At 41.9% G+C, this 72089-nt stretch overlaps 1 protein-coding gene and 1 pseudogene across 1 annotated transcript; both read right to left on the bottom strand.

The window, feature by feature from the left end:
• Positions 1 to 38537: 38537 nt before the first annotated feature.
• LOC147443416 (uncharacterized) lies at positions 38538 to 39822 on the bottom strand (annotated as a pseudogene).
• Positions 39823 to 51894: 12072 nt separating this feature from the next.
• On the bottom strand, positions 51895 to 53222 carry LOC147443415 (uncharacterized). The gene is made up of 2 exons (XM_086529861.1): positions 52928 to 53222; positions 51895 to 52441 (listed from the first exon to the last, which is right to left on the bottom strand). Exons 1-2 carry the CDS (start codon positions 53205 to 53207, stop codon positions 52296 to 52298), a joined length of 426 nt encoding a protein of 141 aa, XP_086385987.1. The 5' UTR covers positions 53208 to 53222; the 3' UTR covers positions 51895 to 52295.
• Positions 53223 to 72089: the final 18867 nt, after the last annotated feature.

The raw sequence follows: 72089 nt of genomic DNA, 5'->3' as shown, positions 1-72089 counted from the left end.
ATGCAATTTTGATTTGATTGTAACCAGAGTACCCATCTAAAAAGCTATAAGCTTCCTTGCCCGCAACTCTTTCAAGCACATGTTCTGAATATGGCAAGGGATAATGATCTCTCCTAGTAGCTACATTAACTTTCTTGAGTTCCACGCACACTCTTAGTTTCCCATTCTTTTTTGGCACAATGACTATTGGAGAAACCCATTCTGAGTGCTCAATAGGGTATATGAATCCACATTGGATAAGTTTTTCAATCTCCTCTTGTACAATTTTGGCGTACTTAGGATTCATTGGATATGGTTGTTGCTGGACGGGTTTAGCAGTGTTGATCATGGGAATTGTATGTTGCACCACAGAAGGTGGAACGCCCTTCATGTCATGATATGTCCAAGCAAAGATATCCTTGTATTCCTTGAGGAGATCCTTAAGTATAGCCTCTTCAGTTTCGGTAAGGTCTTGAGCAATAAAGACTGGTTTAGACTCCTCACCTGGTTCTGCTAATTCTATCTCTTTAACTACCGCTCGACCATCATAGACTCCACTGCTTCCATTGGTAGGTATTCGTTGGGCTTTCGCATACACAACCTTGCGCTCCCCCGTGGTATAAGATTTAAAATGTTCGGGAGCCATATGTAAGTCAGCAGGCTCTTGTCCTGACAGAGACCTTTCTTTTAGTTCTGCCTCCTTTTGTTGTTGAGCCAACTCTCGGTTTTGACGTCTTCTTATAGTTCGACTCAATTTCAACTGTGTAACCTCCAATTGGGCGAGGTCAATGGGTCACGGGCTGCACCACATGACACTCTAGAGATGTTCACCCCAATTTTCTACTAGCTTTTGATGAGCATCACATGCCCCTAGATAGCTAAGCCATTCTGCAGTAGATCTTTCCTTGTTTATCCTAGCTCTCACATTTGCTCGATATCATCGTCTCTTATATGACTTTTGTTTCTTGTTAAGGTTTTGATTTTGGTAAATGTTTGAACTCGACTCGCTTGATAGGTCTTCCCTTGTATCTCCTTCACTCTCATATAAATTACCATAGACGGTCGTACTAGGCCTTGAGTGTTCAGTTTCTATACTTGGTTCACTCGATGTTTCCTCAGGTTCTGAATCCATTTCTTCCTGAGATTCCGTTTCCAATGTGTATTGGCATGAAGCCTTTGAGGAATCATCAGTTTCACTCTCAGGTAGGTGTGCCTCTTTCTTATCATCGGATGTTACATGCGCTACACCTAACATGTTTACTGGTGCAATGTGTGGTATCTCTTCCCCATTTGGTGTTACCCAGGTTGCTCCTCTAGCTCCCCATGTATCTATAGTTGCCGCTAGGTGCACCCAATCGACATTGTCTGACTCAGCCATTCTGGGTAGGATATCCATATAAGGAGAGTTCTCCCCAATATCCGTGTCTTCGTAACATGTGTAACAATACTGTAATGGAGCTGAGTGAATTGTTGTGTCTGATCGATTATCAATGATGAATTTATTTCCTAGAGGATGCGTTCGACCACTTAAAAGATCAACTCGAATGACAGAGTCTTGAAATTGTAAGTAGACATGGTTTTTGGACCAATCATGCACCATTTTTTCTCCCCTCATGAATGGACGCCCTAAGATCATCTCAAATGACATAGGATGCTTGGAAAAATCCATAAAAATGAAAGTCCACCTTACCTTGTGTCCCAAGACCTTGATCCTGAGATCCTTTAGCATTCCAATAGGCGTAACAATAGATCCATTAGCCATTTTTACCACTACGCTTGTGGCTTCAAGGTGAGGTCTCCCCATAGACTCCCAACAACTCTTTGTCACCATGCTGACTCCCGCACCACCGTCAAGGACCCCCTTTACAGTTAATCCTTTAGTAGTGATTGGTAGAGTAGCATTAGATTCATCACCTTCAAGGTATTGCCCCAACTTGTTAACGGGTACTTCAATTACAGATTCATGTCCCGCTAGGTCAGATGGTGGTGCTAAATGTTCCTCATCATTCATTATCGAGTCAAGTTTGTTCATATGTGCAAACTGTGGTAATCCGGCCTGTAATTCTCCATTGAGGAAGGCTCGAACAGCTGAGACTAGCTCGGGGTCTTTATATAGTTTGGACATGATGGTGGTTCTAACTTCTGAAGACATGAAATCCATCAATTTGGCAACATTTAATGGCATCTTGTGGGATGTAGGACCCTGACAAGAGAATGGTGAAGATGGAATCTCCACTTCCTCAAAGGGGTCGTGCATTCCCTCACCAAACATTCTCTCTAGTAGGAAAGGTGTGTGTCCACTTTCAGATGTCCTACCCTCACTCTCTTCCCGAATGATACTGGGTATAGCTAACGGCCTGTAGTTCTTGTGAGGTTGAACTTGTGTGGGAAACATTGTGTCCGACATCTGGATATGTTTGGGTTCAGGTTCTAATGTTCATTGAGTTTCTTCCACCAAACCCCTCAGTTGTTGGACTCGTTCAATTTCCATTGTTGGGTTTGGATAGGTTCCAATCTTTCTCTTGCAATCCTCATTTTTTGTCTCTCGTGGCTTATCTTGGGGGTTCGCAACTGGGTGGTTTAACTTTGAATACTCTTTTGGTTTTTGTCGTAATTCCCTCTCGTGATCCTCCTCACTGGCTTTTTCCTTTGTAGTAACAGTTTTGGTCTCCGTGGTCTCTATCGAATCTGAGTCATCCTCAGGGTCATTCATATACACGGGATCCTCTCCTGTCCCTATGTTAGTCTTTGAACTAGGTTTTGAGCTAGAAGCATTAAGGGATTTCTTTCTTCGTGTTTTCTTCTTTCTCGCTCGGCCAATGGATGCAGCATCTCTCTCTTCGAGGATGTAATTTTGCTTTTGGAGCATCGATCGTGTGAGTGCATTCACTGGTGCTATGTTTATAGTTGGTGGTGTCCTATCAACAATCTCTATTATGTTCAATGGTGTGATTTTCGGTGCGTTTGGATTGTTAGGACACTGTGCGATCAAATGATCTATGCCACAACGATTACAAATGAGTATTGGCATTGCCAATGCACTCCCTTGACTTGTTTGCATTAGTGCAGCATTCTTTTGCATTCTAATGGGGCACTCAGCTACTCGATGTAGTCCACCACATTCGTAGCACTGAAGAGGTGGTCTCCTGGCAAAACTATTAATGTTTTGGCCTCTTACTGCTAGCGCAGTAGCTTGATATACCGGTTTGATTTTTCCCCAATGGTCTTCCATATAGTACATGGGACACTCCTCAAGCATGTCGACTCCATAGGTGATACTAGAGTCTATGTCCTCTTCGCAATCTACATAAGTACTAGATGACTCGCAACCTATTTGGTTCATAGGTGTAACTCTTGGATGAGGGGGTTGTGGTCCTAGCACTGGAGGTGGAAACGGTGTGGTTTGGACCACATTTTGGGTTCTAGGGACCATGTGTTGTGATGGCAATTGTTGCTCCATGGGTGGGATAGGCATCAATGCAGGAACTCGAGGTGAGTCTGCCCAAGCTATAGGCGGTCTATTTTCCATGATGCGTTTAAGCATTAGGCAATCCTTCGCTTGATGGCCATACCTACCACACGCATTACAAGTCCCGTTAAACTTTACTCTGAAAGTAGGGCATTCACTCATAGTATGTGGGCCCAAGCAAATTGAGCACCATTGTTGCTCCCTTCTTGGATACATATAAGTGTTTTGTGGGGCACGATTACCCCTAAGGCTTTCTTGGATGGCCTTGGTGAGATCTGCCAAAGTCATCTCAGATATCGCTTTCTCTTTCACGATTGGCTTTATCTTCATTGGCTCATGCCCTAACACTTGCGAGCTACTAGACTTCGGCTCGGCGGACACTCTTTCTCCTGCAATCATTAAATTATCCTCCAATTGGATTGCATTTATGGTGACTGCTTCTCAAGTAGTGGTACCTCTAATGACTAGGCCATTATAGATACTTTCATGTCGTAGTCCCCTAATGAATCTATCGAGCAATTGGTTGTTGTTGAATCGCTCGTTTGGATTGCATCGAGAATTCAAATTCTTTAGGCGACTAATGAAGTCTCTCACGGATTCACCTTCTTCTCATTGGGCTTTCTGGAGCTGAGAGGCTACACCCCAAAGTACTCCCTCTTCTATGTATTCTTTTAAGAACAGTCTCCTAAGAGTAGAGTAGATCGTTTTCTCTTCTACTCTTAAGGTTCTATACCAATCTCCAGCCTTTTCGCTTAGGGTCAAACTCAAAGCCTTACACTTATGTAGCTCATTGTGCTCTTCCAAGGAATCGCACACATGTTCAAAGACTTCCATATGCTTTCTAGCATCTCCGTCTCCACTGAATTTTTGTGTGAGCTTAGCTACCTGAACTGCCTTGCTCCTAGGCTCTCTATCAGGTGCACTACGCATGTTTTCCGCAATAGAGCAACCGATAGTTTGAGAAAATGCTGCCAAATCTCCTATTTGAGCAGGTATAATGGGTGTATGTGCTCCTGGAACCACATGTGAGATGGGAGTTTGCCTTGGCCTTGGCATACGCGCAGCTCTTGGGTCCCATATTTCGTATGGTGGTGTACCAGACGGTGGTCCAAAGTTTACAGGCGTGGCCCTAGGCATAGGGGGTGCCTGATATGGTATGTTATTATTAAATGGCATGGCTCCACTTGTATAGCTTGGATAATGCCATTGTGGATTGTAAGCTCTTGGAATAATCGGAGGTGTAGGAGCTACATGAGGCTGAGGTACGACAGGTGCACATGATTGATACATACATGTAGGTATAGTTGGGGGCACTGTGCTACTAGGCATTGGCGTAGTGTTAACAAATGAACTCCATGGTGTACTTCTTGTCATGCTCACCACTGGGATATGCATGGTAGCCGTAGTGTCATTAAGAGAAAGATGAGCTAGATCTGGGAAGGTAAAGTTTCCACTTGTGGGCTCAGATTGTACTGAGGCTCCTGGCGAAACAACATATGGAGGATCAATGGGGCTCACTGAGGGAGTCTCCATTTGTGATAGGGTTGGTTGGTTGGCCTTTCCCGTATCCAAGAATCTCATTAGGCCTGTTGAAAGCATGTTGATCCCTGTGTTCTGTCTTTCTATCTCGACAATCCTATGGAGGACATCACAGACTTTCTGTTGTTGCTCATCTATGCTAGTAGCACCCGATGTGGATTGTAGAACATCTAACCAACCCACATGATAGGTGTGTCTTGTGTACCGATCAGTTAAAGATTCTGCTTGTAGGTCATACTCCCAATTTTCGTTTAGGAATAACCCATCTAGGCCTGGCGTGCTGGAGGTTTCCCTCGAAGTGGAAGTATTATTGCTCCACATCGCTTGCCCCTCCGTGACTGCTACCTTGGGAGCACTCGGTTGCTCGGCTGGCATGATTGTTGTCATAGGAGCCTTTGCTTTCAGGGCTCGACTTTGTTCTAGCCTTCGTAGGTTTTCAATTTCCCTCTCCCTTGTTGCTTGCATATAGCGTTCGATCTCTTGTACTTCGGCAAGACTCCTACCATCGGGTAGTAAAACCTCAGAGGGAGATAGTCCTAAAGGATCAGGAGGTGCAGTGGATGGAACATTCACATGCACACTCTCAAGAAGCATAGGGTCTATTTTAGGCATGAATGATGAATTTACTTTCCCACTCCCTTCATTTATTTCATTAACCGCATGTTCGGAGCGAGTAGCTCTACTAAGGGTCTCTTTTAAGCGGCTAAACACGCTGGACCCGGGCCGTGGGCCCATGGCATGCATGTCTTGACTTGAACTATCAGGGTTTGGTGTAGGATACCCCTCCATGACTTTGTAGTCAGAGGAAGAATCACTAGACGCGATATGAGGATCTTGGGTCGCTCTACCTTGAGTCCCGGTCGAAGGTCCAGAACCCAGGGTGGAGGAATAATGGGTGCCTGCGTAAATGGAGGCACTACCAATATGCTCGTGCTCTAACACTCGTCCAGAGCGTAGGTTCATATGACTTGAATCCCTTAGAAGTGTCAGTGAGTGCCCGTGAAGGCTTCTCACCTAGTATTTTTGGGTGTTTTGCAACCCAAGTCTTTTCTTAATTTTTTTTTGATTTTTTGGTCCTTTTTTTCTGACCCAGCTATAGAATAGAACGTATGATAGCTCAAAATGAGTGTCTCGGTCAGAGGGACATGCCGTGATTTACAACCCTCCGTTTGGTCACTTTATGCCCTCGGAATCCCTAAAACCGTCAATTTCTAGTAGGAAACTAGGCCCAAATTAGAAAGTCTAAGGGTGCAAGTGGGAAGAGAAGGGAGGACTTGCCCCACATGCTCTCATTCCCTCTTGAGGGGGTAGGGTATATATATAAGAGTGAGTCTAGTATATATCATAGGACTGAGGACTGAGGCCTGGGCTTGGGCCCAGTCACTCACGCTTAAATATTTTCGGTTTTTTTTTTTAAATTTTAGTGTAGCCCTTTTTTATTTTTTTTTAAAAAATTAATTTTTTTTAATTTTTTTTGGGCGATGACCGCGCACGGTTTAGGTGACCCTTTCTTGGCCACACACACTGTCAACACCTACCTAACCTCTCTGTCAACAGCTCACAGACAGCTCACTACCTTATCTACTTACTAACAGTGTTGCTAACCACTAACTAATCTGTTAACCACTCTACTAACTGCTTACTGACAGTGGGCTAACTGTCCACCTACTTCCTCTCTCACTGCCTTACTGTGCAAAGACTGTGTGCAGGCAAACCTTGACAGAAAACTGTGTACAGACTATGTGCAAACAAAAATTGCTAACTGCCTTCCTACTTATTCATTCACTGCGAACAAGCTAACGACTACTAACCGTGCAAAGACTGTGTGCAAACAGAAAACACAACATTATGCAGAAATCACAGAACTTGCAGACAATACAGAATTAACAACTTGCAGAAAAATAACTCATTCCTCTTCCTCTTCCTCGTCTTTCCTACTACAAACAACTCATAGGAGAAGCACAAAGTGCCTCTTGGGCTTAGTGCAGGGAGATTCCCCGGCAACGGCGCCAAAAATGTGCGCTCCTTGCCGCACTGTCAAAGCAAGGGCCTTGCCTAACACTGTGTGCGAGCCATAGACGGCTCCAAGCACACAACTAGCTTAACTAGTAAGCTCAAAAGAGAGCAATGGTGTGTCACTCACCGCTCTATGCTCCTGCCGTGGAGCATTCCTCGCCGCGAAGAAGAAGGAGACGCCGCTACGTCGTGCTCAACCGCTTCACCACCGTCGTGCCGCCGCAATGCTCGATCGCACTCTCTCTCTCTCTCTCTCTCTCTCTCTCACATACACACACACACAAGGAGGTGAAGAAGAAGAAGATGGAGATGGAGATGGAGCAAGAGCACTCTTCTATTGCACAAATGAGAGAATAAGTGAATTTTAGGTTTAGTTGGATTTTATATGAGCTCACCCCATTCACACTTGGGCGCCCATGCTTAGCCAACTAATCCCTTGAATGTCCCAGTTAGAGTGCGCCTCTCATCGGCGATCACTCTTACCCTTTTCCTATTGGTCCGACAAGCCCGGTACCTGACTTTACCAAATACATAATACACATCCGTCATCGATGATGGGGTGTTCGTGAGCCGTGAGGGTTAACAACTCTCTTCTACGAGAGGAACATATTGACCATTTGCAAAAGGTCTTTGAAAAATGCAGGACATACCGAATCTGTCTTAACTCGGAAAAGTGTGTATTCATGGTTAAGCAAGGCCGCATCTTAGGACACATTGTCTCAAGAAATGGCATAACCACTGACCTAGACAAAGTCAAAGTCATTGTAGACCTACCCAGACCTACTAATGCGAAACAAGTGCAATCCTTCATGGGACACTGCGGATATTATCGACGATTCATGTACATGTATGCGGTTATCGCACAACCTCTGTATCGTTTGCTAGTCAATTTCGATTGGATCGAGGAGTGTGAAACTTCATTCCAAAAGCTGAAGGAAAACCTTATATCAGCACTTGTACTGAAGGCACCAGATTGGGAAAAGATATTCCATGTTCACATTGATGCTTCTGCATATGCCATTGGAAGTATTCTTGCTCAACCTGGAGACGGAACAATGGATTTTCCAGTTTTCTATGCGAGCCGACAGCTAAACAGTGCGGAAAAGAACTACACAACCACCGAGCCGGAAGGGTTAGGAATGATTTATGCTGTAAAGAAATTTCGGCATTATTTGCTCGCAAACAAATTTGTGTTCTTCACAGATCATCAAGCTCTTTTGTATCTGGTAAATAAACCATGCAATACAGGGAGAATTGTGCGCTGGTTTATTATATTGCTAGAGTTTGACTTCACAGTGGTGGTCAAAAAGGGTAAAACCCATCGGATCATCTTTTAAGGATACACAACGGGGAAGCTCTTGAAGGAGTAGATGATGACATACCAGATGCCTATCTTTTCAATATTGAAATGGTACCCAAATGGTCTCAGGAAATTGTTAGCATTCTTTCCTTTGGAAGTGGATTTGATAACATGGAATATAGATCTAAACAACAAACAAAAAACTTTCAGTTGATAGCAGGACGGCTGTATCATCTTGGATTGGACCAAATCCTACGATTATGTATAAATCCGGAAGAATTTGAGTGCTACCTTGACGAAGCACATGTTTAGGATTGTGCATTTCATTGTTCAATAGTGAAAACACACCAGAGACTAAAACAATTAGGGGTTTATTGGCCAACTATGTATGCGGACACACATTCTTATGTTACCAATTGTACTATATGTAGTGCGAAACGAGCAGTGGATCACGCGACATTGTTTCAGGTAAACATTGCACCTGCATGGAGTCAATATATCATTGATTTCTTAACCACCAGGACGTTTCCTGAGAACATCACAAGAGCACGGAAAAAAGCTATAGAGCTGGAAGCTCGTGACTTTCAATTAATAGGGAACCAACTCTATAAGCGAGGAAAGGACAATCAACTTAGAATATGTGCAAGTGAAAGCGAATACCTGCTGATTCTAGAACATGCACATAGGGGAATAAGTGGAGGCCATTTTTTGAGCGATAAGACGGCAAAAGTTGTCTTAACCGGTAGGAATTTGGTGGCCTACATTGCACATGGATGCTGAAGAGTTTGTAAAGCGTTGTGATGCATGTCATCACACCAAGGTGCCAATAAAAAGAGATGAGATGCCATTACGGCCAATGATGGGAGCAAGAGCATTTGCAAAATGGGGCATTGATTTTGTGGGACCTATCTCACCCCCTGCATATCGCACCCATACCTAATATATCATTGTGGCTACGGACTATCTCACAAAATGGATCGAAGCCAAGGCAACACAAAAAGCTGATGCATGCACCACTGCACAATTTTTGTATGAGAATGTTTTTGTACGTTATGGGTTACCAATAGAAATTGTCAGTGATCGTGGGACACATTTTCTCAATCAAGTCATTGAATATATGCTAGAGGAATTCATGGTCATACATAGGAAATCTGCTCCATATCATCCACAGGCAAATGGACAAGCTGAGGCCACAAATAAAACACTATGTACGGTTCTCACTAAAATAGTGTTGGAATCAAGAACAGATTGGGATTAGCAGCTACACTCAACACTATGGGCATACAGGGTAGCTTATAAAACATCGATAGGAACAACACCGTACAACATGGTGTTTGGCCTAAATGCTATACTACCCATAAATTTTTTAATTCCAACTCTACGAGTATCAAAACGTTTAGAATGGACAGGGAATGAGCTCTCTTCAAGAATAGATGATCTTGAAAATCTAGAGGAACTCCGCTTGAGAGCTCGAGCTTCAATCTATGCTAAAAAGAGAAGACAAAAAGAGTTTTTTGACAAACATGTGTGCAATAAAGAGTTCAAAACAGGTGATTACGTACTTGTTTATACTTTGAAGCAACATGCCAAGAAACTTAAAAAGCGAGGGATGGGACCATTTGTGATTAGTGATCTATCACAAAGTGGAGCTGTCAAGCTTGCTACATTTGCAGGTGAAAAAATGCCAAATTGGATTAGTGGATGTCGACTGAAGAAATACCATCTACCACTCACACAGGAGATGCTCCAACAAATTCATCAAGGAAAACAAATAATGAAGGAAAAACAACGAGTACGAGAGGAAGCTCAAGCAGAAGCAAAATAACGCATTGCAAAACGACGACTTCTGCGACAACAACAGCAAAGTGGAGCACCATTGTTGATCAATGCCATTTGACTGACGAAGTTAGATGAAGACACAGTGGAGCCAATAATTGCGGTCAAAGTGGGCAACAATCAAGTTAAATCGATAGCATTGCTTGATTCGGGAGCTCAAGCAAATTTGATCTCTTACGGGTTATACCAACAACTCAAATTCACAGGTCAACTTCATCCTACTCCTCAAGTGCTGCAAAGTAGCACATCACACCCGTTGAAAACATTGGGATGAACAATATTGCATGTACAAATACATAAATATATTTACCCACACACATTCTATGTGGTGGAGTATGAAAGCACACAACACCCAATGGTGTTGGGACAACCGTGGCAAACACAATACAATATGCAGATATATTGGAATGAAAAGGCAGTCAAAATTCAGCATGCACATGAACAACAGGTGATAGCCTTTGCTCAGCAATACCAGAATAATGAGCTGCAAGCCATGCACTCACTGGAAAAAGAGCCAAAAGCAAAAATTCCACCAAAGAACAACATGATACCTGAGACCAACAATCAGGTAAAGGCCAACCATGCTAATTATAGACATACGAAGTCACGGGCTGCAATGCAAAGTTCTAGGTTACCAAAACAATAGAAGCAAGTATGGATGCGGAAGGATAGAAATTACATGGCAGACAAACAACAATGCAACAAAAGAATTCCAATGAAGCAGATGGTTCAACCAAAAACCAAGGGCATAAAACAGATATGGATCCCAAAGAAAATGCTCATCCATAACCCAAATGTCACTCGCATTTGGATACCAAAACCAAAGCAAAAGAAACTCCCTTCAGTACAAGCAACAACGGAAGGCAGACAACTGCATTTGAAAAAGGACATCCGACTTATGTTGATGCCAATCAACAAAAAACTAGTGGCAACCAAGGAAGTGCCAAAACATCTACAAAAACCGGAAGAAACAAAATACCAATGGAAAGGAAAGAATTTACGGCCGATGGCCATTCCGGCCAAGCCAATCCTCTCCATAGAAACAGCTACGGCTATATCAATAGTGTCGGCAAAGCAATTGCCTTTTGCAAAAAAGACAATTCAACAGAGAGCAGTAGAGCTACAGCTGTTACTTGCAAAGAAAACAAGAAACCTCGACGGTGAATGTCAATAAGCATCTTGCTTATTCCCTTCTCTTGCATAGCATTAATTTTTCCATGCATTGACCGAGTATGCATAAAATAGGGCCACATTAATCGGCCAAGCATTAGCACAACTTTTCAGCCTATGCACGGCACATACTCCGAGGCGATACCTTGTCGTCTGGGAGGACTCCGATTAGGAAGGGGGGAGGCATTCTCAATGCGGACCCAACGAATGTGAAAAGAGCAAAAAAGGGCATGTTTTTCGACTATTTTGAAGGGTTTTGGTTTGATTGCGGAATTTTCTGGACTAACCCAAGGACATATGTCCTTATACAGCAGGAAATCTAAAGATATATGAGGCCAAATGCCAAATTAGGCCCCTAGGTGTGTGTATATAAGTAGAAATAGCCATTTTTTGGACAAAATATTGGTAAAACGGAGAAATCCGGCCATAAAAATTGAATGTGAGTGTACATAATGTTTTGCGGTGATGTTTATGATTTATTATGATTTTTGGGGATTTTTTTGGGTTTGATTTGCTATTTTACTTTTAATTTTACTAATTTTCGGCAGAAAAACTTCAAAAATACAAAAAGCAGGTGACTATAGGACAACCTATAGCCAATTTCACAAGGAGTTCATCACAAACTGATTCATATTGCCATAGTACATACTCTAAGCATAGGACCTATCAAGTTTGACTGGGTTTGGAGCTAGTTGGAGCATCTAATGCCAAAAAGACGCAAGGTTTAGGCCTCAACTCAAACTATAACCGAAACACTAACAAACTTGCTCCAAATCCAACCAAACTTGATCCAGGCACTATACAATGCATCAGCAGCAAAATACATTGAAAATAGTAAAACAATCCAGATGTAGTCTTTATACACGTTGTGGGCGGGATGAAAACACACACAGCGCCTGTATAATGACCCGACACACACTCTTGGGAAGATACACACACACACTATGGGGCACCACTCGGCTTACACAACACACCTGGCCGAGACAGGGAACACACCTCTGGAGTGAGAGGAGAGAGACTATCCACTTGCCCACTCCACACAGACACACACACACACACACACACACACACCCACCCAAAAAACTCAGCTCAAAAGAGGAGAATTTCTGATGTTTAGATACAAATGAGCTTGGGCCAACACCAATGGGGCAAACAGCTCACACAATATGGGTAAAATAAGCCAGATACAATCACAAACTGGAGCAGAAACTTCGCTCATAGGAGAAACTTACACAGAAAAACAGCAGGAAAAGAGTGAGGAATTTGGCAAAATGGACAGCGCCATCGCGTCCGGAACGGCCCAAAACCCCAGTCTACAATGTCAAAGTGCTCAAATCCGACCTCGGATGAGCAGTTTACGGCCAAAACAGGCTCCAAAATGAGCAAAAACACAGCTGCGGCTGTTCCTCCTCTCTTCTCCACGTTTTTTTCTGTTCTTCTCTCAGTTTTTTCAGTTCCCACACTTAGCTTTTTTAGTTGGGCACCCTTGGCCTTTTAGATGACCTCAAACGGACCCCGAACAGGCCAAAAACTGACCTCGCAGTGCATAGTTGTCACCTTTTTGCATCATTCGCACACCTGGCACTCAGCTTTTTTCCAATAATGCGCCTCGCCATCACGTGAAGTGGCCCCAAAAAAAGGTCCTCATGATGATCTTTCTGCATAATTCTCACAAGCAAACACCCACGTTGTGTCTGTCCTCATCTGCGTGCAAATATTGACCTCGTTCGCCCTCCTTACGCCACTAGATGCCATCTGACGCACCTGCTAGCCTCACGTCGTCGGCCCGCGGATAGCTTCCTCGAGAAGTTTTACGCGCTACCAACTCCTCCTTATTGTAGAAAAACACAATGGTACTAGTAATGATGAAAATCGATGCACTATGTACATGGTGTCCTACCTGTACACATGTGGGCCCCACGTAACCACCTGGCTCTGGAAAATGGGCAATACTTTATTTGATGCACCATGCATGGGTATGTACATATGCGCAATCCCTTGCTCCAAAAAAATCCTGACATAATTTGCCCATCCCCTAGCCTGCTAGATCATTCATGATCAGCAGCAGCAAAGAGCGATATGAGACTCGCCGCATCACATGTCTCCTCATCCTTTACCAACATTGCTTGCTCCACAGACAGTTCATCTTGCTCCACCATCATCAATCTAGCATGATACAATTTAAGACGCAATCCATTTACCCTTGACTTATGTAGAACACCATCCAGGTTAGCCAGCTGATATGTGCCATTTGGAAAACACTCTACTACCTTGAAAGGGCCTTCCCACTTAATTTGAAACTTCTTTTGGAAGGTGTTGTCCAGCTTACTGTTGTAGCGCAAAACCAAGTCATGTTTCTTGATACCCTTACTTTTGACCTTTTCATTTATCTTTGTCAAAGCCTTATCCTGCATCTGCCCATAATGCTCCAATGCGCTCATCCTATCCAACTGGACCTCTTGTAACTGCAAGAGCCTCTCTTTGAATGCATCACTAGGCGGCCCAAGCAACTTCTCTAACATCTTGACCGCAGGCAACTCTACCTCCACAGGCAATAGTGCTTCCTTTCCATACACCAAATGAAATGGAGTAAACCCTGTACCTGTCTTCACCGAAGTACGGTAAGCCCATAATGCACTAGGCAATTCTAAATCCCAATTCTTTCCTTGGTGCTTTGTCACTTTCGAAAGAATCTGTACCAACTCACCATTGAATCTTTCATTCAAGCCATTACACTGCGGGTAATAAGGAGTGGTATGCTGGTGCCTAATCTTCATCTTTGCACATAAAAAATCTAGCAGTTTAGCTCTAAAGCCAGGCCCCTTATCTGAAAGTAACTCCAGTGGCACCCCAAACTTGCAACATATTTCATCATACACAAATTTTGCCACATCCTTTGCAGTGATCTGTTTTACTGCTATAGCCTCTGCCCATCTAGAGAGATAGTCCACTGCCGTCAAGATATAGCTTTTGCCCCTGCTTGTGATAGGTAACGGGCCTATTGCATCAATCCCCCACTTTTCAAACACATCAAACGCCATAATGGTTTTTCGTAGCTCTGGCTTCAACACTCTCTTCCCAAATGCTTGACACCTATTGCAAGACCTACACCAATGGTGAACATCCTTGTGCAAACTAGGCCATACATACCCCTCTTGCAAAATCTTATGCAAGGTGATCTTTAGAGCAAAATGGCCACCACATGCGCCTTCGTGATTCTCTTCCAACACTCTGTAAAGCTCCGCCCGCCAAGGTACACGTCTCAACACGAGATCAGCCCCTTTCATGTATAAGACATCACCAATCAATTTGTACCTGTATGCTCTACGCACAAAGCCATACTTCTTAGACTTCTGAATCTCCTTTGGAATGATTCCTGTTAGCAAAAACTCCTCTTCTTGAGCCAAACTTTCCCGGCCATGATAAAGAGGTAAAGTGGTCCTCAACACAAATAGCTCCCCAATCATGCCTTGAGCTGCTTCATGTGCCTCTCCATTTAGAGCACGTTCAATGTGTCTGATACTCCATGCTTCTAACTTTTTTAACAGGCCTTTAATTCTGAAGCACATTTCCTTCAATGAGGTGTTCTTGCTCTTCCACACACCCAACACTTGCTTCACCACTAACAAGGCATCACCTTTTATGCTCAACCTTCGAACCCCATGCTTCAAACAAATGTGTAATCCGGCTTCCAATGTAGCATATTCAGCCTCATTGTTACTATGAGCATCCAATTTGAACCCTCTCTTGCATACTAGCTTCCCCTCTGGATCATAAAGTGCTATACCCCCTGAAGCTGCATCATGGCTCTTTCTGTATGAACCATCAAAGAACAACACATGTGCATTGCTGATCTGTGGCACTTCTTCAACTACCTTTCTCACCACCTCTTCCTTAACAATAAGGGGATTCTCCTTGTAGGTCAACAAATCAGCTAGGGTAGCCCTTGTACTATCTTCCACTAGAAAAGAGAACTCAAACTCTTGCAGCTCAATTACCCATTTCTTCACCACATTTGACATGTTAATACCATTAATTAACTGTGGCAAAAAGGCATAACTCGTCAAGAAAACAAAAGGCCGTGGTAGCAAGTAATGACGAAATCGTCGACAAGCAAATATTACACTAGCCATCACTAGCTCTACTTCCGATAACTTTCTCTCCGCTACCAACTTCACTCGGCTTGCACAATACACTGGCCTCATATAATGGCTGCCCTTCCCCTTTTGCAATAGCATGGCTCCAATGGCATCATCCCCTACTGATGGATTTACATAAAAAACTTTCTCCCAATCAGGAGCCTGCATGGCTGACAACCCCCCTAACACCTCTTTCACCTCTTGAAACACTTCTTCACACTTGTCATCCCATTGCAATGGATCATGCTTTGCCACTTGTTGTAATGGATAAAGAAGCTGCGAAGACAATGGAATAAACCGTGCCATGTACTTCACTTTGTGTATAAAGGTTGCCAATTGCTTCGTACTCATAGGTGATGGAAGAAGAATAATAGACTTCACCTTATCTGGATCAGCCTCAATGCCATTTTCTGACACCATATGGCCCAATAACTTCACCCTTGGCTGTGCTAGATGACATTTCTTTGGATTTAGTTGTCCTCCACATTCATCATATCGAGCCAATACCATCTGCAACTTCTCATGATGCTCAGCCCTACTGCTATAGACACAGAAGTCGTCCATAAAAGCCTTAACACAACTACCAATGAATGGTTCCAGCACCCAATTTGCTCTCTCTTGATAGAAGGAAGGTCCATTTGACAACCCAAATGGCAATACTGTGTAGCAATAGCAGCCCCATGGCGTAATGAAAGTTGTCTTTGTGCGGTCTTTAAGAGCAATCTTCAATTGAAAATAGCCTGAAAAACCATCACACACACTGTACCTCTCATAACCTGCCACTGAATCCAAGATCTGATCGATGAATGGAAGAGGATATGGGTTCTTCTTAGTGGCTGCGTTTAAGGGTTTAAAATCCACACAAATTCTCCACTTCCCATCCTTCTTTGGACTGACTACAACTGGACTCACCCATTCTGTGGTCTCCACTGGAACTATGAACCCTGCCTTCAATAACTTGTCCACCTCTACCCGCAAGGCTTCCATTTGCTCTTGACCCATCCTTCTTAGCCTTTGCCGCACTGGCTTAGCACCTTCTTTCAGCTCTATATGCATCTCTTCACCCTTGAACCCTCTGATCTCTTCATATGAAGTAATGAACAAATCAGGAAAACTAGCCAGCATATGCAAATATATATCCTTCTCCATAGCTGAGAGGTCTCCACTAATCATTTGCGTCATTAATTCCTGCTTCTTTGACAACTCAACTTTGGTTTGCATCAGCCCTTCAATCACTTCATAAGGCCCTTCACTTTCATCTTCAACTTCCTTCGCAAATGCGACTAAACCAATCTTCTGGATTTCTTTGTCCATCAAAAGAAATGCAACATCAACATCCTCATCACTGCTGGTAGTGCTATCACTATCCTCATCTGTCACCGTGGAAGAGTCTTCATCACTAGACTCATCCTCATCTTCATAAAGCTCCTCTAATCGTTTCCTTGTGTCCATATTATAAAGCTTCTTGGTACCTGTCTTTCCATAGAGGCTAATTGTACCATGTCGCCAATCTTGAACAGCTCCCACTGCACGTAACCATGGTCTGCCCAGTATAATAGGATATGCTCCCAACCATGCTGGCATCACATGAAAATCAACCACTGCCTTTGCATCATATGCCTCCACTTCTAAGCTCTTTACAACACCCAAGCATTTTACTTTTTGATGGTTTGCCAATCTGATCCGAAAACCTGACACCCCAGCCACTGTGAGACCCATCTTCTCAACGCATGAGTGTGTTATGACGCATATTTGGGCTCCGCCATCCACATAACCTTGTCCCAAATTTTTCCTTTTATGCCACACATCTACTATTGGACAAATGTCTGGTAGCTCGTCCATTGCCAACACCTTCACTGAACCTCTCTCTGGCTCTTTCTCCATTGGGTTAACCATCCTCTTCCACTGTCGCTTTAGTTTAGGAACCATTTCTATGAGCTGCCCAAAAGTAACATCTGCCTTCCTGCTCGTCAGATCCTCCTTCAAGTCATAGCTTAATTGCCCATCCCCTAGTGGAAAATCTGAAACATGAAACTTTCGACGAGCTCTCCTTTTCCTCTTGGCCTTGACATCCTCGCCTTCATGGCTCTTTCCTTTCTTCTTACTAGGACCTGAGGCACTTCTTCCTTCCTTATCCTCTGTGGTCCTCTTCCCAATAGGCATCACTAATGTATCCTCTAGCTTTGATGCCTTCTCCAAGGTGACTACACTTAGCACTTTTGTCTTTCCTTTTTCCTCCTGGGTCAGACCACTGGTTCCTTCGTCTCCCTTAATTTCGATGCCATAATCATTTGATCTAGTTAGCACCTGTCTTGGCAATGGATACATGTCTCCCCCCATCCTTGGTGGCTTATCACATTGCGGGCTGATGTGACCCAACTCTCCACAATTATAACATGTGGGCGTCTGCCTCCAAAACCTACTATTACTTTGTCCAGCACCATTCCTAGGTCTTTCTTCACCTCCTGGCTGATTTGCAAACCGCCCTCGACCTCGATTATTTCCCACTTGACCTAGCATGTTTAGGCTGAGATTCTTCATCAGATCAACCACTTGCCTCATGTCTTGCCTTAGGCCATCATCTTGCACTGCTGTAGTGACCACTGCTGGCATAACCTGAGTAGTAACAGGAACCACTGGTTCATGATGAACCCCTGACATACGACCTTGTAAAGAGTCCATAGGCTGAAATTCAGCTCTCATGGGCAAAGACTCCACCCCTAACTGGCTCATTTTTCTCAGCTTCCACTCTTTGTTCCTTGCTACCTCTAGTGCATCTTCATATGTCCTAGGCTTCTTTAGCTCTACTCTCCAACGTATATTCTCCCAAAGACCAGCCAAGAACCTGTCCTTCTTCATCATGTCAGGCGGGGGTACCTGTGGTGCTAAAGCCTTGCACATTCGCTCCCATGCCAATGAAAACTTTCGTATGTACACATCTACTGGCTCACCTTCCTTTTGTACCAAAGCCTGTACTTCTTGCCACACTTTGTCAGGATCTTCTATCTTCACAAACTCCACTTCCAATCCATGCCTTAGATTGTCCCAACTCAATCTTATAGGTGGATCAGCCATACGCAACTCCTCTTCAAATGCTTTGGACCAAGCTCGTGCATCACTCTTCAAACAAATTTGGAGAAGGCGTAACATTTGCGTAGGGTCATGAATCTGGTTGCTAATGCAGGCAACCTCCATCTTTTCCAGAAAGTCCTCCACATCTTCATCACTTCTTCCATGAAACTCCGGATAAGAGAAAGCCATGGCTAGAGAACCCCTTCAAACACACGTGCAAGAACCCAAAACTTTTCACTACCCAATCCCCAGAAACTTCAATGGAGCTCAGCTTTAGATGAGAACAAACACATGCACATCAAATGAGTTTTCATAGTTGATCATTGGAATGACAACAGGCAAAGGACATTCCAGGATCTCTCTCAATCTTCTTGGCCCAAACATAAAGACTATGCGCTGCTGGAAAAAGATCTTCCTGGACACATGAACATTAATCTGAATTCTTTGAGTTAAATGAAAAGGAGTGAACTGAGGGCCATTTTGATCATCCATTAAAGCCAACCATGAAGCTCCCAAGAAGGCACACCTGACTCAACCTCTGATTTTGCCAAAATTTCAGCAGCATAACACCATAAATGGCTCAAAATACCAAAAAACCAGCCATCATAACTTGGGAAAATTTCGACAGAGTTTCCCCAGAAGTAGAGCAGTAGGAACCCAAAATATAGACTGTCTATGTACGCATAAACTGTCAACAATAGAACCCGAGCATCAAGTAGGACTCACTAGTACATAGCCTATGGCGAGGTCACAAAAAGGGTGCTCCAGCTACCTGTATCACCGAAAGGATCTCCACATTTGAGAATCCCCCAGCTCAATAAAAACCTCACGCTATCGACCCTCACACGAAAGCTAATGCAAATCGCGTATAGTCAAGTCTCAGAAATGACTATCTTCCAGACCAAGTCTCAGAAATGGCTGGGACTGCCAAATAAAACCATATATGGCTCCACAAAGGCGTACAATGGCAGTTTCCACAAGTAACGTATAATCCAACAGACAATGCGCTCAAATAGGCGCCAAGTGATGCATTCCCACAACAACTGCAAGTGACATCACTGCTAGTATATCACTGTACTCCAGCTACCTGTACCTGTGTGAATCACCTGTACTTGTACCTGTACCTGTACCTGTACCTGTAACCGTAACCTGTAACCCCGAATCTCGAAGCTTGAAGCTCGAAGCAGAAGGTACTCGAAGAAGATCCTCAGTGGGGGCACCAAAAGAATGTGGGCGGGATGAAAACACACACAGCGCCTGTATAATGACCCGACACACACTCTTGGGAAGATACACACACACACTATGGGGCACCACTCGGCTTACACAACACACCTGGCCGAGACAGGGAACACACCTCTGGAGTGAGAGGAGAGAGACTATCCACTTGCCCACTCCACACAGACACACACACACACACACACACACACACCCACCCAAAAAACTCAGCTCAAAAGAGGAGAATTTCTGATGTTTAGATACAAATGAGCTTGGGCCAACACCAATGGGGCAAACAGCTCACACAATATGGGTAAAATAAGCCAGATACAATCACAAACTGGAGCAGAAACTTCGCTCATAGGAGAAACTTACACAGAAAAACAGCAGGAAAAGAGTGAGGAATTTGGCAAAATGGACAGCGCCATCGCGTCCGGAACGGCCCAAAACCCCAGTCTACAATGTCAAAGTGCTCAAATCCGACCTCGGATGAGCAGTTTACGGCCAAAACAGGCTCCAAAATGAGCAAAAACACAGCTGCGGCTGTTCCTCCTCTCTTCTCCACGTTTTTTTCTGTTCTTCTCTCAGTTTTTTCAGTTCCCACACTTAGCTTTTTTAGTTGGGCACCCTTGGCCTTTTAGATGACCTCAAACGGACCCCGAACAGGCCAAAAACTGACCTCGCAGTGCATAGTTGTCACCTTTTTGCATCATTCGCACACCTGGCACTCAGCTTTTTTCCAATAATGCGCCTCGCCATCACGTGAAGTGGCCCCAAAAAAAGGTCCTCATGATGATCTTTCTGCATAATTCTCACAAGCAAACACCCACGTTGTGTCTGTCCTCATCTGCGTGCAAATATTGACCTCGTTCGCCCTCCTTACGCCACTAGATGCCATCTGACGCACCTGCTAGCCTCACGTCGTCGGCCCGCGGATAGCTTCCTCGAGAAGTTTTACGCGCTACCAACTCCTCCTTATTGTAGAAAAACACAATGGTACTAGTAATGATGAAAATCGATGCACTATGTACATGGTGTCCTACCTGTACACATGTGGGCCCCACGTAACCACCTGGCTCTGGAAAATGGGCAATACTTTATTTGATGCACCATGCATGGGTATGTACATATGCGCAATCCCTTGCTCCAAAAAAATCCTGACAACGTATAATGACTTCATCTTCTTCTGGAGGTCAAACTTATCATTTTTTGTTTTCATCTTATCCAATATCATGAATACATGCCAAATATCCAATTTGGACCAGTTTGAACAAGTTTATGACTAGTGGGATCAAAAAGAGTGCCAAAACCACAGATTGAACCCCAGCCTCAGTGACAAACCTAAAAAGTCAAATTTGGAATGACCAAAGGGCTAACCATGCCATGGGGACCTCATAGATCAAGTTCAGCCTCATTTTGGCCATCTAGACTTTATACGCGTGTAAAGACTACAGAGGCAAAATTGAAGGAGTTGTTAACATTTTTCACATTTCAGGGTTGTAACACAACTGTTATCGCTCAGAACCCAAGTTCTACCACATTCAATAGCCTTATGACTGTTAGGAAATAAGACGTACCTAAATAGATAATTGAGTAGATTACTTAATGGAGAGAGACAGATTTACATACACGAGATTATAGAGTAGAGAGAGAGAGAGAGAGAGAGAGAGAGAGAGAGAGTACACACAATATACGTGGTTCACCCAATGTGGGCTACGTCCACGGGAAAGCAGCCACTCAATGGCTTTAGTACTTCAAAACAAGAAGTAGTTTATAAAGGAATTATACCCTTAATGGAGCTCTCGCCTTGCTTCACTCTCACCACCTCACACTCACCTTGTTGCATCAACTTCACACTATGAAATGTGTGTAGAAATGGCCTCCTTTTATAGGCTAAAAGGGCTGCCCTCTCTTATGAGAGACAGCCATGTGTAGCCGCCCTTGTGCGAATAAGTCCAAATCGGACCCTCCAATCCGCCCATGTGTGGCCACCCTTGATAAGAAAAGTCCGCTTTTGAATTCGGCCACCGGCCATTGAATTCGGCCACCGGCCACTGGCCATTTACTTCCAGCCATCGGCCATTGACTACTGGCCACTGGCCAACCGGCCGGTTGTTTTCCGACCACTTTTCGGCCGCCGTCCGGCCATAATATTCCGGCGAAAAGGAATATTCCAGGGGGAAAAAAAGTCTCGGGGGCCTCCGCTCTCGAGGCCTCTAAAGTTGCCCCTGATTCTTGTCCGTGAAAATTTTGGTTTCCGGTGAGTGATTTTCCTTCACGCACGATGGCTTCTCCTCATAATGGGGGCCTTACAAATGTGCGCTTTTACCACAAAAAATTACAAGGGTAAATCAGGCTCCATACTTAACAATGACCACTCAAACCCCAATCACAAGGTTCAACACACTAGATCTCAAATTCATGGTTTAAAGCAGCTGATGTCTAACCCAAATCAAGTTTTGGTGAAAAGGGAGTGTAAGCCTAGCCAAAGTCTAACTATCCATGGTATCAAAGTAGATGAAATTTACCAACTTAGACTTTATACGCATATAATGTCTCTCAGGCCAAATCTGACATCCAATCTCAAGCTTCACTTATCCCAAGCCATTGCTCCTATCTCAGAGGAATTCCCACCAAGTTTCATCCTCAGAAATCCTCTTAATGATTGTCATTCAACAGAAAGCCCACAAAAAGCCTCAAATAAAAAAAAGGGTCAAAACTTGTTCAAATGACATCCAAATTGGAATCCATGCCTATACATGTGACCTACCAGCCAAGGGCTATGCACACATTCAAAATCACCACCATCTGTTCACATAGACTTTATATGCGTATAAAGTCTCATTGCACTATTCTGAGCATGATTTGCACTTTTTACATATATGCATAGCACCCCTAGGCCCTAAATAGCTTGTGTTTCAATTTTGAAGTTATATGGATGCAAGAAGCTGATATTATGCCAGATTTTAACAGGCTCACTAACTTTGACATTCTGAGTACACCAGGATTAATGGAGTCAAGCCGATCACCCGCAAAAAAGAAAAATATGTCCCTGAAGGACATCATTGCAAAGACCGAGCCGTACACCATACCTCGAGAATCACTAAAGCCTGCAAAAGCATGGATAGATGATGCAACACTTGAGGATGAAGGGATCTCAATATACCAAGGCACTTTCAGAGATACTTAAGGGAACACAGTTGATATCCCTATGAACCCAAGAGAAATCATTGATTATGAAAACAAAGAAGCTCTGCTAACTCAGTTGGAAAGGGCAAATTTGCACAATTTCTTCACTACAGAGCAAGCAGGTGTGGATCTACAAAGAGTTTATGAGCTCACAAGCACAATTCAGAAGGATGGCAAGGCTGTGATCACCGACTTAGACAACCAAAAAGTCGAGGTGATGATTACACCACAGGTGATAGCAGATGCCCTAAGTATGGGCAATGAAGGGAATGCTGTCAGGGAAAGAAGAGAAACTTTAGAAGTTTATCACCAAAAGAAGAAGCCAAATCAGATCTGGGAAGACATGTGGACCAAAGAGCAGCCAGAATTTGCAAGCTGTACAATCAGTATTTCCATTTATGCAGCAAAAGACCTCAAAAATATACGGCACCACCACATGCCGTTGCCACGACAGTGACATGGGCCATCTGAAGCAATGTGCCTAAAGCGGTAAACTATGCACAGTATTTGCATGAACAAATAGTACAAATGGGGACAGAGAAGCCAAGATACATCAGCGGGGGAGAGGTCTTAACCAAGATAGCATTCGAAGCCATTGGAGCCAGAGGAAAATGGCCTGCACCCCCATCATAGAATGAGTGGCTGAGAGAGGAGGAGGATGTAGAGGAAGAGCCACTTGTAGCACCACCCATTGGGATTGCGACCAGATCCCAAAAGAGATTAGAAACAGTACATGAAGAGGAAGCGGAACAACCTCCACCAAAGAAGGGAAAAGCAATTATGACCAAGGAGCCAAAGCCCAAGGAGACCACTAGCCAAAAAGCGGCAAGGATAGAACGGCTAGTTGACCAATTTAGAGCCAAAAGAGCCTTGAAGGGAGATTTTGAAGAATACTGGGTGCTAGATCCAGCAAGAGTCGGGGCAGCGCATCCCGACCACTCGAAGATTAATTTGATCATTATATTAAAGCATATGAAGAGTTGGAAAGAGTGATAGAGCAACAATATCTAGAGCCTTTCACTTCAGATGAGGTGGAGGACATGAAGAAGAAATTGAAAGAAATACCTACTGAAGCAAAAGATGCCCAAGACGAAAAGAAGGAAAGTGGGAAATCACCCTCTCCAAGGCCACTCTCTCCTTTACCCAGCCCTCATTACCCAACCCTCAACCTTCAATCACCCCTCCAAAGAGCTCACCAAAAGAGAAGGGAGAGGTGCAGACACCACCGAAGGATAAGGAGGAGGAAGAAAGATGCGCTTTTCAAGATCTACTCAATGCAGGTTATTCAGAAGAAGAAGCGGCCAAGGGAGTGTACGGAGTGCCACAGCCACCATGGAAGGAAAATACTGAAGAAAAGGCACCAGCACAAGCTGCGAAAAGAGCACAGGGGGATAGAAAAGCACGAGAAAAGTCTCAAGAGCAACAAGAGCAACCTGAAGTTCCGGGAATGGAACAAAACCCCCAACACTACATTTGGAAACCCTTGGAGCGCCCGTATAAGCCTCCTCCATCAAGGGTGATGATGAGCATGGGGTACCAAGTTCCATTTTCCGGGCCAATTGATCGGCCTACTAGACAGAACATACTGCAAGATAATGAGAAAAATGTAAGAGACACACACCAACTTCTGGACAGAATCAGGACGCGGTCTCTTACACTAGCTAAGGAAAACAGTATGCTCAAAACAAGAGAAGCAAACATGCAAGATGAATATGATCATCTCTTTAAAGACCTTCAAGATGCTAAACTAAGAGCGGATGATGCAGAGCATGAACTTGAAGATGTATCTAGAATTTTGAAAGATGCTGAAGCGGAACAAGATGGATTAACACTCCAGATGGCAGAGGCCTCCAATGAGGTCTGAAGTGTCACCTTGGAAAAAGAAAAGGTGGAAGATGAGTTAGAAGCCGCTAGAGATGAGATCATGGAGCTGAAAGCCAGATTGGAACTTCAAGACACAACAATCCAAAGTCTACGGGCAACTTGAAGGGCAGCGAGAGGCCAAGCGGAAGACAGCAGTAGAGAAGTGCAGGTCCTCGAAGAGCAAATCAAAGGACAACAACATTCTCATAAGTCTGAGCAATGACAAAGGACTCTTTTAGCTGAATATTTTGTAAGAGAATAAGAGAAGCTAAAAGCCAACAACGAGCAGTTAAGCCAACAACTCGCGGAGCTTCAAGAATTGCTGGTCGAAATGCAACTACAGCTACTCAAAGGGAAGTAGATGTACAAAGACAGCTGCAAGAGCTCTAAGCAGGACCGAGCACGGGGGAGACAGAGGTGAGTGCTCAAATAGAGCACATGCAAATACTAGAAGGGGATGAATAACCCAAGCCTATTGAGGAAGAGATGCAACAGAAAGAGGAAAAGGAACAGGCCCTAACAACTGAAGAGGAGGCCCGATTGCAGCATCTCATAGAACAAACTACAGCAGAAGATCACAAAGCTGCCATAGAATGGGAAAAAAGAATTATCCACTCATTGGGTGCTCAAGGAATCGCCACATCAGTATTAAGAGAAGAGTGGATGCAGCCAACACTTCCATATCCTCTTTTAAAATACGAAGTCAAAGCAACCAAAAAGAGAATTCAAGATGAAGGAACATTAGACATATACGAAGGAGATCTACAAAGAAATTCAGATGTGAAAAGAATTGTAGATTCTCAACCCAAATGGAGAAAAGCCTGGCTAATCAAATATCCGACATATTTGAAGAATTTGGTGGAGGCACCTAAGGCTATAAGGGATGATTGTGCCTACTGCCCAGTGCCACATGTCAGATCATGGGCCAATCATCTCAGATTATTGAGAACACACGCAACATGGCTAAATCACCCATCATCGCCACCACCTATTGCAGGAGAGAGAATAAGTGCAGCCTATATGGTGAAAACCCTAGAGGGCACCATTAGGATATTCACTGGCTCTCCTGACCTAGTGTGCATCATGCTAAGAAAAATATGCAAAACCTTACTGGCTTGTCTTGAAGTGTTCGTGCCCTCCAAAGCTACTGACTCAAGTCTACTATCAACGGGCGACACATTCGCCAAGATGGTCTACGACCTCTCAAAGAAGCCATCACCTGAAGTGTTGCATCTACTCTATCAGAGAGTTATGCTTTTGCCGAGCTATCATATGCAGGCATTCGAAGAGGCATTTTATACAGGATTTTTCACTTATGACAGCAAGATCTTCAGCCCTACTATCACTCTAGGGAATGTACGATATGAATCCTATCTCAAATTGATAAAGCCACCAGGCTTCCATTAGCAGCGGGCATAAGAAGATGGCCAGGCGGCAAGTCATACAGACAAGGATCATGTCAGGGACGACCTGAACACAGAAGGGGGGAGTGTTGACCTACAAATCAACTGCATCCGAAATCCCATTTTTCTTGTACTATTCATACGATGAGCTTAAATGTAATTAATTCTTCAGGCTCCAGGTAATTTTTGGAACATATGTCATTGTATTTGCTACTCAACAACACCCGTGATCGGAAGTAGAATTCAATTTTGATGAGATGACACCTCCAAGGCTGAGGTATAAAAGCCAATCTTTTGTAAACCTAAGGATCTTTTAATTTAATCATTTTTGGGAGTTTATCTGAACGTACGATGACTGCGTACTGTGTGTGAGAGTGAGAGAGGTCTTCTTCCCTTCCCCTTGCATGCTATGACTACTACATTGTGGAAGTGACTACACCATCGTGTTAGCAACGGCGAAAGCTACGCTTCGACACCAAGCTTGAGCGGTTTCAGTCTCTTCGTGAAGAGATCTTCCGTGAGCTTCTGAGTGAGTTTTCTCTCTATCCGTGTGTCCGTTTTGTGATTGTTTTATGTCATTGCGTTCACGGCGAGTAGAACTACACTTTAGGACTAAACATTTCCAGATTCGATGACCTGTAAATTTCGGCCTATCTTTATACGTGATTTTTGCACCATATGTTTACGGGTTGTGGATTAGGTTAGAAACTTCAAGGAAGTGTCCTCTAGGTGTGTAGAGTAGGATCCTTGAGTTTCCTGACGAATCGACAATGTTTGACCATGTTTCCGTGAACGGAAGTGTTGTAGGAAAGATTGTAGTTCAGTATGATTAGAGTGATTTAGAATGATTTCCTTTGGTAGTGATTGTCTAGAGAAGGTCGAATAGTTGAGTGAAAATCAACTATTTGTTTCCATGCAACTGTGAATCAACTCCGTCCTAGGTTGACAACTTGTTGTGGAGTTACTCATTTGATTCCGGATTTCCCTAAGAACCCGATCAAAGGAGCAAAAACTACCTTGAACATGCTGGAAGCAGTGCCTTCTAGTGGTGGAGGGTCAGAAAACGAGACAATACTACCTATTCAGGCAGTGACACGAGCCCAAGCTCAAAAAATGACGAACGAACCCATAATTGAAGAGCCGAAAATCGAGGCCCCAAGTTCAGAAAGGAAAAATCAGAGAAGCACTTGGAAAGCTAGAAAGGCACGTATGAAAGCCAGGAGAGAACAAGAGAAAACGGCTCTATCCGAGGAGTTAAAACACACCAAGGATATATTAGAGAGGTTAGAGGATCTAGCTAGCCTAAGCTCACACACTACGACAACCATAGCACCCAAGGAAATAGCAGAACCCAAAAGTGCAGGATCAGGAGGATCAATGTTGGCAGAAAAGTTAAATGAGCAGTTAGATGCACTTCTAAAAGCTTATGAAGCCAGACTAAAAAAGAACCAAACCCAAGCATTAGGAAAAATGTGGACTCTCCTTGGGCCATATAGGATTAAGGTTAATTAGGCTCCCGCCAATAGGAAGAGAGCAATGTATATAAGTCTAGAACCTAAGAAAGTAGAGAGAATAATAGGGTTGTCCACTCATTTATTGCTTTGTATCCTAGAGGGAGGTGGATGGGTAAAAGAGGGAGGGGGAAAAAGGGAGGGGGGGGGGGAGTGGGGGTTCCACAGATACGTTATTGCAAAAACCCTAAAATTTTAAAATTTTCAAAAAAAAATAAATCAAAATATTCCATCCAAAACTCCCCCCAAACCTACCCTATGATCAAAAAGTCATTTTCTCACTCTAGAACCTTGTTAGATGGCTCAAGCACTCAATAGCTGCATAAATATTGTAATTAACTCTTTCAAATTTGTAATGAGATATATCACATCTTTGTACTTTGCTATTTCAAATTTCGAATGGGACTTGATTTTAACTCGTACTTTACATCTTCTGTATTGAGTTTATGGTACGATAGACAATAGGTGATTGGTTCTCTCTTGTGATATGATTGTGCAATTCTCTGAACCAAAATAAAGAGTTTTTTTCATATAAATAACACCAAAAAAGAATAATATCATTGTATTCTTGTAAACTTAGTCTAAAGAAAGTTTAAAAAAGCTGTCTGGGGGCCTGCCAGAGGCGCGCGAGAAGGCAAAAGTAACTGTTACTTTTGCCTTCTCTCGCGCCTCTGCGGCAAGCCCCCAGACAGCTTTTCTAAACCTTCTTTAGGCTAGGTTTATAAGAATACAATGATATTATGCTTTTTTGGTTATTCAATCAACCACACTTGGTTGAAAGCTCTTCTATCTACATCTCTCTCTCTCTCTCTCTCTCTCTCTCTCTCTCTCTCTCTCTCTCTACTTAGTTTTACTTATATCACTTAAAACACAAATGTACAGACTCGTTATATTTGAAAAAGCCACGAATCGTTATATTTCAAAAAGATATCTTTACATTGCCAAAATTGCATAAAGTCAAATTCAATCTCTCTCTCTCCTCTGATTCGACGCGCAAGAGCTAAATCCTTGGGCATTATTGTCACCCGTTTTGCATGAATAGCACACAAGTTGGTGTCTTCAAAAAGAGAAATTAGATGATATTCTGCCACTTCTTGCAGAGCTTCTACGGCAATACCTTGAACTCTAAATGCCATTCGATAACTTTGCATGATCTCTTTCACCAAACGTGCGAATGGTGCCTTGTGGATGAGAAGGTCTGAAATTTTTTGATAGTGACGAATCTCTTGCAACGCCTTTGGAACGCGTTGCTTCATAGCAGGAGCCCGTTGTTGAAGGATGGTAGGATCTGGGACATGGGCCTTGCGAGGGCGAACCTTGAAAAACTTTTTCTTCCTACGAGAGGGCTTGCGAGGAGGAGCTTGCGCATCTTCAAGGCCACCATGTGCTCCGACTGGCTCTTCAACTCCACCCTACGCTCCAACTGGCTCGTCTTCTACATCCTCAAAATCCTCTTAATTTAGTAACCCATGATCACCTCTAGGCTGATCTCACGGTGACAGCGGCAGAGCGCCGAAGCCACGTGGCAATGTCTTCCCAGCCGGGACTCGATGATTGATTGGGATCTCCTGTCCGCTCCATGGTGGGCTTTGTGCTTCATTGTTCGTCTCGGTTTCTGTGTCTGATGTCACTACCCGTTTCTTCTTGCGTGAAGGTTGTCCATCTTGTTGCTCTTCACCTGACCATTCCCTCTCCATCTCTTCTAAGAGCTCTTGTTCGTGTATCCAAGGTGGTTTTTGAGCACCTTGGACGGATGAGTGAGGGTGAGCAAAAAAAGGTTGATCTTTTCTTGCTGTTTGCTTTGTGTGAGCAAAAAAAGGTTGATCTTTTCTTGCTGTTTGCTTTGTGCGGGCCATTGTGTAAGAAGGGGCAAGATTGAAAATGAGACTCCCTCTTCTCTAAAAGCCCTCTATTTTAAAAAAAAATAGGTCTCTTCACACTTGACCAGGCTACTTTAAAAAACTCTTAATATCATCAAAATATAAAAAACAAAAAATGGATAAATGAAGAAGTATTATATGCAACTCAACAAAGACATCTACAAACATAAACATTACATTGCATAGCATCATTTTTTTTACATGTTGGGTAACCAACGTTTGCCCACTCTATGGCGATTTTCACTCCACCTAGCATGATTAAGGGGTCCGGTGGAGTTTCTCCATTTCTCTTTAGCAGTAAGTCGAGATTGTCTCCTAACCTCCTTGGCAAGACTTGACTTTCGTGCTCGCTCTATGGCATGACATCTCCCCAAAGAACAACGAAAGAACCAATCAAATATCTCCTTCATGTAGTTGGATCTCGTAGTTCCACCACCGTGGCGTGTATTTTTAAAGTAAACACCTTTGGATCGATAATGTGATTTTTCCATTCCTTGAGTGCTCCACATGCAGTCTAATCATGAACCATATTTTGACATAAAGAATGCTCCATGCGCATACAAAATATGCTGCATCAAGAAAAAATGCTTAGATCAAATAAATGTTTATGTATAGCATCAAATTTTGAAATGAACAAATTAACTTACCATGTAATGTGTGATATTGCTCTCTCTCCACGCTTGCACAAATAATTGAGTGAAATTCGAAATGTGATCTTTGAACAAATTTTGTTGCTCGCTCGTGGTTTGGGGTTTCCACATGATTTTAAGCACTAACTCCAAGTGGTGCCACACTTGCCTACGCAGATTTACAAGCACGGGATTTGAATCTTGATCGGTTGTACACTTGCAAAGCACTTTCCATAGCTCCCATGGAGCATCCTCCTCACCCCTCTCCTTTCGCATCTCTGGTTTCTTGAAAAACCTACGTGCTTTCACACCATTCATAGATACTTTTTGTGGCACTTCATGCATATTTTCCACCTCACCGATGATAGAAACATTTCCACCATGATATCCAATCGAATTTAGAATTGCTTCAACTATTCCAATGGCTTCCACGGATCTGGAAAGTGGTTTCATTGTGAAAGTGTACTCTATGTGAAGCTTTAACAAGCAATCAAATATACGCATAAAGGCATGCAAAGTGCAAAAGTGTACATTTGTAAGTGGAAAATTGATAATGGGATTATCTTTTTTCGACCGATTGGGGACCTCCATGATAGGGCACTTCAACACCGAGCACACCCAATCCCTTGCATCATCATCCATTGACCCTGTTGCCTGATTTCCCTTGACACTTTTATTTGAAGACGTGGAGCCACGAGTACTCTCCTTGTATCCTTGTACACAATATGGACAAGGAAGAAGTGATGAAGCACCTTGTTTACACCCAAGTATACATTTGATTGTTTTTAGATCACCGCCTAAGTGCCACTCAACATCAAATGTACCTACTCCATCTGCTTCTAGCTTTTCTCCCTTTAGTTGTGCCTTAATAACCTCTGTGATCCACGGGATCATAGAGAAGACCCATGCCAACACCTCATGAGTCTCTTTCAGAACTTCAAAATCTCCTAACCACCATATTTCTTTTTCCGATTGTACACTAAATGATGGTTTCTGAAAATGATCACCGATAGCATCGACTTTTGCAAAAAACATTGCCTCATTCATGAGTGTCACACTCATACGTTCCAATCTCCATCCTTTGACAATTTGACATTCATCTAGCTTAAGAGTAAATATGAGCTTCTCTCCAAGTACTGAAACAACACAGGAATTGAATTGTTATACTAAATGATATTCAATACAATAAAAAATGACATTACAATCTGTATTACTTGTGGAGACAAAGCATAAAATTTAACCATAGCTCGTTGTAGTCATTTCAAGTCAACAAAAATATTGTTGAATTGATGATAACTAAAAGAATTTGCCCCATTAGGAATAGTATTGCCTCCCTTTATATTACCACGTGACTTGGCACTCGTGGAAGAGTACATCATGGATCCTTCAATGTGTTTGTATTCGCCAAGGGATTCCCGAACGAGATCATTGTTTGCTTTTTTTGCAAGTCGGACCCTATGTGGAATAGGAAATAAATTCTTGGTGATGCCTTGCTCTCGTAATGCATCTTTCATCAATCCATGAAGTGCATGGTATGCATTTGTGCTGATCCCAACCTCATTACAAGCTCTCTGGACATCATCCTCAGACACAAGGTTAGAGATCTCCTTTGTGATGGCATCTTTCATGTGTTTGGCCTTTTCACAACCTATGATGTAAAGTATACCTTCCTTTGAGATGCATCCTAGGAGAAGATTGCAACGGTCCTCTTGTCTAAAACTTCCACACACATCTTGTATATATGTCCTATTTCAAAAGGTGAACCTAGTCACAAATTGATGGAAATTATTTGAGAGTTATGAACACAGTGAATGAAAAAAATAACTTGGTTGCCGTGATCCGCTTCTGACGTGCCCCTCCATTAGAGGCTAAGTTTGCAATGGAAGAGAACTCCCTCTTACGCTCACGCATGCCAAATGGAGTGGCTTTTAGGTGCATCATTGCAATCTGTAGCTTAGTTACCTCTGTTTCTGTAGCTTTCATCTCCTCTTCAAGATCTTTGAGTTGTTTCTCTGTGGAATGTAGTTGTTGTTGGAGATTTGTGGAATGAATGTGTAACACTTGACATTGTTGTCGTAAATATGCCGACGCACCTGCGTGATTGGAGTCCAATCTCTTACAATACCCAAGAAGACCACGTTCTCCTTCTCCCACATATTTGATTAAGCTTGGGAGTGTACAAAATGTCGGATGACAGCCGGATGACAGCCCACGAGCGGATCTTTTAGATACAACCCTCCATCAAGTCACAAGTCAACATTGGTTTCTCCTCGAAACCGTCGTACGGATGCCGGTTGCGATGCTTTTTCGTCATTTTTTTTGTGGGAGCAAATTCGATCGGTAGACGCAGACTGACATCAGTTGACCTAGTAATGACGGCGCAGGTGATTCATTGGTTATGTCGCGAAGAGACATGGTGAAAAGTTATGATGGGGAAAAAATTTGATAAGATATACTTTTTGGGATAAACAGACAATTTTTGGGATAAAAAGACTTAAAAATATATTTTTTCATATATAGGTTGAATTTTTGAGCTCAAAGGAGGGAAATTTTTAAAATTTTCAATTTTCAATTTTTAGGCTTTATTAGATGGACGTTTTGATGATGTGGAATTATCTATTTATTCTTGGAATTAATGTAGAGAGAGACCCAAGGAATTTTAGATTTGGAGCTTATAAAAGCTAGATTCTTCTAAAAAAATACTGTTATATATATATATATATATATATATATATATATATATATATATATATATATATATATATATATGGACCTTTTTAAAGCTTAAAAGATCCATTTTGAAGATTTTATTAAAAAATCATTTTTTGGGGTGAATTGATGCACGAGCTGAAAAGTGGAACATGTCATAACTACTTGCTCTCTTTGTGGAATTAATGTAGAGAGGGACCTAAGGAATTTTAGATTTGGAGCTTATAAAAGCTAGATTCTTTTAAATATTGTTATATATATATATATATATATATATATATATATAGGGACCTTTTGAAAGCTTAAAAGATCCATTTTGAAGATTTTATAAAAAAATCATTTTTTTGGGGTGAATTGATGCACTAACTAAAAAGTGGATTTTGTCATAACTACTTACTCTCTTTGTTTGGTGATAGGTAGAGAGAGAATGGTTCTTCTCTCTACTTTTACTCCTCTCTCTCTTTTTACTCCCCTCTCTCTCCTACTTTATCCCCCCTCTTCCTCCTACTTTACCACCCTCATTCCCTACTTCCCCCTTCTCTCCTATCTAGAGAGAAGTTAAAGAGAGAGCTACAAAAGTAGCCCTATTTATTGTCTTTGTTCCCTCTATCCCCTACAAAATTAGCTTTAATCCCTTAAAATTAGGAATCCTTACATGGCCCCAAGGGGGTCCAATTTTTTCCTAATGGAGCAAAGATGGATGACTTATCCATATGCTAAAATAGAAAAACAGAGGTTGGAAATGTGTAGAAAGATGATTGAAACAACTCAATCTCTGATAGAAAACCCGCTTGGTAAACATGCAAGTTGGCATGAAGTACCAGCTCCAACCCCTATCAAACCAACTTTAAAGAAACAAGTAGAAACGAAGGAAAGACTCACGAATGCCTATGAGTCTAGGGGAGAGCCTATCATAGTGCCCAATACAACAAATGAGGCAAGTGAGGGGTTTCAGCATAAAACATTGGTAGAAATGGGTAAGGATTGTAATGGTCTAGATGACCCGTGGAAGCAAATTCGTGATGCCAACGAAGCTAATAGGGTGAGTTACCACATGAATAGCACGAGAAAAGAGAAAAATGAGATCTTACCTCCTATTGAAGAATTTGAGGCAAGATCACAAATGAACTTTGATATACATTCGCAAGGCGGAAACCATGGATCAATTAGTTCGGGGCACAGCCAACCAGACTCACTAAAAACTCTACCCTCTTATCTAGGAGAGTATGAAGACAAGTCGGAGGTGAGAGCAATCCCATCTCAAAGACTTTCTTCTAACAGAGTGATGGATTCACGAGGGTTGATTGAGTTATTGTCCACCCCGGTGGCATGCACAATCACATTAGCCGAACTCCTAAGGCTACAGTCAAACATGTGGACCACAGTAGGTAAATGCCTAGAAAAATTTGGAGTGAAAGACCCCACCTTGAAGCTACAAGAAGGGATCAGAGAGTTGGACATGCCTCAACTAAACACTAGGCCAGTACCTTTAAACAAGGTTGGAGAGTATTGCGAGGGAGAAGATGGAAACACCACGCTACCAGTAGAATTCCAAGGAGTAGTTTCCAAAGCTATTCTAGCCAGTGGAGTAGGAGTCGCTATTGCCACTAAGGAAATCTGGAAAAAATGAGGAAAACCAGCCTTGAGAGCTACCATAATGAAATTGCAATTGGCAGATGGGTTCATGGAGAAGCTCTAGGACTCTTAGAAAAAGTAATTGTCACTTCGTGCGGAATCGAGTATGAGCATACATTTGCAATAGTCGATTTCGACAAAAAGAACAATTACGAAATCATCTTGGGAAGACCATTCATGCAACAATTAAAGATGGTCCAGGATTGGGGTTACTACCACATGTACGTCAGACATGGCAAGACTACAACCAAAATTCACTTGAAAGACCATAGTTACAAGGATGTGAACCAGACACCAGTAGAAGAGTTTGATTCAGCTACATTGGCAGGGTCAGAACTCCCAGCATGGTTAGAGCAACAAAAAGAGCTATGGATGTGCGGAGCTTCACATTGTGGGAGCTTAAAAAGAGAGGAACGCGTCTTAGAAAGAGCGATTGAGCCAATCAGCACCCTAGACGCCAGGAACACTATAGAAAAAAATGAGCAGAAAACAAAATAAGAGAGAGCCTGATGCCCAAGATAAAAGATAAAAGTCACTATCTAATGCTTGTCAAGGCAGAGGATTGTGTAAAAGATCAAATATCAGGCAGATTCTCAAAAGTTCGAAGGGAACGAACGCAAGAAGAAATAAAAAAAATATGGAGAGCTAAAACAGAAACAAAATTAAAAAAATCTCAAAAATCAAAACAAGAAAAAACAAAAGACCGAGTAAAAAGAAATATCAAGAACTAAAATGGTCATTACGAGAGGTATGGACGACTGAGGGAGAAAGTGACGGTAAGGAGGAGTCAGAAAAAGGAAACATGAATGTACCATCACACTATAAAAAATTCACCATCCAGGATAGAAAAATCATAATGACACCACCAGTCAGGGAAAGGATAAACCAGGAATCTTACGATGGGCCAAAAAATGCAAAATGGATAGACCTCGTTGAACTAGGAGAAAAGCCTCAGCTGGTCTATATTGCAACTGATTTAGAGCTTGACGAAGAAGAACTATTAACACAACTTCTCAAGAAGTATAAAGATGTGTTTGTATGGTCCTAGAAAGACCTCAAAGGAGTTGATCCATCAATATGCCAACATACAATTCCTTTGAAATCAGATGCCAAACCTAGAAAACAGCATCCTTATACATATAATGACACATTTGCTAAACAAATCAAAGAGGAGATTGACAAGCTGATGGATGTGGAATTCATCTATGAAATCGAACATACAAATTGGGTGTCACCCATTGTGGTTGTCCCCAAAAAGAACGGAAAGCTGCGAGTGTGTGTGAACCTCAAAAAGGTGAATGCAGCCACCATAAGGGATAATTATCCCTTGCCGATCACAGAAGATGTACTTGAGAGGGTGGCAGGGAAACGGGCTTATTCCTTTCTTGATGGGTTTTCAGGATATAACCAATTGGCAATTGCAATAGAGGATCAACACAAACCAACGTTTGCCACACAATGGGGAATATATGCATATAGAGTTATACCTTTTGGCTTAACCAATGCCCTAGCTACCTTTCAGAGATTAATGACTCATGCGTTCAAAGAATACCTGAGAATATTCTTAGAAATATATATGGATGATCTTTGTGTACACTCTCTTCTAAGAGAGGAACATATTGACCATTTACAAAAGGTATTTGAGAAGTGCAGAACATATCAAATCTGTCTAAACCCAGAAAAGTGCATTTTTATGGTTAGGCAAGGCCACATCTTAGGACATATTGTCTCAAGAAATGGCATAACCACTGACCTAGAAAAAATCAAAGTCATAGTAGATCTGCCCAAGCCTACTAATGCGAAACAAGTGCAATCCTTCATGGGACACTGCGGATATTATCGAAGATTCATATATATGTATGTAGTCATTGCACAACCTTTGTATCGTTTGTTAGTCAGTTTCGACTGGAAAGCTGAGGGAAAACCTTGTATCAACACCTGTACCTAAAGCACCAGATTGAGAAAAAATATACCATGTTCACATAGATGCTTCTGCATATGCAATCGGGAGTATTCTGGCTCAACCTTGAGACGGTGGAAAGGGGGAAGTGGGAAAACCACCAGCACATAAACTCGATGCCTCTAAATCGCTCAGTGATCTCACAGCACCCCTATCCCCTAACAAACACACATCCAGATACACAATTTGTAAACAACTAATGTCCAAGCCCGTACCCAACCAACCCTCAGACACCTGAAGATCATTGGCAGACTCACGGTCGCCCACAAGCTTCCATCCTCAAGACATATATCACAACCATACAGATATCACTCACTAACTCAATACATTCGACACCACAAAATTTTTGTAGCCCTTTGCACACACCTTGCTTGCACAAAAACCAGTCACATACACAACCCAGACATGAGATCGAAAGACAATGTTATATATGTGCTCAAACAATGAGCAGAGGGAGCCTGATTTTCTTGAACTTCAGATCATATACAATAATGGATTAAATTGGAAAAAACCCCGGCATAGCATACGGAAAGTCTATAGTGAAGTATGGGCGAGAGAGGGTGCATGGATACACTCTCCCTCAAAGAAATGCATCACCTTTTCTTATACCCCTCCTTACATGGGCTCTTGTCAATGCTGTCCCTGCATGAACGGGCGGCCTTCCTCAACCCATCATGGCCTTGCTTCCCTTCTCCTCCTTGATATCGCAAATTGCACGCATCAACTGGCAGGCCCCTTGCCGTGATCCTCCTCGACGTGCCCTCCTTGCAGTGTCAGCCTCCTCAAGCAAGCTCAAGTGGCGTCCTCTTCAGTGCAGCCTCGACTCCCCACGGATGTCGCCTCTCTCCTCTTTGATTACGCTGCCCTGCAGCACTTCGCTTCTCCCCTTCACTGGCGGCGGCCAACTCTTGGACCTCTTCTACTGCACTCAATCACCACCTAAGGGCGACCTTCCCCTACATCTCCTGCAGCCCTTCCTCCTCTTACTCTCGGCCCTTGGTGGCCTTTCTTCCTCTGCAGCTCCTCATGAGCCCCCTTTGGCCAATAGCGACCTCGCTATTGGCCGCTTCCCTCTACCTTTGACCCCCTCTACATGCAACTGGCCACCCCTTTGTATCCCTCTCGTCGTCATGAATGCCTAAGTGGCGGCTTCTCCTGATCTTGTTCACTGGCCTTCCAAAACTGGCCCGCCACCCTTTGCATGGTGCCAACACCTGGCCTTCCTTTCCCTATGCACTCCTCGTCGACTACAACAAACTGTAACACGTTTTTTTTTTTATATCAATAGCTTTAAAAATGTTACTTCAGGCTTAGCCCCCTTGCACATGCCAAGATCACCAATCCAACAAAGCCTCCGTAATCGGTCCCCCGGCGATGCAAATGGGTTACAATCAATCCCGCCCACCGCTCAGAGAAAAGCACTATTGCTACAAGTGTCGGAAACCTTCGAACATCATCTGCTTAAGCAGGCTTCATGCATCCAGAGAGCCTCGAAATTGCTAAGATAGTGAAAGCATCCAAATATTACATACCATTGTGCTAGCTGACGATTTCACCCAACCTATACAGTGGAAATTCATCCTCGCTCAGGAGATAAATCCTTCGATCCTTAGTAACTTCAAGCTCTCAGACCAATTGAGTTGGAAAACATCTTTGACCTTTCTAAAGTCCACATTTAGCATACATACCCTGGCAAAAAAACACCTGCAGCTTTGACTAGCGAGTGCTCCAACTCGGTGTACCTGGCTCTAGGCTGCATCAAAGACTTGCCCAATGTACTTTCCACTTGCCTGCAAACCACGATGCCTCGACTTCCTGCACTTCCATAGATCGACATAGTTTGGTTGTACCATCATTGCCCACCCCCTCGTTGAGCATCTATGCTCAACCACAATATTATTTAGGTAACATAAGTCTGTATAGAGAGAATGATATAACATAGAGCTATAGACTGCATAAGAAAAATGATACTAGCTCTATAGATAGGATAGACATAGAGAGAAAAGCATATGCTATTGCATCACCCGCCAGGGTCAAAGGGAAAGCTCGAGGCTCCCCCAAGCATAGTGTAAAGTCCACCTGGATCAAATATAAAACACTGGTCGTGGCCATCCTCCTGTAAAACATGCCTCTTCAAATATTCTTTTGCACTTGTAGGTCCATAGATACACCACCCTTTTAACCCTTCATAGCATCGAGCTTTATCACCCTGAATCCATAATCCTTCGTGCCAACCATAAACATGCTTTTGAACACTTGAAGCACCGGTACCATAAGCTGCTATCATGTCATCTGCTACAGAACCTTCCACAGTATATTCCACTTCAAAAGAGATTTGCAACTGATACAAAGATACGTGTAAGACCATCTTTGCTCCGAGACCATCTTTTCATACTCAAGAGCATGACCTGCTAGAGCTTCAACCTGTTCTTTAACTACCTCATCACCTGCAAGGTTGGCGGCACCTTCCTCTTTGCATGGAGCCTCACTCTCATAGGTTGCACCTATATCAGCTTCCATAGAGTCATCTGCCGAAGCTAACTCTCCACGGATACACACAAACTCTGAAACTTCAAACCACACCTCGACATGCTCACCAAGACAAGGTTTCCCCACCCCCTGCATAGACAAATCACTTGGACATACCTTCGGTTCTGCTTCTAGCTCCTGCAAGTCATCCTTGAAAACCGGCTCTTCAATCAACTGGATGCACAATCAAACCATACTTCTTCCTCCAATAGGGACTCACCATCACACAACATTTGACAGGGCTGCTCGACTAGCAGATTCATACAAGGTGAAACACTATATTTCTCTTCGACCTTTAGCTGGCTGGCAGGCAACTTGTATACACTGTTCTCCACTTCATCTACACGAAAAACATCATAAGTTTCGTACCTAGAAGACATGGACTCCGTATCCCACATGCTATCTATGTCCAAACTGCTGGAGCTTTGAGAGCTTTCAAACTTCTCTTCTGGACTTGCCAATTCTCAGATTACTGCTACCTTCCTCGTTGCTGGCTCTAGAACCAACATTTCTTCTTTAAGGCCCTTTGTCCCCTCATCCTCTTGAGCAAGCAAGCTGGGTGGAACCCTGAATATACCTCTCTAAACCTTTTGAACCCTGGTCAGCACTTCTTCTACCTCTTCTAGCCTAGCATCAGCTTCATGTGCTTTGATCAAATTCGTATCAATTAAAAAAGGAGCTTTTACCTCTTGATGCTCATCAATCTTCTTGGGCCTGGGTCCACTGGCTACCGTGATTGTCGATTGTAGCAATCCTACCTCCATCTTCTTCTTCATCTTTCAACTCTTTGCTTTGGCGACTCTGACAGCTTCATCATAAGTGCTTGGATCTTCATAGTCCACTCTCTCACAAACATAGGGATGCAAGCATGATAGAAACCTTTCGAGATTCAAATATCCCGCATTGATTGCTTGGGTAGCAGCCGCCAAATCCCCCCAATAAGCTTCAAATTTATCAACAAAAGCATCCAAATTGGCACTTACGTCCTGTTGCAAACCTTTAATCTTTGCATCTGCTTCCGAAGCCGACACCACCTTTCTATACCTTTGTAGAAATTGCTCTCAAAATCCGATCCAATTCTGCTTGTGTGCATCTTCTAAGCCATCGAACCAAACTTTTGATTTACCTCGCAACACCAAAGGTAGAGTATGGAGCTTTGCTTCATCACCTGGCATCCGCAGCACTGTCAGTATAAATAGCTCAAAATCGGCTATCTAATCGTCAGCATCTCAACTGTCAGGCCAAGGGCAGGGCCAAGGGCTAGGACGGACATGTGGTCAAGGGGCGCTATATTTAGGGGCTAGGAGTCTATATATGGCACGGTTGGGTGGAGAGTTGCATGGTCCAGTCCCCCGCGGTCTCACACTGGTATCAGAGCAAGGTGGAGGGGAGGGTGAAGAGCGAGCTATGGATGAAGGTTGTGGCTCGCATGGATTTTCTCCCTTTCGTTCTCCTCTCTCTCTCTCTCTCGATCTCTCTAGTGAAGGATGGACTCTCTTTCATGGCAAGCCTGAATCAGAATGCAGAAAAACCGAATCAAAGAAGAAGAAGATTGGAAGGATTGCATGCAAGCATACATGCATGGTTAAAGAATTTGCTGCCGCTCGGACAAGCAAGCCGTGGAAAGCAACCCCTGTGTTGGGAGTAGAAGTCGACAGAGGACGCGGGAACGCTTTCTTCCTTGAGGACAGGCATGGATTTGGTCTGAACAAAACTTTCCGATTTTGGCCTTGTTGGAAGTGCCCCGGGATCTAGAGGGTTTTTCGTCACTTGATGGAAGTGATTGGAGTAGCATATGAGTCGGCATGTTGGCAAATTACCTTGCGCAGAGTTGCCGAAATCGCCATAGCCTGTGCAGGTTTATTTTTTTTACAGAAAATTAAAAATATTTTGACCTATTGGGCGTCCTATTTTGGTCACCCATCTCTTTTAAGGGCTTGAACCCATGGCGAACTAGATTCCGCCTGCGTAACTGGCATTCGAGGCATAGCCATGCACATGGTGGTCTTGCTGAGGAACACCGAGTCTATGCCCATGGTGGTCTTGCCTCAAGGGGGCACTATAGATGGCTCAAGGAGCCATTGACAAAGCTCGAAAGCCTCTGTTGATTATAGAAAGACCTCAAAAGCCTATGGTGATTAGGCAAGTTTTTCGGACATAGTCACAGACTGCTCAAGGAGCCATGCAAATTTCGATATTCCGTTTACGAAGATATCCCCATTTTTGCATTTTCGTCGGTTACCAACGTGGTTTTCGACAGGGACAGCTTGGCAGAGATGATTATGCGGCATGCAAGCTGTTTCTCGCAAGGGAATCACAGAGATGAGGATATGCTTGCCACGTCCACGGATGAACGCCATGCTCATTAGGTTTGCTTTTTCGTCATTCCACGGATTTTCTTAATCCCTATGTGATGTTACTTTTTAGACTCATACAGAACGAATTTCCAAGCTTGATCTTTGATGCACCGGCAAGGCCGGTGTCTACTTCGGCTCATGCATGCACAGTTGTTTTGCATGGTAGTTTGGGCTTGCAGCGAAGCAAGGCTTCCATACGTATACATCGTTCAACCGCACCATGTGGTGATTATCACGAACCATGGCACTCAAACCTAGCAGGTAAGAGCATGGAAGTTCTCACACAATTCCACCTTGGTTGCAAATTGGGCAAGGCCCTTGACAACATGCAGTAGAGTAGTGATTGAGCATGTGCTTGATAACTCTGGTATGCATGGGACTGAATGATCACGGCTATCATTTATAAAGTCACACAGGTACGAGATGCATCATTTGCACGTATGATACTGCTTGTTCACTAGTTTTGTTATTCGACAAGGTTGACTTTCTTTGATATGACAAATTGTTGCACTTTTCTTATTTGATTCATTCTTAGTGTACAGCTTCTAATTGTATGCTCGAGCACGGCTCACTTGGTCTTTAACATGTTGTTCTGATCATTGAGCAAGGCTCATTAGGTGCATACACCACTGTGGTGTTGAGTAAATCACTCCAGAGTTAACCCTTGCGGCTTGTTATCATGCATGGCATGTATCTCCTTACAAGGGCAATGTCGGAAGCAAAGCTTTCATTTTTGTCTTGCTAACATTTGGAGTATGCTAGGAGCATATTCATTGGGGAAATTTTTACAACTGTATGGTATGACCATTTCATGGGGGTACATAGGACAATTGGACAAGGTCCATTATCTGTGCATGATCGACACATTTGACTCTATTCGCTATGACATCTATCGTCAATAGCATTTATTGGCAATGAGGCCAAACATAGTTATGTGAAACATGGCTTCTCTTGAGTACCTTGATAGCGCACGCTTGTCACAGATTACATTTTCTTTCAAAGGCAAGGCCAAGGGCCAATTTTTCAGTATCTCAAGGAGATCGACATGGCCTATTACTGGACTTGTTGAAGGTAGCAAGTTGCTCGCCACATCAGTTGGCTATTAGCACTACCAGATTTAGGTGAAGCAAGGCTTCTATTTATGCATCTTGCATAGTGACTCACCACGTTTGGCATATGCTATGAGCATACAAACTTGGGAAGGTTTTGGCAAACTGTTTACAAATTATTTCATTATGTATACGACGAATGTATAGGGTACAAGAGGGATTATCCATATGCGACAACTCTCTCTTGCACGACAGATTTGGCTATAAGCCACATTTACGCGAGCTTTTCCTTTGGAATTTCGTGACAACTGGTTGCATCAACAACTACCAGTGAAATCCATGCATGCAAGGCATGCTAAGCAGGTGGCATGGATTCCACCACTTCATGCATTATGCTTCCACTATCACACTCGCAACTCTGTCAAGGACAGCATAAGTGATGGAGTATTTCACAGGATTGTTTAACATGATTGTTGGTTGCTATTAACACGCAACAACACTAAGGACTTATTTTATGAGCAAAGTGCCACAGCTCAGTCATACTCATACAATTACGATCCCTACAAGGTAGGTGTGTCGAAGTGAGTTTCATGCTTTTTTGTTACCTCTCTTGATGAGAGCGTCATATTGGAAAACTGTGGAATGCTTATACGATAAGCTACAAGTTAGGCATAAGATGCTTAAAAGCACACAGCTTGGGCACACACTCTACAACCTTAAGAAAAGTTGCTCAGCCTAGCATGCTCTTCTTCTCTAGTTCTCTCTCTCTTTAACGGAAAAATGAAAAAATCTTCTCAAATTAGTCTTCATCGGTTCGTCCATTGAACACTAATTTGCATAAGGGCTATGAGCCACACCGGCTAAGAGCCATTACCAGGCCAAGGGTAAGACCCAACTATTGGCATTCTTTGGGGTGATTGTTTTCAAGATTGAACAGATCTACCCAGGGAATTATACATCGACGTTAATGCACAAGCAAGAGTCTTGTCATTATGGATGTTTAGGGTGTCATTTTTGCACTACATGTTTTCAGTGCGGCACTCAAGCTGAGTTTTTCATAATCTTCAACTCACAGCAGTTGATCTCTATAAGGAAGTATAGATACAGGAATCAGTGGTGACAGCATGGCTGTCCACATGAGCTAGGCAGTTCACTTGTGTGGATTTCCTGCTCTCTCTATAGCCCTACGGAGTGTCTATGGACATACTATTTTGGGGTACGACCCGACGGGTGACTGTTACATCACCCCATAGGCATTGAGGATCATAGATGATCTGCATTGAGGATCGCAGTTGCTCTGCATTGAGGATTCCCACTGTTTGATCTCTCTCAGTTAGAATTTCAAGGAAAGAATTCGGCAATCTACCATGTGGTAGCGGACAAACTCAACTTTTCAAGTTGATTTATTATGTACACGATTACCTATGTTGGTTTCCGTTACCTGCTAGTTGAGCAGTTTCTACAAAGGGTCTTACCAAGGGGTTTGACTACGTAGATTTTAACCAAAGGGGTTGGATTGCGAAGGCAACACCCACGGTTCCCACTGCAATGTTGTTTTTTTCTCAGGTAGGAGATGTTCTCCTCTCCGTTTGAATACTGGTAAGTGAACATTCCGTTCAAACCTCCAGGTACGCATCTATTAATTTGGTGTTATTCCATTTTTTGTATACTTTGCTTGTTTTTTTTTTTCAAGACGTATAAGTACGCTTGAATGTTACAGAGCCATGCCAAGGGCATGTCGGCCCAAAGTATTTTGGGCCAAGTGTCCAACCTACCTTTTTGCCTTATGCTGTTACGAACCTACTTGTAGGGATCGATTTGGCACATGTTGTCACATGGGATACAACATGGTCTAGGAACTCAAGGAGTTTGGTTTAGCCAGTGTCGAGCATGATAATGAGGGTCCCTCTCACTAGCGTCGCAGAGTGTTCGTAGTTACCTCCACACACAAGTACAGCTCGTACTTGATGGATGTCACTTTTCCTGGCATCCTTACTTGAGACATATTCCACATGTGGAGAATATGAGTCTCTGGGACTGAAACTGGTGCCCAATTCGAAATGATGTGTCGTGATGAAGTATCTAGGTGCTGGTCGCATCCTTTCATTAGACCAATTGACGCACACAGTATCAGGAACAATTTCAGTGGCCAAAAATTGTCGGGTACTAAGTACAGACTTGTTGTGATTACAAGTGCTGTGAAACCACCTTAACGGAGGGTCGTTTCTACATATAGCAAAGTATGCTACATTCATGAGAATGTCTCATGGTTGGTTCCTAGGTGTGACCGGGTTGTCACATTCTATTATGGTCCAACTTTTGCTGCAAAGTATGCTACGTTCATGAGAAGGTCTCATGGTTGGTTCCTAGGTGTGATCAGGTTGTCACATTCTATTATGGTCCAACTTTGTTGCAAGATTTTCACATAAGTATCGTGGAAAGTCTCGTCATGGAATTGCGGCTTGGATATGCTTGTGTTAAATGCATGCACACTAGGTGTTATGGGCCCTAGTGTTTAACACAAATTTATTTGGAGCGGCATGCAAATCCATGGACTTTATTCTTTCTGCACCCTTTTGCATCGCTAGTGCAATCTCTCTTGCAGATTTCGTATGAGTTTACACCCTGCCATACAAGGTGATGGCTGAGTATGGATGTTAGTGATTGGTTGCTGGAACCTCCAATCTACCTTCAACCTAGTTGGTTGTCTCCATTCCATATCGAGTATATGGCTGGATACTCAATGATTGAGTCATAGTTTGTCGTCAGTCGTGGAAGACTGTCTATAAGTGGTTAGGGAAAGTACCTCACTTTTACTGCTGTTATTCATCCCACGTTGGATAGGCAGCTGACAAGTATTCTATTTAGTACTAAAGGATATGCTAAGCGCATACGTTAGTAGACCGTGCTAAAGGATCTGCTAAGAGCATACATTAGCACAATGCATTCTGAATAGGTGATTCTCTCCTTATTCTAGAATTTTCTTAGGTTAGGTTTTCACTTTGAACACCTGTTGTGGTGGGGTTGGATACCAATAGTTTCATAAGTCAAGGACTTAGTAGGTGTGCTGAAGAGTATGTACACAATGCATCAATAACCAATGGGTGTGACCAACCATAAGAAAGCCAAGTTGCACCATATCGTATATCCCTACGTAACTAAATAGAAAATACATATCAATTCTTATTTTCCAAACCACGATTATTAAGTTACAAGGGCAGTGTTCTTGGAAAGTTGTTGAATGCCATTGTCCTTGATATAGAGGCCGCATCTTCTGCAACATGTGTATTAGAAGTCAAGATGCCTTCCATTCCCAAACATTCATTTTTTTCTTTACACTCATCAATGTTCCTTCTTTAGGTAGAAAACCATGTGTGACAAATGCCTCCCATAACAACGATGAATCTGATAAATCTGTTGAGAGAGGAAAGAAAAAGATATGCTACAAGTAGTGTAGAGATGATGGCAGAGCTGGTGATCATCTGATAAAGTATGTCCTAATCTAAAGGCTAAAGAGGCACGTAAGAAAGAAAGCGAATCTTCTTCAAATGCAACCGCTGCATAATTTGCAAATTCTATTGTTGATGCAGAATGGGCTTTTAGTTGCAGTGTTAGTATGACTCTTATGTCCATGATGCATGCACAATTGAGGCTACAAATTCACAAGTATGGTATTTTAACAATGGCGCCATAAGCCACACTCTTTTTGGCTAGAGATTGTGATGTGTGTTGCCTACATAATCAACAGGTGTCCCACCAAAGATTTGCAATCTATTGACTCCATATGAGGCATGCCATGATAAGAAGCCATGCATTGGCCACTTGCGTGTTTTAGGTTTCTTGGCTTATGCTCTCGTGCCACAACAACAACATAGGAAAGTGGATGAAAAGTCTGTCAAACACATCTTTGTTGGTTACAATGTTGAGAGAAGGGTTACACATTATACCATCTGCAGTAGAAACATATTTTGACTTCTTGAGATATCTTTTTTGTGGAATATGTAGCTCAACCGTTGTTGTCATGTACTAAAAGACAGATGTAAGCTCATATGACATTTTTGATACCTTGTTGTCTCTTTTCTATGGTTAAAAACACCATTTTGATTCCAAATAAGGCCAATAATTAACCTACATAGGTTTGGAGTGATGTCACATATCATCCTATTTTTAATGCGGATGTAAATGATGCAATTGATGTGGACAAGGCTAAAAATGAGGAAGCTAAAGATATGCTAAAATGGTTGGTGCATACTTTGTGTGATATGCAACTCCGTCTATCCATCCTTGTTTGGGTTCTCATCACGCTTCTTGTACATTAGATTGTTATGTGTTGGCTGTTCAAGTATGTGTGTGACAAGCATGAACCACTTACATTTGATAAAGCAAAAAATTTAGAGAACTATATAATTTTCATGCAAATGAATACACTGCACTTGTGAAACACTCCAATTGAGAGCACTTTGTATGTAAAATGTGCGGATGATGTATATCTTATCGTTGTGAATACACAGCTTTTGAAACACTCCAATTGAGAGCACTTTGTATGTAAAATGTGAGGATGATGTATGTCTTATCGTTGTTGTGTATGTGGAAGATCTATTGTCTACCGGTTTGGATGAGACACATTGTTGGCTGATTTGAATCCCACATTTGAGAAATCAGATTTGGGGCTTTTGCATCATTATTTGGGCATTCAGTTTGAGCAGTGTGATACGGGTATTGTATTATGTGAAGCAAAGTATGTGCAAACTTTGCAAGTAGATTTGGACTTGATGATTTTAAGCCAATCGACACCCCTATGGAGAAAATTTAAAATTAATTCTACATGATGTTGCAAATCCTACAAATTTTACCTTCTACCATCACTATTGATTGCCTCATTTATGTATGCATTACAAGGCCAAATATTCGATTTGTAGTTTCACAACCAAATTTACACTTTTTTTTGGACTCGAATTGGGCTGGTTGCTATGACACACGAGTGTCCATGAATGGTTTTTGTTTTATACATATCATGGTTGCGCAAGAAGCAACCTATTGTGGCAACGTCTAGTTGTGAGGTTGAGTACAAGACAACATTCACAACTACGGTTGAATGTGTGGCATAGATGCCTTATGGTTGATTTGGGAGTTGGATAGGAGTTTGGCACTCTCATCTACATTGTCAAAGTGTACTAGAAATTGCAAGGAACCTAGTCTTTCATGCTTGCACAAAGCACATTGAGGTGCATTATCACTATGTCAAGGAGAGACTCTCACTGGAGAGGCCAACTAGGCTTATGTGCTGACACATGACAATCTTCACAAAGGCATTGCCTCGTGAGAAGTTGAAAGCTTTTTGCAAAGCTTTGGTCTTGCTTCCCTTTGTGAACTGATCATGTCTATGGAGCATAGCACTTCCCTATACTCTATGTGCCAGCTCCCGTTCATCGCATCACTCACAAGGAGATTTGTTACCATGTATAGTGATGTCTGTGAATGCACTTAGGACTGTTGGTGCACTTTTTTCCCTCACTAGAAGGTTTTTTCCCCTATGCTTTGTTATACACCCTTCACTTTAGGGCTATCTTATCTTGTATTTACACACCAAGTAATACATTCTCTATTGTGTGCCTTGAGCTTCTTATCCATCTCCGAGCTGTGTGTGCATTCATGCAACCTTAAATCCAATATAGTTACACTGAATGGATAACATGTCTTCTCTATTTCCAAAGATGCCATTGCCTAGTTGCCTTCATCTATTTCCTAAGTGTCCTCGACCCGAGCCTCAGTCTTTGAGTTTGGAGCATCAACTTCCATCAAATCATCATCATCATTAGAGGACTCGTCATCTGTATCCCCATATCGTATTCTTGCTTTCAACTTCTTTGATGAGTGCCTTGCAAAACTTTAGATGTGGATGCCTCGTTCACCTTCCTCTTTTATGTTTTCTTTTGCATAGCGATTGTTGAGATACTACTTTGCCATCACTATTTTTTGCTTATTTTCACACCAGATACTCTTAAGTACTTGTTTTGCCATCACTTGCCTCTACGATTTTGTTGGCATCACTCATTCAACACTATATTCCATAGGCTATAAAGGATTGTACCTACTCCTTTCAAACCACCAACCCATTTGAACTATAGCCCTACCTTTCTTTTCCACCACTTTTTTTTTTCTCTTGGGTAGCCGTCGTACTCTTTCAAGCAAGTTTTTTTTTGTAAACCAACAGCCTGCTCTGCTTGTCTCGCTGCCTTCACCAAACCTTCAACATTCCCTGAGTCCTCTTCATCAGTAAAGTTGTCAATTTTTAACCCAAGCTTCTCAATCGAGTTCTCCTTTCCTAGCTTGCTACCAGTCATATTAGAAGGATGAAATACATCTAGCGACAAGAAAATTAGTTAGCCTTTATGCTCTCTCCTTTTGGCAGTACATTGCAAGCAACACATGGAATTGTTCTCCAATCCACCTCATTTTTTACTGCCACAATGATCCTCATATCCCCATAAGTCATGTCACCGCGAGTCAAGTGAAGATAAAGGTTTCCCTTGTAGTTTGCATTTGCATCATAGCTATCTACGAACCTCTTAACTGCCTCCTCCTTGGTCAACTCGTAGTTTTTATCCACTTCGGTTCTAGAAAGGCACTTTTAGCTTGAGGCATCATTCCAAGAGTGTCCAATCTAAAGACACAAGGAAGTGATTGAGAGGAAGTTGGTGCTGAATTCACTTCTATTTCTACCAAACAAATTTAAAGGTTGGGTCAATATTGACATGTGATAGAAATTAGATTGTCTCAACATCAAACTCCAAAGGGTTACCAAAAGACATATATCTTAATTTAGCTGGAGAAGAGCCAGACAAATAAGGCGTCAAAACTTAACCTTGAGCCTAATGTAATGCTAGCTTATGGTGTTCAGGCACATATCATTTTAGTACTTAAGGATTAGTTCGAGCCTTCCTTCCTTCTTCCATTTCACCCTAGTGGACCTTAACTATCATGTGTCACACTATGGATTTGGAGACACAATCTACCTTTACCATGGGCCACAGGGGCTAGGAGAGTGAAGGAAGATAAGCCTCAAACCCAAGTTCGAGCTTTGTGCCTAACTTAGCCTATGAATTTGAGGCTCATCCATCACACCACCTTAGGGAGTTTAGCCTCGAACTTGGATATTGTTCAACCTCTAACCTCTCTTATATGTAGGGCATCAAATACAAGCACTACACCTTTGGAAAATGATGTCATTATCTACTGTGTCGCTTGAGGCTTGAGCTATGGGGGTAATGAGCAGGAGAGGAGCGCGCACACAACACAAGAAATGTAATTGATTAGACATTGCATGGAGAAAGATGCCACTCGAAGCTTTACAATTGGATGGCTAGCTTCATCTTAGAGAACAATTAACTTCCAAAGGACACCTCCTATTGGACATGAAATAAGAGAAAATAAGGAGCAATCGTGGCTGTGCTTTTGCTTGAACGTGTCCCATTATCAAGGTCCTTACCTAGCTCTGCAAAAAATATATGTGCTTGTTGCTTGAAGTTTGAACTATAGGGGAGGAGCATGTAAGAAGCACAAAAGGACATAATTGATTAGACATTCCACGAAGAAAGATGCAACTATGAGCTTTACATTTACACGGCTAGCTTCATTTTAGAGTATGAACAACTTCCAAAGGACATCTTCAATTGGACATAAAATAAGAGTAAATAAGGGCACTTGTGATTGTACTTAAGAGCAGATTGAATTAAGGGCACTTACACATTGCCAATTAGAAAAGGAGAGTCAAGCCACACTATTCAAGGCTTGGTCTCAAGCTCAAGCCTTGAGCATATTCATATAAGCATATTGAATTAAGGGCACTTACACATTGCCAATTGGAAAAGGAGAGTCAAGCCACACTATTCAAGGCTTGGTCTCAAGCTCAAGCCTTGAGCATATTGATATAAGCATATGAAGTTGGGGCTCACGTGCTTATTAGGCATATGGTGATTGATAAGTTTACATTCCAATTTTCTCTATCGAGTCCAATCTTTGTACAAGTAGGTGAGACTTCAAGCCACCTTTATAAATTGTGTTTCGGGTGTTGCAACATCCAAAGCAAAGAGATCTAGGTTAAAGAGATACACGATGTTTCATGTGGCCTCATGGCTTGGTGCCTCTTGGCTCACTTCCTTGTACCTCACTAGCACTTGGAAATGGGGAGGCACATTATGCCTTTTTAGTTTGACGCAGTATGTAACACCCAAGATAACTTGGATAGAAGAGGTTAGTGTTAGTTTAGCAAATTGAAATGAGGTTCAAACAAAAGTTCGAAGATAAGAAGAAGAGGGCCTTAGATTCTTTAGCAAACTGATATTGGTGAGTAGAGACCCTAATCTCCAATCCTACATATGACATTGTAGTGAGGCTTGAACTTCAGCTTGATTGTGTACGGAGACGATAGGGATTTGCATGAAGGGTGGAACAAAGTGTGATGCTGCATTAACACTTGCATCACCACAAATGTGAGACATGTGACCATCGACAAACTTCAAGTGGATCCTAGTCTCTATATCCTATGCATGACAAGAAAGAGAGGCTCGAATTGCACAAAGCAACTATAGGAACTTGTATGCAAGGATGGAAAACATGTGATGTGTACTATCATTTGCACGCTGAAGCTAGAGCAAAAGCGACAAAAATATTGAGATTCAACTCCCATTAATAATTCCCAAAATTTAAAAAAAAATAAGAATTCCTTTTTATTCTATATATATTTGGTGAATCTGTCATGGGATCAAAAGTTTAGTCAAGTGGATTCTTCCCACCTCCCTCACAAGTTGACTATAGGAGATCTACATCCCCTTTTTTTTCTTTTTAAATAGCAAAACTCACAATTGTGAGTGAATAATATTTATCAACCCAAATAATTACAAGGTCTTGTCATGCTCGCGTTGAGCCATGACGTCATCCAGGGACCATAATTACATCGGCTATTAGGGCCGCCGTCCCACCCAACTCGCCCCCTTATCCTTGATACATAGGGTCCCTGGAGATCTACATCTATCTTGGGGTACCACATAGAGAGATGATGGAGTGGATGTGGATGATTGTGGAGACACAACATAGGGGGCTTTTATGAGCTACTTCAAGAGTGTTCTTACCGTAGATAGTTTATACTATGGATAAGCTGAATGTCTCAATCTAATTCAAAACAAACATGGATGAGGTTTCAACGAAGGCTCTTTAAAGGAGATGGCAAGTTTTGAAGGGTTCTGAAAAGCTTCGGTTTCGTCCTGATATTTTCACCAACAATACTGCTGGTGTACGTAAATAATGGTGGGTTTTTTACCCTTTGCATTACATTAAATCTGACCATCAATCAATATACGAGACATATTGGAAAAACCTTAAATGATATACAATGACATCATGGGGAAAAAAACCCCATACAACCTTAGGATACAACCAATCATCAGGATGAAATAGAAGCTGAAATTGGTCTCGGGAAGCCTACATAAATCTGCCAAAAGCTATGTCCACCTCTGGCAGTGTAGTGTAACTGTCTAATCCAGTGCTAGTAACCAAAATGGTATAAAGCATCTGACATAAGAAGTAATTATTTCTTTGCACCAATAATAGAATGAGAAGAGAGCCTTCAGGATAGTTTCAGCAATCTTCTAAGCTGAAAATAATGAACCCTGAGTAAATATCAGGCTTACAACCTTTTGTGACAACATGGCGAGAATCGAGGGACCCGCACAAGTGGGTTGACAGATTTCCCTTCAAATAGAGAATTATTACAACATATAAAGGTGATCCATATACTTAATTCTTGAACAATGAATACTGCTGGCTTGCAGCAGCAGCTTACAGTCACATTGCACCCTTACAAATGCTCTCACAAATACAACAATTCACAGGGGCATACTGGATCCTTTGTATGCCAAAGCTTCTGATCCCTCTTACTTGAACTCCTGAAAATTTGCGTGGCCAGTCTGTGTTGCATGTTCTACGGCCTCCTGCAAGCCAAAAAATTGAAATTTACACTCACTCTCTCTCTCTCTCTCTCTCTCTCTCTCTCTCTCTCTCTCTCTCTCTCTCTTAACATTGTTCTGATACCATTGATATGAAGGCGTCATAGCCTTTCATAAGACTTTTTGTTAAAAGCTCTCAAACATTGGAGCACTGCGCCGCAAGGGAGTGTAGCCTGTCACACAAAAACTTGGGCACACTTGCCCAGGGTTTGGCTAGGTCCCTACAGTTGGGTGGAAAATCTTATGCATGCTCCTATGTTAGAGAGCTCTTCACAAGAAGTCTTATGAGAGGCTACAATCCTCTCCTATCACTCTCTTTTTTTTTCAAGTGGACATTAACCCTTTGTTTCACTTGCAGCATTACAGAAAGCCTGAAGGCGTTACAAATGCTTGTAGGCATTATGGATATGCAAATTCAAACTGAAAACCCCCCTGGATATAACAAGATTACAACTATGGGGGAAAACCCACCATTGACACAGGGAAAAAACCAGGGAGATACATCAAAGTCTAATCCTTGGAGTCCAAAAACAGCCAAAGCTCCATTGAGGGATCTTCCAAAGCAGATCCGAATCTCCATGACCTGCAGCAGGCACACTCCAACAGAAGACCACATCTCCACCACAAAATAGTCCTGCATTGAAGATCCAAGAAGTATAGGAGAAGGAAGCCTCCACCACCTCCAACAACATCCAAGAGCTATGGCACCCGCAGCCTGCAAATGATACAACAGGATGTCGGGGCAAAGCATTAAAGACAAGGCTAGAGAAACCGTCCACCCTCTCCCACGAACCCCATTCTTGCCAACATTTCAACGCACCCCTCAATGGGGGTAAAAAGAAAGACAAACATGGAAACAAAACAAGCACAACATGCACCAAACACACACACACCACACACACACACACACACAGGGCCGCAAATAGACACACAAACCCATTCACCCCAAGCACGGGCACACCACATGCATGAGCAACTACATACAAAAAGAAAAATCGGTGAAGTTAAAACCAAGAAACCATAAAAAATATACCTACGTAGAAATAAAAGCAAAGAAACCAAACCAGAGCGTCGTGGGTAGAATAGGTGACTAGGGGAATGGGAAGACAAAAGAGGGAGGGACGCAGAAGGAGAGGGGGGGGGGGGGGGGGGGGGGGGGGGGGACAGAGGAAGACGAGGCGGTAGTGGTAGCATCAACATTGGCCGTGGATTGAGATCGGCATGGCGGCAGCTTTGACACGTTGTGGAGAGGGTGGTGCCAAAGATTGGCATGGTGGCCTAGTTTGACAGCTCTCTCTCTCTCTCTCTCTCTCTCTCTCTCTCTCTCTCTGTGTGTGTGTGTGTGTGTGTGTGTGTGTGTGTGTGTGTGTGTACATATATACCTACATATATATATCTATATATATGTACATATATACATGTACATATGTCCATATATATATGTACATATATACCTATATATATATATATATATATATATATATATATATATGTGTGTGTGTGTGTGTGTGTGTGTGTGTGTACACACACACACACACATATCAATCAATACTACGGAGGATGGCTTCATCGTGCGAACGAAATATACCTAGAAAAGCCAAAATTCATCCTCAATAAAAATTGCAATGTATAGACTCATGGTAGTCACCCACAAGACAATCTAACCATCAGCTCCATCATGGATATCCATCTCTCACATGGTTTGAGAAGCACCATTGGTAGGATACACACCTCATCACACTAGCTAGAGATAGAGACTAGAAGATACAAAGGTACTGTAACATGCAGGAAAGTGATTGATGGTGAATGCTCAAGATGAGTGCTTAGTGTGTACTCAAGGTTCCTTTTAATGAATGAGAGAGTTCTTTTTACTTCAGAGAGAAGACTAACACCAGATGGGCCCCCCTCCAAGGACCCCCTTCTCTATCGCTAAAGAGGTATTTGCTTAAAATTGCACAAATGCTGATACAATGGTCCTAGATGTTGAGATGTTGATGGGATCTTGCTGTAGGTGCTTGGATTTGTGAGGCTAAGGGCTGAAAAAGCAAAACGCTAGGCTGATCTGGCCTGGAACTGCGATCTGATGATGAGGCTAGGATAAAATCTGCTCACAAGGGTGCCAGAACACTTTCTAGGTTGTCCTAAACCCTAGAAATAGGAGTTAGCTTGTGTACATGCACATAGGGTTAGACGTGCACGCGAGAGGTACACCTCATCAAGGTGAGGTACTAGTATCGATTTGCATGGCTTCCACGTAGTCCGCCAACAAATCCCGGGAATCTGCGTAGAAAACCTCGTCCCACTCTGCTGTGTGGGGTGCCGCGATACTTGAACTTCAAAAGGTTTGCAATTTCTTGCTTCTTTGAACCGCGCTGAAAGCGACGCCGGAAAATTTGCTTCGGCCCCATGTCTTCAACTTCGTCTACAATCTCGGGTCGTCCTCTTCAAGAATCTCCTGTGGGGGATCTCCCTGAAACAACTTCAACCACAAATTCATAGACACATCTTTTACTTTTCGGATGATTGAAAAAGCACTATGCCTCTTAAAAGACTGTAGATGGAATGCAGATGAAAAATGTGACCGAGTGCCAAACCTTTCAACGAGTACATGCCAAAATGTGATCTAAACTTGACTTTTCTACCTGAAACAATCGACTTTGGCAAACCAAAAAGGGAATACCAATGCCTGATGGACAATCGTGCTAATGCTTTTGAATGATTTTGTTGTGGCCGTGTCTTGTCAAAGAATGAGCATGCAAAACTTATTGACATGACCTACAATGATGAAACATTGTGTATTCCTTGAATGCAAACTTTCTATCTTTCCTAGAGGGATCTTCCTGCTTCTGTGCTCAACCATGAGTGAATCATGTGCATATGCATCCTACTTTCTATGAGAGGTAACCCACAAAGATGGTGACGAAAATACAAAAGACCGTCACGAATGAGAGACTCGAAAAATGCATACTGACTTTTCATGCTATCAAGAGATACTTCCTGAACGCGTACTGTGGACCTCGACTCGAGAGCCAAGATATGTCCTGCGTGATTGAACATATCCACAATTGGATTAGCTTTACTAGGAGCATAATCAATCAAACCACCAAATTGCTCACAAGACTGGAACCATCTAGCTCGACGGTCACTCCAAGGTGTACTCGGTATAGATTGGAGCCACTTGAGAGCTTATCATCCTTACAACCAGTTAAATCTCTTTTGTGCAAAAAATGCTTCTCATGCTTAGGAGAATGAATGACAGAGAGAGGTTCCTTATCATGGACTTCATCAAAGTCTCCATAGAATTTGGTGCAATCCGTGGCGTAGATGGAGACGGAGGAGGATCCGAAAATAGTTCTCCTGGTGTAGGGACGACTTCTTCTCCAATTCCACTTTCATCACCTTCATGCAAAGTATCCATCTTGCTTATGGTGATGACCATGCATTGAACACACGGGTACTTAGGTTCTTGGGGTACTTGAGGTACTTGGGATGCTTCGGGTTCTTGGTACTTGGTGAACTTTGGTACTTGGGGTTCTTGGTACTTGGTACTGCTTGCAATCTACATTGAAAAAGGCTTTTCTCTTACCCAAGCTCAACTCCTTCCAGGCCCCTTAGTAGCCTTGCGCTCACACCAAAGTTTCTTATTCCCACCTCACGTCGATTGGCTTGCCACAATTTGCAAGGTCCACTCTCAATGAGTGAAAGGAGGAACGAGGAGAGACTAGACAAGCCTTCTTTTTTGGGTTACCTGTCACTCTTCAAAAACACACGGTTCAGAGAGATCAACACGCCCAAGTGATCTTGGGTTACATGCAATCTCAAAAAAGCGAAAAAAAAGATTATCTCGTTCTTTATGGCTTAATGGCCCTTAGGACACAGCGATGAAGACGAGAGTGCGCCCAATGCGCGATGGACTAAGGGTGGGAGTGGCTAATAAGTCTAGGGCAGGGACACGAAGATCCTTTGAGAAAACAAACCTGAGATAGGTTCTTTTCTTGAGCAATGATATCGAACACTACCAAAGAGCTCTGATACCAATGTAATGTACGACGGAAGTGATTGATGGTGAATGCTCAAGCTGAGTGCTCAATGCGTACTCAAGGTTCCTTTTACTGTATAGTAGAGTTCCTTTTACTTCATGAGAGATGTGCAAAGACTAGAGAGCGAAGAGAGAGAGTAATATTGTGAATGAAGGTACTATGAGAGAGAGAGAGAGAGAGAGAGAGAGGACTAACACCAGATGGGGTCCCAAGCCCCCTGTGTATCGCTAGAGAGGTATTTGCTTTAGATTGCACTTATGTTGATACAATGGTCCTAGATGTTAATATGCTGATGGGATCTTGTTGTAGGTGCTTGGATCTGCGAGGCTAAGGGCTGAAAATGCAAAACGCTAGGGTGCAATCTGATGATGAGGCTAGGGCTGAAATCTGAAAAGGCTGGGCTGGTTCTGCTGCTTATGCTAGCGATGGGTTGAGGGCTGAAAAACGCTGAAGATACTTGAGCTGCAGCAGGTACTTGTACTACGAGTATTGGATGTATGAAGAGGTGACTCCTAGGGCCGGTGCAAAATTGCCGAGAAAGGGGTGAGCACTATCTACAAAAACCTTTAAAAATTCAATCTCAAAACAAGCCTTTGACAGCAGAACGCATTGGGACATCTCATAGGCTTAACCCCCATCCACAACTCAAAGGGCAACTAGTATTGAAGATATTAAGAATCCGTGAAGACAAAGCTTCCACCATTGCTTGCTTCGCTAGAAAGAGACAGCCTAGATCATTCAACTCATTAGGGTTGGTGTCGCTAGAGAGGTGTTTGTGTTGGTAAGGGAACTTCTCAATCACACCGCACGCTCGCACACATACGCTTGGACATGGGAGGTTGGGTGGGGGGTGAGAGTAGGTTTGAACTTTCCGGCACTCTACTCACTCATGGCATTGCACCGTCTCTCATGATTTCTAGCAACCTACAACACAAGATTGGTGATCGCATAGCAGTTCTCTCACAGACGCATCATCGAGCAACTCATGGATGCTCCTATAACAATACAATCTGTGAATCGTTGACCTTAACGTTAACCGCCAAGGGTCAAGATCGAGTAGAGGACATCATTCTTTTGGGCATAGGCTCTTTCATAGCCATACTATCTTCCGAGTAGTTGCTTCTACCTTGGTCGCCTGCTCTCCTCTCCCTATGGTGGATAGACTGACCTTAGTAATATTGTGGTACGATTTGTTTGTGCTTTTGAGGGCAGCTGTCACGCTCCAAAGAACCAAGTAAAGATCGATTTTCCAGAGCTACTTACACAATTTAGGTTGCCCAATATGTTGAGACACACGGTAGCTATTTTTGGCATACCTTTCATGTATCAAGTGCAGTGCGAGTCATCTATACCATCTCTTCAAATGGCTGACATCCCTTCCATGGCCTTTCCAGATACTATTACTTTTGAATTGAAGGGGTGTTGCACTCGCAAAGGATCGTGGTTACAGGTGGACCAAATGAATGCCCAGAAAGTTAGATGTTGTCACGTGCGCACTACACTTGCGCTACATGGACAAGCTTTTGCTACAGTCTAGCATCAACCTTAGCTTAGGACTAGCCTGGCACCTTTGTGAGCCTCTAGCAGACGTGCATGTCCAGACCGGCCATAGTTGCATACCCTCTCTTGCACACAACAGTATTTCAGCATGCTTGCTCGACCCACCCTCTGCACCTGTAAGGGCAGCCCATAGGAGCGCTAGAGAAGCAGAAAGCAGAGGAGGAGAAGACCAGAAAACCTCTCAGCCCTCACCTGGCGTTTTCAGCCCAGATCAGCCAACGTTTCCTCAGACTCTCCATCAGCGTTTTTCAGACGGGACAGCCAGCGTTTTCATCTTGGAAGCCTAGCATCGTCGTGGTTGCACATCCTTAGCCATCGACGTCGCTAGCAAATTCCGGCATTCAGCCGTGGCGTCATCCTCGTCGTCGACACAGAACCCCAGCACCTAGTACCCCTTGTGCCTTGGCTCAGCATAAGGATCCATAGAAACCATTAAAACCTCGTCGTCGTCGACATAGACCCATCAATACCTCGTCATCGACATAGAACCCATCAGTACTCGTCCTCAACATCATCGTCGTCGACATAGAACTCATCAGTACCTCGTCGTCGACATAGACCTTATCAGTACCTCATCGTCGACATCATCGTCGTCGCCACAGAACCAGCAGTACCCTGTCATCGACGTAGACATAGAACGCATCAGTACCTCATCGTCGCCGTCATCATCGTCGACATAGCACCCATCAGTACCTCGTCGTCGACATAGAACCTCTCAGTACGTCAATACCCGTAGTACCCTTCTGTATCTAAGTAGTACCCAGCATCAGTACCCATTAGCTTCAGCATCTCAGCATTTAGTTCATTGTATCTGCATTGTTGCTGCAAGTAGGAAGAATAAAAGAATGAAAGTACTTGCTCTGGCAATCTAGAGCAAGGGGGGCCCCTCTCCTCTTTTGAGGGTTTGGGGACCCGACATCCCTCCAAAAAGGGATCCTCTACCTGCTAAGAAACATCGACTAATGACTAAGGCTTTATCTCTTCTACCTCATAGTCAAGGATGACTATGATTGTAAGAGAGAGGTAATGTCATAAAATCTAAGATCTAACCCCGGGGAATTCACTCTATATACAAAATAGGACGCCACCCGCGAGTGGACAACTTTGATAAAACCCCTATATATGACTCACATTAGGGAATATGACCCCCCTTTCTACGCTTATACGACAATCAATGAAGAAAACTATCATACCTCTATCTTACATGAAAAATTTAGATCGTGCATAATCTAAGTAAGTAAAACTAGTGAAAGAGTGTGTAGCATAGTGAATTGCAACATACTAAGGAACCACTTATGTTGATAACTAGATGTACCATCAATGTGTCTTAGTTTGACTTTTAAACTATGTGCCCGATCAGCTTGTACTTTGGCTACTCATCCAATTCTAACCCATCTAAAGCTGGTGTAAATCAACTCTTTGAGCTGCTCCAAATCAGCCCTTATCTATGACCGGCTTGATGCAAAATTTGATGTGTGACCTGATAAAAAACTTCCCTTAAATTCATTTGAATTCTAGTACACATCAGTGACCAATTATTACAAAGTAATCAACCCGGGTCAGGTCCCCCGACCCCCCTTAAGTATGATACCCCCCTCCCTTATTTTTAAGCTTGGGAGATAAATCATTGGGTGCATGTCTCTAACTTATACACTTATGTAACTTGTAAAAAAGCCCCCCTCCCCTACACTTACGTGGTGCGATAAGTTTTCCATGGTGAATCCCCCGGGGATCTAACCAACGCAATTGATTTTCTCATATTAAGATGACCATTTAATGTGGGAGAATAAACAGGAACGAGGGTTAGAATATAGACATGCGCTTATGGATCTATCTCAACATGGGGCCAAGGTTAAAGGGGTCCAAATGAGATATGGTCTGTCAAAGAGCAAGGCTAGCTAATGGAGCTTAAAGACCTTAAGGTTAGCTTCCTTAAAGACCTCCAAAGGTTAGTGTTAAAAGTCGTTTGACTTTAGGAAAGCTAGGGATGTGCTTGAGGTGGGAACCCAGTCCAAGCTTAAGGTGCTTGTCGTGCTTGAGGTGCTTGTCGTGCTTGCTGAGTAAGGTGCTTGAGGTTCTTGTCATTCTTGAGGTGCTAGGACTGAGCTTGAGGTGGGAACCTTTTCCAAGATTGAGGGACTTAAGGTGTTCCAAAAGTCAACAAGGATCCCTACATGAGAGGGGGCAAGCCCTACAAGTAGGGGCAAGAGAGAGAATACACACACCCTCACACAAGGCAAGCCTAGTCAAAAGAGGCAACAAGGAAACATGTCAAGTTCCTCTCCATGTTTCCCTCATAAGGTTCCTAAAGCCTATTGGTTGGACTCTCAAGGGGTCCAATGACAATTTAGCTAATTAAATTAATTGTTTATTCATTTATCAAATCCTCTCTCTCAAAGGGGAAAGAGGGACATTGTCCCAAGGCTAGCATGGCTGCTTGATATGCACTCTACATGTGATTGGCTAGGCTTGTAGGGGTCCAATCAACTTCCAGCTTGAGCTACAATGAGGAGTCGACCAAGGAAGCTAGGGGCTTTCTTGCAAGATATACTCCCCCCCCCCCCACACACACACACACACACACTCTCTCTCTCTCTCATTGTGTGAAGTGCAAAGTGTAAGAGCTCTATCTCCTTCTCCAAGCTTGTTGAGAAGTTGAGAGCCTACAACAATAGTCTTGGCTATGGAATGCAAATCCAACCAAGAGCCATGCTTCAATGATTCATCTTGCCATCTTCTTCATCATCGTTATTATGCTATTATGCTACGCTATGCAAGAAGAGTGATGATAAGTGAGGAACTATCTCTTTCTTGTATGTTACTTCTTCTTCCTCTTCCCTACCCTCATTCCCTGCTAGCTCTCTCCATATTCAAAGGTGTTTGAGGCCTTGGGACTGAATCCAGGGATGGTTAATGATTTTACAAAGTTTATGTTGTTCTCGTGATGCATGAAGATTTTAGTATTCATTACATCACCTAGTTTACAAGGAACACAAGATTGTATTGTACCAAGTCTCTCTTGATGGGAGAATCTATAATACAAAAGTCTATTGGAGGGGGGATGGGCTCCACATAAATTAGGTCCTCAACTGTTTTCATGTTCTCTAATTCTCTCTCTTGCAAAAGTATTGTCCATGCCAAGTTAATTAAGTATAATGGTTGTGTTGCTACCTTTGATTAAGTTCACCCTCTATGTTCTCAAAGTAGTATCATAAAGATTCTCACTATAATTCTCTTAATTCCGCCTATTCTCAAAGTTCATAGGCCATTTACATTACAAATTCTCATGTGTGATACTTTGAGAGTGGTGCTACAATTACCTATCATCATGACTTGTTTACCTCTCTTGAGGATGTCTCTCATGGGAATACAATCACTTGTGCCAACAATGCCTCTTATCTGGTCCAAGGAGTTGGAAAGATTGTGTTGATTATTACTTTGAATGGGAGCTCTTTCAGACTTCTTGATGTACTTTATGTACCTGGAATAAAAAAGAATCTTTTGTCTATATCTTCAATTGCTAGACTTGGTATTGTTGTAAACTTTGTGGATGACAGATGTACGATTCATGATCTCAATTTTGGTGATGAAATTGTTGCATCTGGCATTTTATGCCATGGGATTTATAATCTCACTTTGTATGACAAGTGTGGGTAGAATTTTGCAAATGCAATTGTGGATTCAAAGAATATTAGATGCAAAATCTTGGCATGCATACTTTGGGCATCTGAATTTTTCTAGTTTGCTACATTTGTAGAAATATGATATGGTTGCTTATTTGCCACCTCTTGAAGCACTTTTGAAACATGTTTGTGAAGGATGTGTTTTGGTTAAGATGCAGCGTTTGAAGTTTCCAAAGGATGGTTCAAGCTAGGGCTACATACAAATTGCATCTTGTGCATAGTTATGTGTGTGGGCCTATGCAAACTTCGTCCTCGGTAATTACCTTTACTTCATGAGTCATGACTTTCATTGACGATTACTCTAGGAATCCATGTGTGTATCCTCTTAAAGCTAAGTCCGAAGTGTTTATGTGCTTCAAGAAATTTTTGGATATGGCTGAAAATGTCTTAAAATATACTATGGGCACTATTCATTCAGATTGATGGGGGAGTATATGTCTCATGACTTTAATGCATTTCTGGCTAGTAATGGTAAAAAACACCAATATACAGTGTCATATACACCTCAACAAAATGGTGTTGCTGAAAGAAAAATAGTTCTCTTACAGAGATGGCACAATGTATGGTCAAGAGTCAAGCTTTATGTTAAGCCCAAAATGGGAGTAGCTTTATAATTTCAAATGAGTGTTTGTAGTTTTTTAGGAGATGGTCAGTAATTGTACTCTTCATATAAAAAAACACGCTATTCCTTGATGGTTGTAATTTTTTGGATGTGTGGAATGAAGAAGAAGAAGAACAGGATTGATTCCCTATGCAATGTCGAATTCCTACTTTTTTTGCATACTCAGTGTTCGGTTCATTTTCAATCGCCTGATAGATTCTTGATTCTTGTGTATATGTTGAACATTGTTTGTTATGGGATTTAGTGGATGTAATGGAAGTAAATTCTATGGCGATCTTGCTTTGGTTCGGCCTTTCAATGGAGTCTCTATGCATAAATCGATGTTTTCTTAGGATGGATGTTGATGAAGTAGAATGTTGTAGACAAGGAGAGAGGAGGCTTGAAGAGTATGGATAGTGGTTGCCCTGAGTGAAAGGAAAGGGTGGAAAAAGCATGGGTTGCTACACAACAAAGAAGGGAAAACATGGCGAACAAAAAAATAGGAAGCATGGAGAAGAGGAGAACAAAAGCACTGAGAATAGATGGTTTTGTTGAAGCCTACAAGTGCTGAGAAGAAAGCAAGCAAGAAGAGACATGGGCATTGGTGTCAATTGAGAAGAGAGGGACTACAGATAAGATTCAAGCACTAAAGAAGCACCCGTGAGCAAAGAGACCTTTCAAGATGTTGAGTGAGAAGCGGTTTCCACCATTAAAATCAGGAACCATTCACTAATATAAAATAGCATCTTAAAAATGAGAGTTGGCAGCGTGAAGAAGGAACAAGCTGAAAACAGAATTGAGGAGCTTGAAAACCTAATTCAAGAGTGTACTTGAACTTTTGAACCTGGAATCAAATCAGTAAATTATTGAAAAGTTGAAGTCAAAATATCTGACCGAAATTCTTGGAAGTGAGTAAAGTGGTGGATCTGGATCTTTGAAGGTGAAGCTAAAGTTCAAGCCTCCTCAACCTGAATTGCTTTGATGAAGATCCAAGGAGTCAAAATTGATCCAAGTAATCCAAATTTTAGTTTTTTTGCAAGCAATTACCTGAATTTTTTAGTTTAGAAATCTTAGAGCATGTATAAGCAGCTATGTGTTATTGTTGTGAAGAAAGTCCATTGGTACAAAGTGGGTTTACAGGTTGAAATGTAGAACGGATAATGAGGTTAATCACTATAAGGCTCAACTTGTTGCAAAAGGTTATGCATAGAAGAATGGCATAGATTATGAAGATACTTTTACTCCCACTTTTTGTATGACTACTGTGAATTTCTACGTGCATTGGCACCTCATTTTGGATGGGATGTGCATGAATTAAATATTGATACAACTTTCTTGAATGGTGACATATTTGAGGAATTTTATGTAACGCGGTGTCGTGTTGTGACACGTACATAGTGGAAACGCATGCTACAAGATCTATCTTGTAATTTTTTAGATACATCATTATCCTTCCTATAATATACATATGAATATTTAAGTATAATAATAAGACTTCTATCTCATCCTATTATTTTTCTCAAGGGTAACCTATTCTTACTTACCATCAGAAAATACTATGGGAAAAGAATCAATAGCTCCGCCTCTTTAACTTGGGGCAAAAATCATTGATTCTTTATTTCTACTATCTCATTATCATCTCACACCCTAGCTAGATCCTATATCTAGGGTAAACTCCAATATATATATATATTCTATGTATTCTTTATATTTTTCTTATATTTCTTTTTAAATAGCTACTAGGAGGGAATCAAATCCTAGTAGGACACTAGGTGGCATGATTTCAAAGATACACTTATTTTAATGCATTATTGCAAGCATGATTACAAAACTTTGTCAAGGAGCAATGTCATGCTTTCATATGTCATGAGGTGTCCTTTGGAATCAAATGAAAGTTTAAGCTAAGGGGACCACAGGAAGACTTTTGCTGCCAAAAATGGACCCTATCTTGATGAATTTTTTACACAAGGTTCCAATCTGAATTAGAAAATGATTTTCAAATGAAAATCATAGCTAATGAGTTGAAGTTTTTGCCCATATTTTTACTTTTTTATTTGGAGCTACGGTTGAGGAGATATGATCAAAATACTGGACCGCAGTCTTCCCACATCATGCAGGGACAACTCATTTCCAACTTTTCCAATTCATGTTCACACTGGCTCCTCTCTTCTTGTGTAAACCCTTGGGGGTTCCCTTCACCTATAAAAGGGGACCTTTTCTTCCTTGAAAGGAGCTCAAGCATTCAAGCCATTGATGAGAGGAATTCTTGAGGGAGTGAGTAGTAATACCTAATTGTACTTAGCCATTAACACTAGGTTGGTAATGGGACTCTTTTATGTCTTGGGACACTTTTATGTCCTGTTAAGTGACCATTTTCCTTGAACTAAGTCAAGAGTTTCAAAATGGATTTTGAGGTGCTATCTATCTAGAAATTTTTCTCATGAGCTGAAAAAAACTCGACATTTTTTTGGAATATCAATTCCATCCTTAACATTGTCCTTGCACAACATTTCACAACCTAAACTGTGTGAAAAAACGGGTCCTGTTTTTGCCTTTTTTCAACTTTTTGCAACTATACCACTCTAGAATTCATGTTTGTGAGGTCTATAATGCTAGAAAATTATCTTTAGTAGTCCTCAACATGTCCTGATGCTTCTAGGGAGAAATAAATATTAAAGTTGTAAGTTATGACCAAATTACAAAAATTGTCAAATCATGTTTTTTAGCCAATTTTAGCTCTTCTATGATTTTTTTGGTGGATTTCATGATATCCAAGTGTATTTTTGATTTTCTATGTCGCATATTTTAACATAAAGCTAATATTCCTTGAGTTTTGGGGCACCTAATACCCTAATTTGCATAGTACACAACGATGGTTGATTTTTTCAATTATAGAAGAAAACAAACCATTCTAGTATATCAAGTATATCTTTTTCAATATTGTTGGTTTCGTGTGACAACTACATGCATTTTGTAGGTAGTAACCATATCAAGTCATAAGGATCAAATTTGTCTAGATATTGAATAGTTTCTATGGGATTCTACAACTCATAATGTTGAACCCAGTTTTTTCATGTTTGTTGTATTTAACACTTCATCTTTGTCCCCAAGATTCCCCTTGATAAGAGATGTATCATTCTTTTGACATGCTCCATGGCTCCTTATGAACATAAAGGACAATAGGGAACTAAGAAAACATGCATATATTATTTATATTGAGAGTGTCTATAGAAACTTTGATGATATGTTTGCAGAATGTTAAAAATTCAACTTTTTTGTACCCATTTATTTTGGCAAAACAAAAAATAGTGAGTGAGAAGCAATCATATGTTCTGATCACCAACCCATTGAAGTTAACTAGGGAATTTATCTCATGTCCTACAAAAATCCCTAATCTTATTTTTATGCAACAAAACTAAGAAATGACTGTTTTGATGAAAATGGACCGGTCCATCAACTTTGGAGGCTTGGTGTGACCAAAAGATGAGAAATTTTACAAGTTTCTTATTTTTTCCATGTATAGTAGGCCTTGAACTATAACCTCATGAAAGGATTTTACAAAATGAGTGGATATACTATGGTTTTTGAGGTTTTTTTCAAAACCCTGAAAGGACACTTTTATGTGCTGTTAGGTTACCAACCTAGTGTTAACATAAGCCCAAGCCTACACTTTCTCCTAGAGGAAGACTAGCCATTCTTGTATGCTATCCTTGGAAGATCAACTCTAATCAAAGAAGGTCTAGCACTTGGCGTATCAATCAAAGTGGAGTTCTCCCCTCTTCTTCTCTCTCCATCAATAATGGTGCCAAAGGGTTTGTCAAGTAAGATGTGTTCTACATTGATGTTTTCTTGATTTCTTGTTGTTTTATTTTTCATCTCTAATCCAACATATATATATATCTAATATCATCTCCTTAACCAAATCTATCTCTCTCACTTTTAGTAATTCATCCTCTCCACAAATTTTAGGTTCTCTTTGCTACATGTACATCTCTCCCCGCAGTATCCTTATTGCCTACGGGCAAGAATAGTGCTTGAGAGGGAAACTTCTCATCTCTTCACTTCTCTCATATCTACATTTCTCACATGCTATCATAGATGAATAATCCACATGATGATAATTTCTATCGCTTTCACTCTGTACGATCTAGTAGAATTAACGTATGGATTAACCGTAAAATACACTTTCAACAACGTATAGTGTTTCTCTTTGGCCCCAAAAGGCTCAATGAAATACTTCTATCACCGGATCCCATTATACTACCTCTCATAGACTATAACTTTTCTTTTGACGTAAGCGTAGTTATCTTGCTATGAACCAAGAGGATTTGTATACACAATTAATCCCCATCACTAGACAAAACATATATATTTGGTCAGCCAAGATTGAATGACATTAACTCATCTATTAACCCTTTCATACTACCCATGATATGATATGACCATAGCCTTGATGTTTTCATCTTTGTGTTGTTTTGACACTCTCGTTTGTGTTCTTTCTTTGTGTGTGTGAGTGCAAGAGAGAAAGAGTGGGTCTTTTTTTATTGCACTTCCGTCCAAACCCTAGTCTTCATGGCATGTATGGTTTAACTCCTTCATATAGTCTTTTGGAGTTCTCTCACAAACTCTCACAGCCATAAGCCCGGTGCTTTCCCGGCAAGACCGCAAATTTCTCGACAGCGGCCTCACGGTTTTGTCATTAAAGGGCAAGACGATAAGGTATGAAAATGTAAGAAAGCTTTATATGGGTTGAATCAATCTTCTTGTGCTTGGTATGAGAAAGATGACACTCATTCGGTTAAACTAGGCTTTCGTAACAATCCAACAAAAAGCAGTTTGTATGTAAAGCATAGAGGGAAATGATTTGATTTTCTTAATGTATGTCCCTCTAATTTTTTGCATATCAATCTAGGGAATGCATTACTTATGATATGTTTGTTCTATTATAATTATTTTTTAAAAAATTCTTTTCCTATGATCCAAGTGAGGACTATGTGCTTATTGCATCCCTCATTAGATGTTTACAATTGATGTGTATGCAATTAAAGAAGCAATTAAGCTAGCACATGCCAAAGGATGTGCATGTTTAGAGGGGGTGGATGTTGTACCATGGCACATACAAAATGTGAAATAAAAACATTCACCTCACTTTTGATACTTTTTTATGAATGGAAATAAAAGCAATAATGTACATATTGTGATATATACTAAAGCAGCTGCTGCCGTTACTATCATGTACATACCTATCACCGGAGTCGTGGCCCTTGATGTGGTGTCGTTTTGTGTTTTTCTACTTAATAACATACCTTATTAGTTTGATAATGTACATATTCCAAGCGTTTCATGGTGGCACACTCATCTCACCTACAAAGATTGATGCAAGCAAAAACTATAAAAAATAACAGCTATGACTGAGCATTGTCAAAAAATTGCATGAAAAGTGACCCAAAATGGAAAAGAAATGAAAAATGATGCATATACATGCATTTTATTCTTATGTGAGTGATCCCACAGATTTAGGAATTTTTTCGACTTTGTTTGAGATTTTTCAAAAATGGTCTTTTTTGGGTAAAAAATGAGCTAAAAATGACCTAGTTTCAATAAAAAATGGCATAAAGGGCCCATCAGCACTTTATACCATGAGGAGACAAATAGGAATCTCTTCTAATATTTGAAAAAATCTTCAATTTTCCTCCTTTATGTAATTCACTTCATGGTTGCTCTAGGAGTGTGTAGTGCAATCCCGCCTCTCCGCTTGTAAAAAGGAGTCAATTAGGGTTTCCTTTCATCAAAATGGTGTGTGTGCTTCAATATGGAAGCTCTTAAATCTCTAAAAAAAAAAAAAAGGTCATCATGAAGGTGGACGCCCGTGATCTTGTTTCAACTATTTGAAGTTATGACTATGTAATTGGGGGCGAGGCTACAAGATTCCATGAAAGAGGTTTGGGTTTTGAATGGGATTTGTGCTTGTATGAGTATTGAGGTTTCATGGCTGAAAATGTGGTGTTTGTGTTTAATATTTTCAAGTAAAATTGGGTGTGGATAGGTGATCCTTTCATCATGAACTTTCTTACAAAAACAAACAGATTCCAAGAACAATAGGAAAGAGCGTTTGTGACTTTCTTGTCACAAATTCTCTTAGACTTTAAGCCATCTTCAGGAGCAGTTTTGGTGACTTCCATAAACAATTTTTTAGTGTTTATGACTCTCATCACAGCCAAAGGTTTTGCACCTTCCTAGCTAGACCTCACAATTTTGGACAGCGTGTGAAGCACTTTAGTCTCCCAAGAGGTATAAAATCATTGTAAAGCACCTCTCCAAGGAGAAGAAGTAATGTAAAATTGGGATTCAATCAATGATAGTGTGATGATTATGTTTCATACCTATATGTCCAATTGTTTCTCACAATTTTCTCTTCCTTGTTCATAGTTTTAATTTTGTCAATGTCTATTATTGTAATATGGCTCCATTGATGTGAACTCAGGAAATTGTGTATCGAATTTCTTGGCAATAGTGTATTGAATTGGATGGTAACCCCATTCCAAGGGATGCCAACACCTGGAGAGTAATCACTTGCCTTGAATTGGATACTAGCCACCTCCACATATTTCATATAATGGAGTCTATTTACTTCACTTCATATAATTATCACTATGCATGTAATTTTGTTACCAATTGACAATATTTGTGCTTTATGTGACTATATAGGCCTATCACAAGGGCACAAGAATTGTCATGACATAAATAATGTCATGTCAATTCTTGCACCCTTGCAATAGGCCTAGATAGCACACATAAAACTTAAAAATGACCAATTGGTAACAAATTTACACAAAAGAATGTCAAAATTAGCACAAATAGATTAACATACTGAAACAATTTCAATATATACAAAGTTATTTTAACTACTTGTAGATGAAGTGATTAGATCCTCCCATATGTGGGTACAATCTACATACAAAGTTGTTAACTACTTGTAGATGGAGTAATCAAATCCTCCCATATGTAGGTGCAACCTCCAACATCTCACTAAAGGGAATCTTTCTAGGAAGTTAATGTATGAAAAAACATGATAGGTCCTTACAGCGACCACCTACAACTTATTGCAATGCCCGATTATACATGGCATTAAGGGCTAAAATGTTCAACTTGCACAAAGAGCATAAAATGCTAAAAAAGTCAACACTTTTCATCCTATACCATCAAAACCTTGCATCAATTTTAACACTAAGACCAAATATAATCAAATTATATCATGTCTTTTCTTGCTACAAGGGCACGAGAAAAGGTGAAACATAAATCAAGTTATGCTATCTCTCATGTCCTTGCAACAATGCAATGTTGCATATGATATAATCATTGATTCCCATATGATAGCAGATTTAAACCCTATGATAGCTCTTATTGGACACAATGTCTAGGTTCTGCACCAAATAGGCTTTCATAGGAATTCACCCTATTATCTATGAATCAACAACATTTCAACACTAAATTTAATGTGACTTGCACATAGGATCAATTAAACTACAATCAAAATTTAAGAACTGGCACAATAGTATTACTTCCACCCATGTGGACTTTAGTTTGCTTGTTTACAAGAGTTACAAAAATTTGGTGTTGGCACAATCGACCGGTGAGTGGCATATCTTTTGCTTGTATTGTGACCCGCTTAACATGGATGGCACAAAGATTAGTGTCTTCAAAGAGACCAACGAGGTATGCTTTGACAACATTTTGTATCGCTTCCAACAACTACATGTATATCTTGTAGCTTTGCATTATTTCTCTGCAAGTTTTGGAAAAAGGGGCCTTGTGTATTAGCAGTGTTGTTTTCTTTTGATTGTGTCTTATCTTAGCAAATGCTTGCACCACTTTTACACTCATTGAGCTCTCCTCATTGGTGGGGCAACAACCCTTGTAGGTGCTTATTGTGGTGTAACATTTAATGGCCTAAAAACTTGTGTGTAGTGGAAATTAGCATGAACATAGTGGGCATTTCATTAGAATAGATTCCTAATGAGAATTACAAGAGTGCTTGGGTGGAGAGAGCAACAAAAAGCATAACACCTAGTTAGATAGCATGAGCAATACTTTCAAAAGAGAGAGAATTTAATATATTGACAACAGTTGAGGACTGGATTTACATGGAGCCGGTCCCCCCTTTAAAAGGCTTTGTATTGGTTTCTCCCATCACGAAAGACGTTGTACAATACAATTCTCTGTGTTCCTTCAAGACTATCTAGTGCAATGAAGATGAAAGCTTCATGCAACAAGAAAAACACTTATCAAACACAACATCTATTCTCTCCGGTCTCAGACCTAAGACCTCACACACCTTCGCAGATGGTGAGAGCTAGCGGGGTATGACAGTAGATTGAGAGGAAGAAGGAGTATTCTTATGAGAAAGATGTACATCTCCTCACATAATCACTCATATTAGCATAGATTACCTTAGTAATTAGCATGGTAGAGGAGATGAGCATGCATTGAATCTTGGCTCTTGGTTGGATTTGCATCACAAAGCCAAGAGTTGTTGGTGTAGGCCTCCCTTCTCACAAGCTTGGAGTAGGTGGTAAACTTTCCATTAAAGCTTGAGAAGGAGAGAGAGTCTTCTTTACTTCACACATGAGATTGTGTGAGTGTGTGTGTGATAATGCCTTGCAAAAATCAGCCCCCCCTCTCTCTTGGTCGACCCCTCTTGCTATTTTCTCACGCTACAGTCTCATTGGACCTCCCTAGGGCTAGCCAATGATAATTAAGCAGTATAAGTGATAGCCTTTTGACATGTGTCCCCCTTTCCCCTTTTGTGAGAGCTTTGTGTAATTAATAAATGCAACTAAACTCTCATTGGACCCCTTTGCCTCTTGGCCAATAGGAATCAGGCAAGCCATTGGGCTGCTGAATGCTCATTGGACCGCTTGGGAGACTGTCCAATAGTATTCTAGATAGCTTAATTCTCATTGGTTCTTTTATTAAGTGTTTTTAAATTAATTAAACTATATTTACCCTAGCCTAATTCTCATTGGTCCACCTCCAAGGCCATCCAATAGGAATTGGGTACACCTTGTGGGCATCTGGGCTAGGGAGCTGACATGTGTCCCTCATTCCCTTTGCGTAAAGGGAGCTTGTGTGTGTGTGTGTGTGAGTTTCTCTCTCATCCCCTACTCCCAAGGCTCGCCACCTCCTATGCAGGGATTTATAAAGACTTTTGGGACACACACAGAGCATCCAATTCCTCCTTTGCTTGACCTTTGGACACAACCTTTGAATTTTGGAACCTTAGCATTTTGGAAGTCTTAATGGGCTGAACCTTAGGGTCTTTTAAGCCCATTGTTGCACATGGCTCTTTTGTAGATGCACCCCCCCCCCCCCCCTTTGGATCCCTATTTTCCCTCCTTTGGATCCCTACTGTGGCCGGTCTGCTAGCTTAACCAATATTCTAGCTTTTTCTCCCCTTGTACTTCCCCATATTAAATGATCATTTTAACATGAGAAAATCATTTAGGAGAATTAGATATTGATTATTATGACATTACCTCTCTCTTGAAATCATAGTCGTCCTTGACTATGGGGTAGATAAGATAAAGCATATTCATTAGTCCTTTTCTTAGCGGGTAGAGGATCCCTATGTTACCCTACGACATCATTCCACTTTGGATGACTAGTCCATTTGGCGCTTGAGAGCCTGAGGTTGCCGCAAGCATGTCTGCACATTAGTCCTATCAATCTTTCTTAGTAGAGTGACAAGC

Source organism: Adiantum capillus-veneris, chromosome 14 (genome assembly GCF_014529385.1).
Source record: "Adiantum capillus-veneris isolate H3 chromosome 14, ASM1452938v2, whole genome shotgun sequence".
Lineage (NCBI taxonomy): Eukaryota > Viridiplantae > Streptophyta > Polypodiopsida > Polypodiales > Pteridaceae > Adiantum > Adiantum capillus-veneris.
The sequence above is the reverse complement of the archived record's forward strand: the minus strand, read 5'-3'. Positions and strand labels throughout refer to the sequence as shown.

Bases quoted from the DNA above. Each gene is read 5' to 3' on its own strand.
- LOC147443415 (XM_086529861.1), bottom strand. From the start codon at position 53,207: ATGCTTTGCCCCGACATCCTGTTGTATCATTTGCAGGCTGCGGGTGCC. The intron at 52,442-52,927 runs GTGGGTTTTCCC...TTTGGCTTGCAG, and splicing joins GTTTTTTCCCTGTGTCAATG to GAGGCCGTAGAACATGCAAC.